At 39.1% G+C, this 53,516-nt stretch overlaps 1 protein-coding gene across 3 annotated transcripts; it reads right to left on the reverse strand.

The window, feature by feature from the left end:
- Nucleotides 1-13,781: 13,781 nt before the first annotated feature.
- On the reverse strand, nt 13,782-48,285 carry klhl4 (kelch-like family member 4). Of its 3 annotated transcripts, XM_061725456.1 has the most exons (12): nt 48,166-48,272; nt 42,436-42,898; nt 32,350-32,517; nt 30,397-30,533; nt 29,777-29,973; nt 27,471-27,683; nt 22,896-23,082; nt 22,590-22,814; nt 19,763-19,925; nt 16,319-16,531; nt 15,456-15,627; nt 13,782-15,061 (listed from the first exon to the last, which is right to left on the reverse strand). In XM_061725456.1, the coding sequence occupies exons 2-12, from the start codon at nt 42,885-42,887 to the stop codon at nt 15,002-15,004; spliced, it is 2,187 nt and encodes a 728-aa protein (XP_061581440.1). In that variant the 5' UTR covers nt 42,888-42,898; nt 48,166-48,272; the 3' UTR covers nt 13,782-15,001. The 3 variants fall into 3 exon arrangements, with proteins under 3 accessions (XP_061581440.1, XP_061581441.1, XP_061581439.1); XM_061725457.1 differs by lacking the exon at nt 42,436-42,898 and having other exon boundaries at nt 48,166-48,285; XM_061725455.1 differs by lacking the exon at nt 48,166-48,272 and having other exon boundaries at nt 42,436-43,578.
- Between the last annotated feature and the right edge of the window lie 5,231 nt (nt 48,286-53,516).

Here is a 53,516-nt window from a genome sequence, read left to right on the forward strand (position 1 = left end):
ATGTACAAACTGCATTTACTATTTTCCTTATGGAACAAGCGATGTGCATGCCGCTCAAGTCTTATCAAGAGTTACTGTGCTTGCTATAGAGCTGCCTTTTAATCTTCTGTAGCTGAAAGAAGCCAAAAGAATAAAAAGCCAGTCTAAAATCTTTCATGAAAAAAGTGGGGGAAAAAAATGATCAGAACCCTACAGCAAAACCCGCAGTTTGCGCAGGGCAGCTTTGGTGTGTCTCTTTTCACACTGTTATGAATAATATAATTTCTTTGTTGGGGATTATAGGTCTTTGCTACAGGGTATTCCAAATAATTTTGCTTGTGACAGCCTGAAATGGCTTTCAGTTTGTCAAATAACTGCAGAGTTGCTGCCGAGAACACACGGCGAACATTGCTTTCCTTAACACAACGAGGCGGCCGTGTTAAGAGAACTCCAAAACAAACTTGCTTTTCATTTCTGTTATCATACTCCAACAGTTTGGGGATCTCACTGGAGACATGTGTGGTACAAGTTGTATTGTAGATGATATGCAGTAATCAGGCTGCCGTCTGTGTCCCTCCCTGTCTGTTGTCCGTCTCTCCCACTTTTCCCAAACCTCACCAAAGCTGCTAAGCACTCAAATGTTGCAGTGTTTTAGCATGACATCACTCCACATGGCAGACTATTAAGATTTGGGGAACTGGGAAGACAGCCCAGGCCTTCAGATTTGTCATAGCATTGAGCTTCATTGTTGCAGTAAACAGTTGAATCACACGCTGACCAACCCAGCGCTGAGCCAGAACAAATAACAAAAGCAGAGTCCTCTTTGTGTTCTTCAAACACGGCTCATGGAAAAGTGGTTACACTGTGAGCAATGTTCAAGATTTGTCCCTTTTTGTGTCCACGCTGGTGATGAGTATACATCCTGCAGGGGGCATGGCCCTGCTGCAGCTGTCCCTCCATCCACCCATGTGATATCCCATCCAGGTACGATGTCATGGCGACACTATAGTTATGCAGTGGAATTTATTGTCTGCACTGCGGCAGATTACCATTGCTTAACATGCCACACAGGAGACTTAAAGAGGCAGCGCTTTTTGCAGTGTTGCATCCTGCTGGCAGCTATGTTGGAATGCCCGAGGCATGCTGGGATGCCTGGTTTCCTATTCTGTGAAGGGCATGAGGCATTTAGTACAGTGAAAGGAGAGAAGGAGGACACTGAACACATTAAAATAGCGTCTGTCATTATTTGCCCTGGCATTGCATCTGGATTTCCTGACTCCTAGTTTAGTTTTTCTAAGACTGCTCTGCTTGAATATGGTATCATAATCTGGCTGCACCACTTTTGTGATGACCTGGCATTTGTATTGACATTGTGGTTGTGAAAAGCCTGCTCACGTGTGCTACTTATGTGAAAAAAAAAATAAAAAATCTTATTCCACATTTTGTTTTACTAAAATATGATAAACTCAGGGGTAGTCAGTGGAAACATTAAATTATAAAAATGATCAGGTGTAAAAACCTACAATTTACAAGTTCAATATAACACATTAAATTCAGCCAAAGTAGCCTTTAAAGCCGACAACCAAAAGTATTTTAATATTCCATTCCAACTCCATTCTACAACAAAAATACAGATCCAACCTAAATAATTTAGCACTTCTGCATATCAAACAGGCGTATCAGGATTGAGCCTCGGGATGCATTTGAAGCCTTTTTTTCTTTTTTAACTAAGCTAAAGGCTACAGCTTGTGAGAAAGACTCAGTACAACAGATTTTTCCTGTAAGAAAATGTCTGGGAAGATGAGAATTAATCTTTTGAAGTTGTTATCCGCATACGTGTATCAGATTCCGACACCGGGCTATAGGAGGATGAAAAAGACTCAGCTTTTGTCCACCGTAGGCAATCCTTCTGGCAGTATGGCTGCAATGTGAGTTTTACTAGTGATTGCAGAGATTAAGTAAACATGTTCTGATTAAGTCAACCCTGGTGTGTCTTGCAGGTGGATATGGACTATCGCCTACAGCCCAAGCTCTGTGGTGGAAGTGTTCAATTTTGAATGCTTCATTGCACTACATTATTATTCCTTTGGCCTTTCAATTTTTCGTCACATGCACAGAACTTGCTCATCCCCATCTGTTAAACATAAAGCACGTAGATCTCAGTGTTGTAACTTAAAAAGGTTGTCCAATATTTCTCTATGGGAGTTTAAAGGAAGACCATGATACCGCTGATACGTGGAAAGGATTTAAGGTGATTTAACTGTTAAAGTAATCTTTTATGTAATGTAGTATTGTTAATGTGATCAGTCACGTCTGGCAGGACCCTCGTGGAGAATGTGCTGCACATAAAGATATGTTTTTAATTGGATTCTTTCTATTTTTCATTATTATTATTTTTAATCATTATGAAGAACAAGGCAAAAGAACAACAGTTCAGGTCACAGATAAAGAAGAAAAACAATCAGCCTCAAAAGTAGTATCTCTGGGAAGATCTGTACAAAAGGACAGGAGGGTGATCTCAAAGACACAGAAAAAACAAGAAGTAAACTATTAGAAATAATATAGCTGTTTGGCAAATTAAACAATAGCCAGGTCAGTCAGCTGCACCGTGTCTCATTTGCCATGGTTCTGTTCCCCAGTGAGAATTCATGTTATCAAAATATTATTTCAAAAATAAAGTTCACATTTTCACTCAATTAAAAAGCCAAATTGGGACTAAATAATGATTGGCACATGACTTAAAATAAAAATGCTGAGCTGAACTATCAACCCCATCAGAAAATACAAATACGGTTTAATTGTTGTCATTATGTCCAAAATAATCCATTCTGTTGTTATAGTCTGTTAGACAAGGGTGTGTATTCCATAAATATATCCTTCCATCCATCCATCACCCATCCATCCATCCATCCATCCATAAGCTGAAGCCTATTTCATAAATATACGATATATTATCATACATTGTCAAATAAGGTTCCAAATTACCTGTTAAAAGACAATAATGGCCTAGATATATCTTGACTAAAGTCACAAGCAGAATACCAGACTAATGAGCAACAGTTTTTGAGATAACTGTCGCCGCAGATTTTACCCAAATTAGGCCCCTGTATCTTAAGTTTAGGCCATTTTTTTCATAGATCCATTTAACAGAGACCCAACAACAGAACACAAAGAGGCTTAGCAGAACTATGATCGCCCATTTCCTGCCATTGTGTGAACTAATGTCATCTTCAGCTAACAATCTTGTGCACATATACACCAAGTGGCTACATCTGTCTTGCTAGTCTGATGCCAGCCAGGATTTCTGGCGACTGGCCTAGAAGGGTCCGAGGACAAAGCTTATCTAAGCAGAAGGTAAGCATGTGTTGACTAAATGGCCGCAGGCTTGCACTCCCCCAGGGCTTCTTCACAGCTGGATCCGGCTTCCTTCAGCCGAGCCTTCCTCCAGGTAGGCCGTTTCCATTTACTAACTTCTCCCGGACCTCTGTCCAGACCCAGCTGCGATGATGTCATGAGGCTGCATCATTTTAAATGTCACCACTGAAACAACATTTGAAAAGGGAGGCCCACAGTGAGACCTCTGCCTCTTTTTTCACCATGGGATCCTCGCAAGCTGATGCGGCAGCCATTTCTGATGTCACAAGAGAACAACACTTGTAAAGGCAGGTCCCGCTGTAGACCTGCACCGTAGCTTGACTCAAGAAGCTGGGAGCTAACTGTAAGGAACCCCCGGGGAACTGCAAACCTACCATCATTTAGCCCCAATTTATCAAGAATTCCACTCGATTGGACTTCTGCCCATCATTGTTTTAGTACATAACTCATTTCAATTGTCGTTGCAGTGGCAACATCAGAAATGACAGATTGACAGATCTGATCAAATGAATGTAAGGCGTTTACCGTTAGTTTGCATCACAGGTTAGCACGGCCTAATTCAAGGGGAAAACGGAAAACCATGTGTGTATATATATATAGATAAACATATATTGACAATTGTGTCCTTTCTCCAAAAAATTCAGACGTGCTTCACCTGTGAAAGCGCAGCTACAGCCGTATTTACACTGGATTATTACAGATTAATTCTGGTAATCAGTAATAATAATAATTGTTATTATGAGAGCAGCTCTTTACATTATTAACAGAGGAAAGTAATACTGGTCGCAAACAAACAGGGCTTTAACCTTCAAACAAAATTGTTTTGTTTTGTTTGTTCGTTTGTTTTTTCCTGCAGCCACAAATCTGTAAAATTTTAATTTCAAAAGAAACACCAGACAAGGTAACTAAAACCTGATAAAAAATACTGGAATAAATAGTGTGAGCAACCACTAGTCATGTAAATGTGGACCCTTCAAGAGCCCCAGTCCTTAGTTTTTAATGTAAAATTCTTGCTTAAAAGAGAGTGTCATAGGTTAGCGTTTTAAAAACTTAAAAAAAAAATGTTTTGGAGTCATCTAGTGTAACATCAGCATTAGTCGCACACAGAGGTGTTTCATCCTTAAACTGAGAACATAACTTGGATGGTGATTTTATACTCGTGAATGGTCTCTTCATGACTGCACTGGTAGGGTTCAGCAGTTAGGGCAGCACGGTGGTTAGCACTGTTGCCTCACAGTGAGAAGGTTCCTGGTTCAACTCCCTGGTCTTTCTGTGTGGAGTTTGAATGTTCTCCCCGTGCTCTCGCCCCGGTTCCCTCTGGTTACTCCGGCGTCCTCCCACAGTCCAAAAACATGCGTAGTAGGTTAATTGATGATTCTAAATTGCCCGTAGGTGTGAGTGTGTCTGGTTGTTTGTGTGTATATGTGGCCCTGCGATGGACTGGTGATCTGCCTCTCGCTTGTAATGAGCTGGGATAGGCTCCAGCAGACCCCCGTGACCCTGCAAAGGATAAAGCGGGTATAGATAATGGATGGATGGATGGATGGTTCAGCAGTTACGGATAAAATGCAGGCTATCAGGAAGCAGGGGTAATTTAGCTAAATGTCTTTTATTAACAAAGAAGCGAGGAACAAAAAGCGCTGCACGCTGCAGCATATAAAAACGTGAAATCCCAAATCCTCAATAAAGCAAGCAGGGTGAAAACAACAAGGAGTTGACGCAGAGAGAGGGAGTGTGATAGCATCAGAGAACAGGAATATACACACTCATACAAGCTGCTGAGATACAGGTGGAAACAATCACGACAAATGAGCACAAACTTACTCAAACCTGAACTTATTGCACAAGGAATAAGTATTCACTGGTCACTTTATTAGGTAGCTACTCCTGGTATAACCATTAGTATTGAGTGTTTACACTCACCACTTAATTATTGGATAAACTATTGGATATTATTAAGTGGATATACCAGGTGTAGCTCAAACCAACAAGTCAAAAGTGTGTTTATTGTCATACAATGAAATGAAATGAAATTCATAAAATAAAACTAAGTCCTTATAAAGGGGCAGTGTTTGTATCATGTATATTGTCAATAACCGATGTGACATCATCCACTCCTGCTTCAAAGCTTTAAAAGTGTCCATTTATCTTTCAAGACCTTGTGTTGCTCAAACTGCCTCTTAAAGGTTGAATACAACACGCATTCTCGGCTCAGTTGTGTCATTTAAAACAGCGTCACGTGTAATTTCGTAAGTCTCAATGTCATCCCAAAGGGAGAATTTAGGGTTACCCCCCATGTACATTCAGGTTCCCAGATGTAAACATACAGTGTAATTGCATACAGGTCTTTTGGGAGTTTAAAGATAATTGTTAGTTTTAGTCATACATGCATCTGTACTGTTTATGCAATATTGTGATGTACATCACAAATGTACTGCAAAGTGGTCCACTAAAACCCCTTCTGTTCTTCAAATGATATCAACATTACCAGAATGTTAAATCTAAGAGACACTGTCTGCTGAAAGCGGCGGATATATGTGTCTGTTCAGGTTTGATCTTGATTTTTTTAATGTATTTTTAGATCCTACATTTTGGATTTTCATGATGCAGGAGATTACATTCCTTTCACAGGGTTACATTATATGTCCTTCTTTAATATTCCTACCCTTTATCCCTTGGTGGCGACTTGGCTACATAAAGCAGACCTAAAGTGTGGAGGGCGACGGACATTTGTTGGCTCTTCATCCATTCCAAGGCCTTCCATTACGGCTCCAGATGACAAATGAAGACACGCTGGTGTTCTCCCTCCGGCTGTAAAGCATCAGTACTAACCTTCCTTACCGCAGAAGTAATGGTCCACACCTTTAATTGTCGTGGGCTGTTCATCTTCACTAACAATAGCAGTAAGCCATGGGTCTGGGAAAGAAAGGCAGCCGTGTCTGACAAAGGAAGTGATTTAGTTCTGGAGGCAGTTCGTAAGCGGTCGTTACACGGGCAGCAGTAATGTGCCAGAGAGACAGATCATGCGGGGTAAGAGGAGTAAGAGACACATAAGTGGCATGCAAGAAATGCTAGATTTTCTCTTTCTTCTTATTTCAAGGATTTATCAGTAAAAAGAAGCAGTAAAAATGTATTCTGTCTTTCAAAATGCGAGCAAACGTGTCATTGAAGTGGACGTGATGCTCTGCGAATTAAGTTGCTTTTAGAAACTCAGGAAGTGAGCTGGACAGAAACTTTGTTGTTGCGTTGTTGTATCTGTCAGCACACAAAAAAAGATATTCTCACTTAAAGAATTGGACTGGTTTCATATATGTGATCTCCTTTTGGTCTTGATGTTTCCTCATTATCTCCTTTGATGTCAAAACATCATTTTTAAAAAGTATGTTTTTTTTCCGGAGGGGGGGAGTATATATCTTCCTGTCCCACAGCTTCTCAAAGTGGCAAAATGGATGTGATTAATTGTGGCACTGATGGGACACTAGTTTGCTGCCTGAATTAGACATGTTAAATAAAAAATATTTTTATGCCAAACGTGACTGTGCTCTATGGAAGAGTTAATGTAGCAGATGAGAGTATTTGGTAATAATAAATTATTTCGTTTTTTTAGAAAATATAATTTAATTCCTGTTCAGAGTATTGTAAAATATACATTTTTTTGTTATTTCTGTTAATACCTCAGGGCTCCAGTAGGGGGAATAGCGCTCCTCTTCCTCACTGAATACAATCGAGTGAAGGCAAGAGCTGTGTCTGTCATTTATACATCTTCCCTCACTACTTTTCCCCTTTTTTTAAGGTAAATACTGTACACAAAACACTATAAACCTAGCGAAACGTTCTTGATTATTTTATTCTGTCATTGTTGTTTATTTTAAGTGAGGCAAGTGAATTGAGTTATTTTATATTGTTTAAGTTACTGGTTAACTCTGTCATCGTGGGAGGCTAAGCTAAATGCTACTTCACCACATGGCGTCTGACTGTTGTACCATTTTATTTAATTTGCGAGATTGTCTATATGGTGTTTAAATGTTTAAAAGACATTAGTTCATTACTTAATAAGTTAGCCAATGTGTTAATTAGGATAAGTTAAGATAAATGTATTTCATTTGGGTTGTAATCCATGTTTTATATTGTTTGAGGGTGCAATTTGCATGAATAAGAAATGGATACAGATTAATTTGATTGTTGAGGCTTTAGTCCTGAAATTGAGTGTGTTCAGGGAATACCTGTGATTTTTGTTGTACTTTTCACTGAATACAATTGAGTGAAGGCAAGAGCTGTGTCTGTCATTTATACATCTTCCCTCACTACTTTTCCCCTTTTTTTAAGGGCACAACATTAAGGCAAGAATGCAAGATTGTAAGGTGTATGAATAGGGAATCTTTGCACCCACAAAAGACATCTAATTGCGTTGATTCCTGCGAGAAGTCCACAAATGTTGAATCTAGATTCTCGGGCGTATTGGCAGCAGGCTGCTAGATAGCAGATGACTAGCTTCAAATGAGCAGAGAGGGGGAGGGATGTAAAAATTTGACAAACAGTGAGAGCCAGCGTCCACATCATCTCTCGCCCCTGACAGGCTTCTCCATGCATGAATTCAAAGCTGGTAAAACCATGGCTGGATTCATTTTGATCTGATATCCGTTGAGCAGAACAGTGCTGTGGTTTCACTGTAATATGTACACAATAAGATGTTTTGGCAACCAGCCCATGACATCTGTTAGAGCAAGTCAAGAAAATCTGGGACCTATTTGGCATTTGTGTCATATGTTGTGGCGGGCTTTTTCCTTAAGACACATTCATTGTGAAATACTCAAACGACTAGTTTCAAAGAGAACATCATGTAGTTTTTGATGTTACTTCATGAATTTGTCCAGTATCTATCTATCTATCTATCTATCTATCTATCTATCTATCTATCTATCTATCTATCTATCTATCTATCTATCTATCTATCTATCTATCTATATGTGTGTGTATATTGTAGCTAATCTATCTGTTCTCTTTCCGTATGAGTAGCCTGGGGAGAGATGCATTGTGTTCACTAGTTACAAATATTATGAAATAAACAGCAAGTTATGTTGCAATATTAATGAAGCGGATGCATGTCGAAGAGTCAAGTGCTCTTTGATGGATCCCACAGCAAGCAACCAGTGCTGTTAGTACCAATTCAGTAAAAAAAAAAAAGATCTATATGCTGTTAATACTGACAGAGATATTTAACAAGGCAGTGATGTATTTAACATCAGAGTCCAAACCTGCTTCGACTCTCAGTCTCATTGCTGAGTTTTGGAGCCACAGCTGAACAGTTCCAGCTTGTATGGCTGAAGCAAGGCAGCATGTGTGTTGAAGGCGTTGGGCAGATGGGATGTGTCGGATATTTCTCACTCAACATAATGAGACGAGAATGCGCTTCACCAATCTTTGGGCCCCACTGAGGGCAAGAGACACAGTGCCCACTCATACGGGAGGGATCTTTCCCCTCTTCAAAGATAATGAGATGACAATGTATTCAACTATGATTAGATGGAGTCAGGGTTCGTGTTGGGGGGGTAGAACGAGAAATGTTCTGCAGCGCTATGTCTGCTGCCTTTGATCAGTCAGGAAAAGCAACTGTCATTCTTTGTATCAGCGCTGGACACATGAAAGCCCATCCAACTACTTTGTCGCTGTCACTAGAGGGATGTTGATTTTACGTGTACTTCCAGAAGGAGGTGATTTTCCCAACTTCACCTGGATTGCCAGCTGAATGGGAACTCACCAGTTTGATTTCGTGTGATATGTTAAATATGTTGCATCTCTCTGATTCGCAAAGAAAAAATTGCCGCAGCGTAACATCAGTTTGCCATCACCTGGGAAGAGAAGAAGAGAAGACGCAGCGGTTTGCCTGACATCACTCCTCTCTGCAGTGTGTCAAAAGTGCCATGTTAACAGGCTTATTTAAGCCGGCATGACGAGACAATCTTATTCTAAGTTGACAGTTTGTTGTGGCACTCGTCTTTAGTTCATGTGGCAAAGATCTTTTGCATGCTTTATTTTGCTCTGACTGCCTCCTGGAGCATTGTTTTGACATATAAACCATACAAATCCTTTAAAACATATTTCCAGAATACTTCATTGAGTACTGTGTCAAAGGCTCTGTTGTGAACTGTAAGGAGGCATTTTGACAGTGAACACTTACACAGTGATATCATTTATCTCCACAAAGTATAAGGATGAATTTAAAGCTCTGTGCCCGCTGCACTCAATCATTGTAATACAACTGATTATGGTTTATTACTACTTTAATCCCTATGTAATCTAAAAATACATGTTATATAAGTAGGCTTTGGGCATATACTCTGTCTTCGCAAGCAATTATGAGTACAGATGCCGACAGATGCAATAACTCATGCTGGATTGTCTCATCAACTTCCATCTCCTCGCTGCTCCTCTTTCAGTGCTAAAAATATTCCCCAAAATGGTTAGCGTCAAAGCTAGACCAAAAGATATGTATGTATTTAAAAAAAATATATAATAATAATTAAAACAGAGTCTCCAGAGGCTCCCACACAATTATGAGACATTGTTCAAATTTTGATGATGCTGAAATCTCTTTAAGATCTGACAGGTTTTCTCACCGGGCAGGATTAATCTTGATCAGGCTTCAAGCTTCTCCTAAAACTTAAGAAGATGCTTATTTGAAAGTAAAAGAATGAAATGCCTTAACATCTTAATTTCCCAACATTTCATCATCAGGTTTCAATAATTGCGGGGTTATTAGCTCAAGTATTTGTCCTTGGCATTTTTAATGCCGGTTGACATTTATTATGAACAGTAATGATATTGGAGATTTTGATCTGCCATCAGCGGCGGTACGTGCGCTCACTGCAGTGCAACAGCACCCTCTCTTGATAATTTATGATATGATTACATCACCATGCAGAATTCTGCAGTAGTCTGTGGGGTACTGCTGCACACACAAAGTAGGGGATGCGTATTTTGACCAGTTTTCATCATTATAAAAATAAAATGTTAATAAAAATTGACTATGAAGGTTGTTTTTTGGGGGGGGGGGGATTTGAAATGAAAATACAAATATTTTCTTATTTTTTGTATAATTCTATTCTATGTGAAAACACAAAAATTCCAACTTGTTTGATGAATCATTAATGTTTCTATCTTTTTTGCGAGGGTTCAGGGGTTTGGAAAGAGAATTTGGTGAAGAACAAAGAATTTTATTCTAATTCAATCAGCATTAAACATGAAACTGTCAATGTTGAAAAGGATGGAAAAAGATCCAGCTGCCCTCATCTTTCAAACAAAATCTTTCAACTTTCAAAGTTCAACTAAATTTGGCTAATTTCTTCAGTTATTTTAACTTTAAGAGAAAAGGAATTAAGGGTTTGTGACATCGAGTGCTAGAAATTCTGAGCAATTATCGCCAATCATCATTGATATCAACTGAATGTTACAACAAGAAAGTTGTTGTAGAAACTAACATAATTTCTGAGAAGTAAATATAATGTAAAATATTTTATTTCAAGAAGTTTTGGTCACATGAAATACCAAAAAAATTGTATAATAAGAGTAAAAGTAAATTAGAACTGATGTGTGACCAACTGATATCAAAGCGGAAATAAAAAAAACTGGCAGTTCATCAACTGACCACTGGGGGCTGACTCAAAGGCAAGTCAATATCCATTAAAGACTTTGATTAGCAGTCGGCATGGCTGGCAATTATAACTTAATCATCAGTCATCATCCTGGTACGTAACATTCCTAACAAGCTAGGCCTAAACGGTCATTTCACCATTTTTTCCACTGAAAGAACATCTGAAACACAATATTTCCTGGCAGCTTCACGGCTCCTGCATTGTAGGTCGGCTGAAGGTCCTGGAAGCTGCGGCTAACTTTGATTGACATAAGGTGGGTGTGTTCCTTGTTCTACCCATGATGCCCCACAGTACAAGGAAAAATAAAGGTTTCAAAAGCTCTTTTCAGAAAACCTTATAACTGAGGCAATTATCAGATTTACTACTACAGCTGTTTGAAGTGAGCGCTAGGTTGTCATCGTACTGCAGCTAATCCGAATAATTTGAGATTCTGCGGGTCTTTGGCGGGCAGATGCTTCCCATTCACCATCTTCAATAACAAGACAGAGTAAAGATCTATAGTTCATTTTCAATACCTGCAAATAATCATACAGAAAAATCATGTTATCGTTAGTCTTTTCTTACATTAGCTACATCCTCGTCTCACAGGGATTGGCGGATCAACATAGATCAGTAGAACATGAATGTAGCGTCATTTCAAGTTATTTTGATAACTTGGTAAATAACAATCCAAAGTATGTTTTATGTGACATACTAGTCAGATATTGAAGAAATGCCACAAATCTCATGAAATATTTAAAAATGACCACCCAATTTGAGGTAAAGCTCTTTAGTGGGGGAATTCCTGAGAGACAGAAATGATCAAGGCAAGCAGTGATAATAAAAATATTGGTGTGCAGCATTTGTTTTAGATAGATCTTGTGGTTCATTTTGTCCACGGCTTTACAATTTCATTTTCTAATTCTTTTCGTCGGACAGAGTCATCAGAGTCACCATAAGTGGTGACTCTGATGAAGGAAGAAGTAATCGCCGAAACATGTCAGGTATTTCAAAACCTAAATATTGTTGTCTGACGAAAAGAATAAAAGAATTAGGGTGTCGGTTAGTTTAGGGCCAGTTGTTGCATCCATTAAACTAATATTTAATGGAGCCCGCATGAAGCCAGACGTAGAGGACACATGTTTTGATGTCTCAGAAGAATAAAACTGATAAATAAAGATTTTCTAAATTATCAGTAGCATTTTTTTATGTTTTAAATGTTAAAGAACAAACATTTTGGTCTGGACATTTGGTCAAGATTTTGGTCTGTTTATGTTTTAGAAAAAAAAAGAAGAATTTGATTTTTTATAATCATACACCAAGTAATGTCTTGAAGTATTGGTAATGTTAGAAAATTCATAAAAACATTACAAATACTTTCTATATTTGTGTACACAACAAAACTTTTCTAAAAAATAGCAATAGTGAAATACTAATCCTAAAACACCTTGCTATCAGATAGATATAGAAATCATTAACGCTGCCCAGCCTCCAGGAGATTTTAGCACATCAATAATAAAAACTAGTTAAAGATTATGAAAACATTTCTTCAATTCGTGTTTAAAAATGCGCTAGAGTGTGATAGGAACTACACCCAATCATCCGTAAACTCTTCAAAAGGCCAGTTAAAGAAGTTTTTCCTCCTTTTTTGGACAGGTGAACAGAAGGTAAGAGAACTGATTAAGAAATTGAATTTAGTCTTCCCCCTGGAATATAACAGGATACTAAATATTAGCTTAACAATATTTCTACACCAAATTTGTTTGACTTCAGCTAAAGTAAGACCGCTTTGATTAGAAATGCAGCTGTACCCACTTACAGTATTTCTAATCGTAAATGCTGTTAAACTTCAGCAACGCGAGCAGATTGTGGAAACAGACTAGTCACTCAGCTCAACATAGAACCAGTTCAGAAACAGATGTGGAAACCTGATGGACTTTCATCTCAGGCAGTGATTCACTGTCGGTAAGTAAAAGTAACGTCTGTTTTGAGCTCAAGTTGCTTCAGACTGATCTGGGATTGAAAACAGGGCAACACTCAGCAAATTAATTAAAATAGCTTGACAGAAATAAACAGAACTCTATTTGCAGTATATCTAACAATAACTCCGGGGTCAAATTAAATCAAGCTTTTCTAATCATTATGACCCCATATTTCTACAATTATTGGACCAGTCTGTTCACATTAGCTGTTCTGAGATATTCTTAGATACCTGCTGCAGCCTGTGGTACACTCTGAACAGATAAGATTTAGTGCAAGCTGTTATCCTTTCATTGATTTTCCTTTTGCGATCTGACTGGAGGAGATGCAGATAAACAGAACTAGAAACTCAGAAAACGAGATTAATCTCTACAGCATCTCGGACGTGGACTGTGCAAAAGCGCGTTTTACTCTGACGTGAGGCTGACATTTCTTGTTCTGAACGCACAGACAGGTTTCTGAATCAAATCCTCATGTGTCGATACATGATCCACAGTTTTGTCAGCAAAAACCAATCAAAATCTTGCCAAACAAGTTGGAGGAGGGGAACGTGGATTAGCTATTTGGAGGGTAAACAATTAAAAAAGAAGGCAAGCAGAGGCAGTTGGTCCTCGGTTTGCTGATGGGAGCGCAGGAAAGCACAGCGACATCAACAAACATGTTTGTTCGATTTAAAAAGTGGGTACTGACAACAAAAATAAAGTTAATGCTGACTTCAAAGCTGGTGTCCAAGTCTGCCGAAGGCAGAACAACAAAAGGGATCGGAATAGGCCGCTGTGGGGCAGGAGCTTTAAACAAGGATCGGATCATTCAGAGAAGACTGAAATGATTTTATTTTCCCATTCGCATGCTGTACAAAATTATGATAAAAACATTAAAAGTTACATTTGGCCCCCAAAATGCATCATATCTACAATTACAAATTGGCTTCATTGTGAACAACTAGTAATGTTAATTTTCATGAGCAGAACATCTGACTACAAATGTAAAAACTCCACTTTGCTGTTTCTCCAAATCCAAATGTTAAGTTGCATAAGTGGAAATGGTCTACATGAACTAGAAGGCATTATGTCCTTGAAGGAACAGCAGAGATCACGTTTAGTTTTATTGTTTTTTACATCAGTGTTGTAGAAACCAAATCAAACGTTCCTTATGCCCTCACGAGGAAAACCCAAATGAAAAGCACAGACTGGAGTCGTCAAACGGCATCAGTTCAGGGTCAGGATCCGACTTGCACAAATGTAGTTTCAGAAAGTTAACAAAAGTCTTTACAGCAATGTGAAATATCAATATGATATATTTTCTTTGATTCACAGATTTGTAAACCTTTTCTTTGATGTGTTACAAGACGTCTAAGACAAGCAAATGACTTTGGTGTTCTGCAGCTACAGGCTCCAAAAAAAGTTCAAGACTTCATTCCTGTACTTGGAATCAGCCAGGGCGAACCAACAGTGGTCTTCATTGCTCACGAGTAACAATCTTTACAGAGGGCTGTTCACGAGAAGATGCTGGTTCATAAGTAGTTCTGTTTATTACAACAATTTTCATTATAGTGGCTATAAACAAAAATATATGATATGAGATGGCACTGATAGGAAATATCTGTGTATAATTGTAAACTAATCTGGAGTTAGGAGCTCTTTCTCAAAATGTAACACATATATTTAAATCTCGAGGACATTCGCATACATTTTTGTAAAACCAGCACAGCAAAGCCTTGGCACTGATTCGCAGCAGCTTAGCCAAGTTTATGAAATTCTTGATCGGTTGAGAATGTGGAGAATGCGCAGTGCATTCCAGTTTCAGTACAAGTCCTCCCCAGTGGGCAGACATGTCCACTAATGATAGAAACAATGGCTCATGGGCAGAGCTCCGTCTGTGTTTCCCTCTGAAGAAAAAATCTGGAGAGCAGAGCGAAAGAAAGAAAATGAAAACATGACTCTCCAAGGATGTGTCCTCGATCTGTTGTTTTGTTTGTCCACTCCCTCTTTCTCGGTTCAGTTATTTGTTTCTCGCGCCGTCGTGAGACAACGTGCTCAAGGCAATTTCACCACCACCACGCAGGCGCCCGCCCTTCCGATGTTGAGTGGGACCTCCTACAGGACGACAGAGAGGTTAACATGCAGCTTTTCATCAGAGGCGGTCTTCAAAAACTCTGATTCCTCTTGATCCAGATAAAAAGGTTACACTGCTAAGATTGGAAGAAGCTAATATGAAAAAAAGACTATGAAATATTGATGGGCTTCAGTGGCTTCCTCGGTTTTATGTTCCTGTGGGATGTTAACTGAAGCTTTAATCTTACAAAGAAGTACTTCTTGTAGGGCATCTACAGCTCCAGATGAATCCTTTTAAACGTCAGAAGTTAGAGTTAATAAAAGAGAATTTAACTGTGATGTTTTTATACGTATCATAAGAACATCATAAAATGTATAATCAGGAGAATACGCAAGTGTGCTGCAATCGCTGCAGAAAATGAACTGCAGGAATTACCTCTGTCCACTCGTTGCTCTGCGCATCGTAGGACTCCACAGTGTTCAGATACGACTGGCCATCGTATCCGCCCACTGCGTAGAGCCTGTCGCCCAGCAGGCAGACGCCCACAGCGTCCCTGGGGACGCCGAGGGAGGACACGGTGGTCCACGTGTCCGTCTTTGGGTCATACCTGCAAATGCAATGTTTGATCAAACTGACTCTTCCAGCCTGTTGTTCCAAATTCCCAAAAGTAAATAGCAATTCCATCCCCCGCTGAATGGTTGGGCCTCTTTAATCACCGATGTCTGAGAGTGATAACGGCCTAGGTCTTTTCACCCAAAGAGAAATGCCACACGCTGATTTTTATGAGTTACTCTGTGTGGCTATTGATGATGAAATCACTTAGATTTGATGGAAAAAATGGGTTAAAGTTGTTTGCATTTAACTTGAGTGACAGAAAATGTTTTCAGATTGCAGTAACATAATAAAAAACTTTAAAAAAAATCATAAGAGATTAATCTCCACAGCTGCTGCCCTTAGTTGGGCTGGATAATTTTAAGATATATTCAAATGTTCAAACAGAATGTAACATGACTGAAAAGATCCGGTTGTATTTCATTTCATCATACGCTAAAAAGAGTTACACATTTAACTTATTCTAGATCAAATTCAGCTTCAGATGGACCGTTCCGTCCACCAGATGGTGCCAGATACCGTACAATGAAACTGTGTAAAACCTGAGCCCTTCTGTTGAGTAACATGGGATTTATGATTCTAGGCTTGCATGATGAAACATGCACAAAGAGGGTGTGGAGCAGAAAACGTTCCTCTCACTCTGTTGCTCTGAGGAGTACGTCTAACCCAGTAATGAGCCGACTGACCTCTCAACAAAATCGGAAAGTCGAGAACAGTGGTTGGAAGCAGGGGCGTCGTGTCCACCTACAGCATACAGGAAATTGTTGTAGGTCGCTACACCCACTCCTCCCCTCCGCTTGGCCATGGGCGCACACATGCTCCACTTGTTGGTGTGCGGATCAAAGCACTCCATCGACCTCAAACACGAGCTGCCATCCCGACCTCCGACTGCAAACAGTCTGAGAAATGAAACAAATGGTTCAAAATCTTGAATGGTTGACATAAAGTACAGCTGACATTTCTAGAAAAAGTTTTTTAGTTTTTTTTTAAGTGACAGAATAGTGGTGATTGATTTTTAAAAGATACAGCTGCGGTGGGGAGCAGGCCTTTTCGTTGAGATCATCTTTTTTTCCCTAAAAAGATCACTCGGTGTTTCAAGTGTTTATAGCTCACAGGCCCAACAGGAATAGAGGCTGGGGAAGCTGGTTCCTCCTTCTCTACGCTTGACCTAGCTGCAAAAATAACACGGCAATCAACTTTTATACTGAATATTGGACATAGCTGAGCAGCAGCAACACATTTTCTCGTTTCACACAAACATACCCAAACATCTGAAGAAAGGACCGGAATTACACACTAGAGACAGAGTGTTGAAATGCATTTAAAATAAACTGAAGGGTAGGAGGAGTTTGCTCCGCGGTGTGGTCATGGAAGAAGGTTCCCGCTCCAAATCTCAGCTGGGGCGTTTCTCTAAGGAATTTCTCTCTAAACTGTTACTAAGTGTGAATATGTGCACTATTACACACTTGTCTTTTCCAGAGATACACGGATGAGCTGGTGGGCTGCTTTATAGCGTGCTGCCTGCGTTCTGATTATGAACAAGAGATGAAAGATAGTAAACCAGGTGTTCACTGAGACAACAGATGAGATGAGTCTGTCTGCAAAAGGACGGAGCAGACTATACTTCTTGAGGACGTTTAGGTCAGTTTGTGTTTGCAGCAGCATACAACACAAGTCTGCTGTGGGGAGTGCAGTTTCATCTGCGGTTGTCTGTTGGGGGAGCGGCATCACAGCTAGTGACTCAAACAAGCCGAACAAAACTGATGAAGGACGCCGGTTCTGCTCTGGAGACTGCTGATCACAGAATAACAAAAGATGCACAAGCTTCTAAACAAAAAGGGGCAACACAAAACACCCTTTAAACAACACAGTTCACAGACTGAACTTTCTTCAGGCTTCTGCAGTAAGCTCCACGACAGAAGATCCTCTCTGCCTCCAACAACAGCTTTACACTATGAATCCTTTCAGTCGCGGTTTATTCTTCATGATTTTTATTATTCATTATTTATACTGCAACCTCATTTATTATATTGATAAATATATAGTGCCTGTCCAAACAAAAACAAAAATCACCATCTGGATTTAACTAATCAAATCGGTAAGAGCCTCTCGTTGGATATTTAGTGAATGGATGATTCTGTTTCAGTTTCCTTTAAAACATCCAAGGAGATTGCTGACACTACAAAAATTGGGTTAAAAATGTCCAATGCATTAACAACATCTGGAAGGATAGTCAGGAACCATCCAAAAGGAAAAAATGTATTGGGAAAAAATCTTGAATGGTCGTGGTCAGCAATAACTTAAACGTGTGAAAACAAATAAAAAAACAACAGTAGAACTCACACCTATGTTGAAGTAGTGAAAGTAAGATCATTTCCAAACGCAAAATGTGAAGGAATCTTGAGGGATTGGGACTAAACAGCTGTGTGGCCTTAAGAAAACTACTTATCGGTGAGGCCAATCAAAAAAAAGGGCTTCAATCGCCAGGGAGCGTAAAGATAAGACTCTTGATTAGTGGAAGAAGGTCATGTGGTCAAATGAATCCAGATGTACCCTGTTTCAGAGTGATGGACACATCAGGGTAAGAAGAGAGGCAAATGAAGCCATGCATCCATCATGCCTTGTGTTTACTGTACAAGCTGTGGGGGCAAGGCTATGATCCGGGGTTGCTGCAGTTTGTCAGGTCTCGGTTCAGCAACGTTATTCCCAGACTTGAATATACTGAATGACCAGGCAATTCCATCAATGTATTTTTTTAGTTCCTGACAGCACAGGCATATTCCAAGAAGAGTGGTTCGCTTCACACATCATTTTCACTCCTATTGGCCACCAGAGTCCAAGACTTTAACCCCATTGAGAATCTTTGGGATGTGCTCGAGCATAAAATAATAATGCAACTTTGGGCAGAAATAAATGTTGAAAAATTGAAGAATCTTATCGGAATGATGCCACAGCAAATGTGTGCTATAATTAAAAGACTTCTTTTTTCGGCAGACAGCATATTTTAAAAAATTGAATTGAATTGAATTGAATTGAAGCACTATCCTGTCCCAGGTACCCTGCCTTTCCCCCTAGGAGAGTTGGGATGGGCTCCAGCCGATCTAGATCATAGATGGATGAATGAATGAACGACTATCCTCTCAAATATATCATTCGTCACATGTTGGTAGCTGGGTTAGCTTCAGCCTCCGACAGCCCATGGTGAAGTGGATGTAATGCTTTTATTTTGTTTGAATGCTATCTTTTTTAAAAGGCCATACCAACTGTGGTTTTGGAGAATTTTAATTTTAATTTGTGTCTTTTTTTCTACAATGTGCAATGAATATTCAAATGATCAAATCTTGTAGTAAAGGGGTATATTTATTTATGTGGCTTGGAATTGAGTAAGATAAATAAATAAATTAAATAAATACAAATCAGACAAGACTGAAAAAAACAAAAGACCACAGTGCAAAAGAAGCAAAGTCAATACAAGGAATAAGCACAAATGTAGGAATGAAAAAAAATTGATTTGTAAAATGGTTTTTTTCTAAGCTTTTCCTAAAAGAATATATTTTTCTTAGAAGAGTTTTGAGATAGGTTACGAGTATATCTGGTTCACGAGGCACTGAGCCCCATAGTGTGGGGGCTCAAAAAGCAAAAGATTTAAGGTGAGCTGGGATAACCACTCGGGCTCAAACTGTGGATCTAAGGACTCAGGAGGGCATACTCCATGTCAATAACATCAGCTGGTATTTAAGAGAAAGGCCAGTCAAGACTAAAGTAACAGCAGGTACTTCAACTTAAAGAAAAAGGAAAGTTATTTATCTTTGACATGAAATGTTTACATATGACACTACCATGGACTTCCAGTAATGTGTAGGAAGTCACTTCACGTTCATTAAAATACTGGTATTTGGGATATTTCCCACTTTGTAAATCAGAATGTTCATTTGACCAGGCCTTATCAAAGGTATACTCTCAATTCTTTCTTGTTGTATAGATTATTGGTATTTGCTCGCCAATTTGCTCTTTGCTGGCTCCAATCATCATCAAATCTCAAAGAAACCAGAAGTAAATACACATGAACTGGACAGTAAAGCTGGAAATTCATCCGTAGGAGTCAGTAGAGATGGGGCAAAGGAACTTACTTTCCATTGAGAGCCGTGACTCCCATCGTGCTCCGTGGAGTGGACATGCTGGCCACGTAGTTCCACTGCCTGGCTTGTGGATCCCAGCGCTCCACCGTGTTGAGGTAGCTCCAACCATCATGGCCTCCTACAGCGTACATGGGGCCCTCAAGCACCGCGATACCTACAGGAACAGGAAACGAAGAGAAGAGTTGGCTATTTAGAAGATGAATCACAAACACTTGTGCTTTAGACCAAGGTAATAAATATGTTTTGTTCTCTTTTTTGATGTATGTGTACTGTATGTCTGGGCTAGACAAAAGCATAGTGCATTTTTTATTGTATATTTATTGACATATGCTCCACCCATCCATCATTCAACTGTTTACTCTTATTCAGTGTCACAGGAATCTGCTGGGTCGGGTGAAAGGCACGGAAACATCCTGTCCTGACAGGTCTTTTGTCATGCTTTCACATAGAAAATAAACACTAATCCTAGAATATAAACATCCATATTCCTTATGTAGGGTAAATTAAACAAAAATAAACTATACCCAATTCTTATCGTGGTGTAGAAAGTAATGAAAAGTAAATCTTGGTGAATAGTCCATAACAAAAAAGTTATTTTCAGCTGTTCTTAGAGAGACAGAAGGCAGGTATGCTTCTCATTTTAGAGCAGAATGAGTCACAGCGGAGCAAATCTATTCAGAAAACAGGAAGACGATAAAACCACGTTGTTATTCCTCATGACCAAGTCACAGAGGAAAGCGGTTTCCACCAGAAACAATGCAGTGCCTGTTTAAACACAATGGATTTTTTTTAATTTTACAACCCGTATTTCCTTTGGTGAGAGTTCAATTAGTTTAAGGGAACACGAAGGCGCGGCCGCATTCAGAGAAGCTCAGAGACACACACCCTGTCAAAACTAACAGAAACTCCTCTCATTATGAACTTTCTTTCTGTTACTAAAGGGTGGTTTTGGAATGAAAAGCGAAAACCCCTTCTCGTCTTCACCGCAAAGCACGCAGCAGGAAGGAAGCAGCCGAGGACGGGATGCTCACTGACACTAGGTCCAAATATATTCACACTGAAAATATGTACATGATAAGCAGAGCAGTGAGAGACATTTGCAACAGGAAGGATCAAAGACAGCGCAGGTAATCTGCACAGTGTGATCTCCTGGGCTCACTGATATCTCCGACCACACTGGGTGAGTGAGCTGAATGTTTTGACAAGATCTCCCTGTTCTGTTAGCGGGAACTTTTTCAACTGTGAATCAAAAGCTTTTGATATGAAATGTCTTGGGCAGGGAATGGAAAGGGAGAGCAGGACCATCACAGCTTGCCAGCCTTTGATAGGGGAATAGGGAAATATCAAAGGTTTGGGACATAAAAGAAATACAGGATTTATTTTTTTTCCCCCCATCCATACTATTTGTGACCCATGTGAGCTTAGATCCTGGTAACACCAGTAAAATCTAAAACACTTGGGGCCTGATTTACTAAAGGTTTGCGTTTGTAAAAACGTGTGCAAACTTGACAGCACCCGCAAACCAAAGTGCCAGCTGATCTACTAACAGCGTGCAAAGAGGACTGCGTCTCTCAAATGCGCAAAATTGCACACGCAATCCATTTAGTACTTTTGCCCTGATGAATAATCAATATGGGGCGTACCCGCCAGAAATCGCTAAATACTGGGAGGGGAAGATGCAAATTGCTCCATTTACCACGCGCAATGAGATTTACCAAGCCTGAAAGTTATTGCGCGTATTGTGATTGCGTCTGTATTTAATACGTTTGAAAGGAAGGTGCTAATCTGCTGCTGCTGTTATTGTGGCAAGGAGGCGACATACAAAATCAAAGAATACGCAGAGAGAGAGTCTTTATTCTGCTGCATGCTATTTTAAAAATGGTTGCACAAGTTTTATTGGTGAAATAGGAAAATTAAGATGTGCAACTCTTCTAAAGGTGAGACATGCATTTAATTGACTTCATGGCGCCAGCCTTGGCGTTTATTATTACGCAAATGTGGAATGTTTTAGTCTGTCTAATTTCATCAAATTAAATTTGGAGATTCACCGTTCACATTTTTATGTGTATGCGTTGTATGAGAGAGAGATGGAGAGGGCGAGGGAGGGAGAGACGTGGCCTGTACATCGTTGTTTTTTGTTTTTTTGCAGTTTGGGTGCACAATACACGTGTTTGTGTGTGTATTAAAAAGAGATTTTGCAGTATGTTGTGTAATTGAAACTGGTTTGCTGTGATCGTTGATGGCAAACTCATATTAAGCATTTACATTGCTGGTTATTATGTGCCCCCCAATTAGATCTGTTCTGCCGCCGACTCTGTTTTAACCTCATCTGCCGTTCTTTTTGTCTTATAACTGCATTTATTCTATCGCAGATTTTCTTCGATATTGCGTTTCTTTTGGTAATGTTTAAATTTCTTTGCTGTAGTTCATTAATGTGTTTATTTGCCTCTTCCACTAATATTTGTAACTCCACCGCGTCAAATTTCATTTTGCGCTTGCGACTATATCCTGCTTTCCATCCAGACTCTCCATGGCGCAAAGTTTGCGCTCGCAAACCGTAAGACGCGCAACACCTCATTTAAATACTGAGGTTTGCACCTGTTATCAATTGCGCACGCAATCTTAGTTGATCACCCGCAAAACACACAACAACAGCACGCGCAAACTTTTTCAGTGCACACGCAATTTAGTACTCTTTATTTAGGATCTTAGTAAATCGAGCCCTTGGTATTTAACACCATTTTCTTATATTCTGTACAAAACAATAAAAACAATTGCTGTCCTGAATCTGTTTCATCGCCCCCCCATCTGCGCCTACCGAGGCCATGTCTGTGTGTCGACATCGGGGGCATGGTGGACCACACTTTGCTGATGGGGTTGTAGCATTCCACCATGTTGGAGGTCTTGAGCCCATCTCTCCCACCAACTACATACAGCTTGTTGTCTATCACCGCCACGCCAAACTGCAGCCGCCGTCCGGTCATGACTCCGACCTGGACCCAGGTGTTTGTCCGCAAGTCGTACGTCTCTATAGTTGTAGAGCCTAGAATCCAAGCACAGCAAGTAACACGGTTTGAATAAAACATCTCACGGTGCGTTGTCACCCACTTTGTACGAGCTCTACCTTTGGTGGCGTCCATCCCTCCTACAGCGTACAGTGCACCCACGGTGGACTTTCTAGGTTTTGTCCTCGGACTCTGAAACATGGGACGTCGTTCGGGCAGCAGATGATACTTCATGGCTTCCATCAGCAGCTTTTGACATTCAAGATCATCAGAGAACATCTTGTTGTTTTCCAGGTCTGCAAGGAGCTACGTTATAAAGAAGAACATGAAAAAACGTTACCTCGTATTAAAAGAAATGCCTGAAAAATCATGCTTAGTGGTTATAAAATTCACATTATAACAAATGCACGATAAAGGATAAACTTGACTTCATATTAAAGATGTTTGAGAGATGGTTAATTTCATTTTAAGCATGATTTCTGGCTCTATGCTGCAGCTACGCACACAGCCCACATACAGGATCTACGTCACATCTGGCATTTATACGTGTCCGTTGCTGTTTGTCTCGCTCTGAATAGATTTTGAGTGCATTAAAGTACATATAAAATAAACTGGCTTAAGTGCTTTTTTTTTAAAATAATAACAGTATTTGGTGTTCAGAAACTTGGGGGGTATTGATCTTATCTTAAAATGTTATGTTCATATTCCCAGACTACAGACAAAACTTTTCTTATTTCACCAGCAGGAACCCTTATTCTGGAAGCTCATAACTTCACACCACATAAATCACAGATGTGCAATACAATATATGTCTCACACAGAAGAAATCAATAGACGTTGACGAATGGATGAAGAATGGCGTCTGGTCAGTAACTCGTTTGATGGATGATGATGGCTGCATTTTAAAGTATGACGACGTCTGCAACAAATTTAACTTCTCAATTTAATTCCACTTCAACTCTCACTCCAGCCTCTTTTCTTTTAATGGTGCAGAATAAACTAACAACACAATTTATATATATAAAAATTCAACTCTCCACTGAATAAACGTTCACGACAGAGACTTAAAGAAAGTTTAGAAACAAAATCCTCCACCGCCACCTAACCAACCTAATTTACTCATCTGTTTCAAACAGTAATGCAATTTATCAGATTTTCAACAGACATGATGTTACAACCAAAAACGTAATAACGGCCAATAATGTAATAACTGCCAATAACGTAATTATTTTGGCCATTTCAAATGTAATAAAGCCAATAGTGTAATAATGTGCCAATAATGTAATAAAACTTTTGAGCCAATAACGTAATAACCTTTTGCCGATAATGTAATAAGGCATTACTTTATTGGCTGGTTATTACGTTATTGGCCTGGTATTAAAAAAAACCTTTCAAAACGTAATAACTGGTGCCGATAATGTAATAACAGATAAATATGACAGCAGCTCTTGGAAATAAAGGGTTTTTTTTGCAGTTTTTGGGCAGTTAGTGGATGACATATAGTCGTCATATTTATTCATCCAAGATATGATATTCATAGATGTTCTTGTCTAAACAGGCATTTTTTCATGTGTACCATGCATATACCATAAAATCAGTGTCTTGTTGAGCTGTCAAATGAATTCACCATATATTATCCTGGACATGAACAATCAAAATTAAATTAAAACTGTTCCTTCTCAAATGAGCTTTCACTCATATTCACAAAATATAGAGCAATACAAACACCTACACAGCTGCCTTATCATTGCTGTAAAAAAACAAAAAAACAACAACTTTGAAACGTCACTTTAGCCAACATGGGGCCTGTAAGCTCAATGTGTTGATGTAGTTTTTAATTTTCAAACATGTAAAACAAAGTTAAACATATGAACCCTGCAGAGCATTAATTTTAGATCTCCAACAGCTGGTTTCAGTAGTGATCTATTTGTTGACTGGTTAACATAAGTGTGTTACAAGCGTCCTGAGGCGTCTCTCTCTTCTTCTTCTTGTTTTTATTATTGTTTACTTCCAATCAAGAAATCTGAACTGCAATATATAATATGCATACAGCAAAAATATGAACAAAAAAAATAAAAACTGTTCCTCCTCAAATGAAAAGTAGCTTTCGCTCATTTACAAATGTGAAAAAGAAACTTAAAATAGTTGACAAAGGAGGAATCATAACAGACAACTGGCATTTTATTTCTTCCATTATATGTCTTTGATTTTGTACTGCCCGAAAGTCAGATGAGTAAGGACTATCCAGGCTTTCATCCATGGGCTGTCCTTGCTAAACAACTCCTTTATTCTTATGCTCAGACCACTGTTGCGTCCAGCAGCCTTGTACAGCTTCATAACACTGATAGAACAGTCATTTTCTTTCTCTAGTTCTAGGCTCTCCTCAAGTGTTTCACTGATATAGAGGTTGGGATGAAATGGTGCCGATAGTGCCTGGAATAAGTGTGAGACCCGATTAAATGTCCCCAGCATGGACATATCTTGAATTAAAGCAAATTCAATAATTCTTGATAAAATCTCTGGAGGCAGGTATTGACCTCCCAGCTCATTTCCAGCATCCTCAATGTCATTGTCAACCAAAGGGTTAGCCATAGACTGTTTATCAGAATTAGCTTCAGTTTGAAACAGAAAGCCATGTTCATCAGCTATACAAGCAGGTTCATCCGATATAGAGGGGGGGTCGGGATTGTTACAACCAATAGTGTAATAATGTGTCAATAATGTAATAAAACTTTTTTTTATTACATTATTGGCACATTATTACACTATTGGCTTTATTACATTTGAAATGGCCAAAATTATTACATTATTGGCAGTTATTATGTTATTGGCCGTTATTACGTTTTTGGTTGTAACACATGATATTCAGCAGATTAGAAACACATTTTCTGTGTCACATGAAACTGAAGAATAATATCTAATGAGCTTTGAAGAAAAAGGTTGGGCATTGATGACAACATCTGTACTCTGGGATGATGATATAGAAACAACTGAACACCCAGTTTTCTCCTCGGACTTCGTGTCAACCTTCTCAGATGACGTGTGAACGGTGTGTTACTGCGATACCTGCACTTCCACATGTCCCTCAAAATCAATTTTTTTCCCCCTACATTTCTTTCTAATGTTTGGAGAGTTTTTTAATTCACAAATGTAAAACACTTAAACCAGATCTGTTTCCTTACTTTTCTCAAAGGACCTAGAATGTAGTTTCTTTCCTTGAAAGATGTGAATAAGAAAAATGATGAAGATATTGAAGATATTTAGCATAAACAATGAATTCAAATTCATCCCTGAGTACTGACTGTACTATCGTCCCCACTCTCAATTGTTATTTATCTCATTTATTTCATTTCTCCCTCTAATCTGTTTGTAAGAAAAATGAATTTGTGAGAATAATCGGAACCAACTAATCAGTACCGGCAGGTCCAATCACTGAGAGATTGGAATCTGCCAAGATAATTGCAATCAGTGCGTCCCTAAAATGTTTATCAACAATGTAAACATTCACAGAATTTAGGTCTTATGACACCTACAGTGCATGCTGCTGTTGAGCATCCTGAAGCAAACCCATGACCCATGTGGATGTGTGGTTGTATTCAGGGTGTCTGGAAATCTCAGTGCACAGATGAACATGAGGAACAGTCTAGAGGCACCTGCGATTGCTAGAGATAACCATTGTGAATATAATATGAATTTAACGGGTAAAATATCTTTTGTTGTTTTTTTGTTTTTGGTGTTGTTGGTGAGTTATTGTGTATGTTTTCTTATTTTTTGTTTTGTTTTGTTTTTTTCATTATTTTTTTGGTATTATATAAGCAGTGACTGTTGAACAGACGGACAGACCATCTTCATATGTATTGTTTTATTTTTTTTGAGAAAGGGGCTTGTTATATAAGGCTTTCTTCTTCTTGCCCCTTTTCGATCATGGAATGGAACATGTATGTGAACTACCATTTCCATGACACAGAATAAATAAAATTGAAATGAAATGAAAATTGTCCCTCAACAGCACTGATTAAGGAAATCTAACCTGAAACTGTACCGTATAAGAAGGAAGCCCTGAATAGTGACGCTGCTGAGTTATTTGAGCATGAAGTCATCTGCGATGGAGAGAAAGGTCGTGTGTTTCTGCGCCCAGATGTGAGTTCATATGTACATCATTATTTCTTGGAAGGCATCATCTAAAAAGTCTCTAATTCAGTTGTAATTAAACAAAATAACTGGCAGACATTTTAATGTTCAGTATTTTCCTGAAAAAAACAAACAAACTGCTCAACATGTTTGATCATTTGTGGTATGACTCATCTTTTCATCAGAATGGCATTTTGAAAATTTATGATGCAAAGCTAAATCTGTAATTTTTAATAGCAGCTCTGCAGCGTAAAATATTATCAGCTTGGGTAGACACTGTGAAGGGAGAATAGTTCAGACTCACCTACATGGAGTTACCATTGACAATTGGTTGACCATGGTCTTAAATTATAAAAAATAGTAAAAAAAAAAAAAAAAAAGTTTAAAAAAAGGCCTGTGCTGGCTTAGTTTTACCTATAAATATATTGTGTTTATGAGTAGAGGCACAAATTAGAAAATCTTAATGGAGATGGTTAAACTTGCAAAAGAACAAAAACACAAAAACGTACTCTTACAAACTCAAGTGTGAGTACTATGAACCTTAAAGTTATCAGCTATCTCACCTGCGGAGGAAGAAGAGGCAGGCGGATGTAAGAGAGCAGCACCCCGAGGTCTTGCTGTCGATGCTGGACATCGTACCTCACCCACATCATCAAAGCTTGGAAGATTGTTTCTTCATCGGGGACGTTGATGTCATCGCTGGAGAGCAGCTTAACAATCTCAGCCGTGGGGAGCAGAAGGAACTCCTGGTTCTGAATGACCTCCAGGAAGTGTTCCTGGAGACAGATAATCATCAGTTATTAGCCGAGGAGTAGCGATTGTTTCAGCATCGTGTGTGTCCGCATGTATGTGAGTGTGTGTACGTGCTTCAAGCTGTAAGGCTCCAGCGGCACAAGGACACAGAGGGGAATAAAAATAACCACAAGAGGCTAGATGGTGGTATTTTTGGAAGTCTCAAGAACTGATAACAACAACGGGATACTCTCCATTTCTTATTTGAAAGAGCAGATTCAACAGTTGTTTACTTCATTTTGGTCATTTAGTAAACTAATCCAAATATGAGGCATCACATCATCCAGCAGAAATTGCCTAAAAAAAAGTGTTTTTTGTAGACAATCACAGATGATGCCAATAAGCCTTTACAAACATTCTAATGAGAAACAGCAAGGCCATCCAAACCACCTTTGCAATCCCCCTCAAAGCTCTAAGCTTTGTAGAAACTGCTTTCTATTGCCTTTCTAAAGGTTAATCTTCCATTTATTGGCTTGAAGCCCAGCCTGTATGATAGCGCTGCATGGCTACCTCTTCAAGGTCTCTGTCTCTGGACACTTTCATTAAGGATAATATACAGTATACAACCCTCTGCTGCTTCTGTGCGTCTATACTATGTCCAATGGTAAATCACTTGAAAGACATTCTGAGCTGTTCTTGCCTGTAACTCTGCCATATTTACTCTTTGAGCCGTCTGAGTAATAATAACCACAGAAATAATTATGCTCACCAAACATAGGACACAAGCAAAAAAATAAAACAAGCTATCGATCATCAGCTGGCAAACAAATTACAGCGTTTCAGTCTAATCTTAATGAGAACAGGTTTAAAGAGCTTAACACGGAGAGCCTTAATGAAACAAGGGACAACTATTGATCTGCAGTTGTAAAATTGGAGGGAGGTTCTGAACTCCATCCCAACTTTCCGCCGCTCCTTTAGATGAGCTGCATGTGATCGCCAGTCTGGAACAGATGACAGGAAAGCTGAAAATAAAGGAAGTCTGTTTCATGACTATTTGAAAGTACTTTCTTTCAGATGCTCATTTTTTAATCAACCTTCTGGAAAACAAGATCAGCGATGTTTCATCAGCATGAATTAGGGAAGATTACATTTCGAGGGCTTTGAGATCACCATCTGCAGAAGCTGGCAAAACAAAAACAAACAAAAAAAATGCTGCTTATTTGCTACAACAGCGATTAATTGACTAAATCTAACATTATATTTTCATGAACTGGAAAGGAAAACGGGCAACCGCCTCACAAAGGAAGAGGATGTTAGAGGCGGATCTCAGGGAGGGAAAGCAAGATTATCAAAACATGGCTCGGTCCGGCCTGAACGGAGCGGATGGTGTACCAGGAAACCCATAGCTCTCCCGGCTCATTACTGAAGTGATTGAACAGGAAGCTGGCCCTCTTATGTGGCCTGATGATTAGATTAACCTCCCGATCTTGGATGGGGACTGTGTAAACTGGCTGAGCAGATGTTCTTTAGCAGATAAGGCCTGCCTCATACTGTCACTTGTGCATGACTGGCAAATAAAAAGAGAAAAAAGAAAGAAATAATGACAAATATATGGATAAATCCTAATCCAGTGGAAATATTTCCACATTATGTAAATTGAATGCATTAAAATACTCAATTTCTATTCAAATGTGCACAACACCTCTTCTGAAATTGAAGATATAAATAACCACGCTCATGACAGATTATTTAAAGTATCAAGTCTCAAAATAATGAAGTGTGGGAAAAGTGCCAACGTGTTATGAATGTATATCCACCAGTACATGTAGCCGTGCACATTCTGTTCACTGACTGATTTCTGCTACATGCAAGATCTCATAACATATTTCTAAGCCAGGGAACCACTACCGGTACTAAAAAAAGGATGTGGAGCAGAGTAAAGTTTAATAAGCTATAACACGGCTGACCCCCATGTAAACACACATATAGTGATAAAACGAAATAGAAAATAAATCTTTGTACTGTTGCAGCTTTCATTTTTGTAGTTGGCTGTGTGCAATCATGCGGCGCAGCCCCTTATTACAGAGTAAATAATTTAGTCGACCATATAACTGTCTGGCTGTGTTTACTGTCCTACCATGGTGTACTTATGAGCCACATTCAGCAGGTCCACGCAGCCCTGGGCGTCTGCAAAGGACCGGATCCCCAGGCAGTTGGAGGGATGGAGCTGCTTCATGAGGAAGCTGCAGCAGACCTGGATGACTTGAGACAGCTGGAGAAGGCAAGCTGCTGCCAATAAGCTCTCAATGGTCTCCTCTTTCAGCTCAAGGACACCTGCAATGTCAGGAAAAAGTAAATTCCTTGTTATGTCATGAGTGAAAATATGTGCAATAATTAAAACAAATGGTGAGAGCACTCTGAGGATCCTTTTAATCAAGCAAATGGGCGGGGGAAGCATATAAAGCGAAGCAGTAACACTAAAAATACTTAAGGTGGAAACATCTGTCTCCTTTTATATACATTTATCAGTTAATCCATGTTATTATAATGTTTCTTTAGCAGTTTTAATATTATAAAAGCTGATATTTCAATTCAAACATAGTGGATTTACTAAAGGGAACTTTGCCTGATGAAATAAAGCTGTTCACTTTGTAAGCCACAATGATGAATTATCTTATTGATCCATGATAATCATTCAGGATTTAAGACTTCTGTAATGACAAAGAATGGCGGGTGAATGTCTTTATGAGCACTCACCCGTGTAGGCAAAGTGGACCAGGGATCTGAGGGCCTCCGGATCCACTCCCTCCATCTTTATCTCCTCCTGCTTGGCCTCTCTCACATCACTGGTGAACATAGCGGCGAAGTAGTCCGAAACGGCGCTTAGGACCAGTCTGCCACAAAGCATGAATAAAATGCCCTTTTCAGACGTTTGACTACAGGGAGATCTGTACCGGGGACGGTTTAAAGAATGTGTTTCATGTCCACGAGTGCAGCTTTGCAGTTGTGCTGCCAGAGTAATTACTTCATGTAGCTGCTGTTTCATGTTTCCTGCTGTGCTGCCGCCTGAGTGCATTTTGAGTGCCGCTTGTCTGACGTTTTAAGTCATTAAAAGAAATAAAATTCCTTCTACTGTTTGACTTTCATTTACTGGTCTAGAATAGATGACTGTATCCCACATAAATCGTATTTTTATAATGGGCACAATGGTCCGACTTCTAACCATGTTCACTCATCTCATATCAAGCTGCTGCTTCAATAAGGTAAAGGATGAATTACAAGACATTTCAAGGAAACTGCAGCCCATTTCAAATATGTACACTAATATTAGCTTTATCGTGCGTCAGCCAGTACTCGAGTTGAGGGGGGATGAGGGGAGATGGCATCCCCCCCTGAAATAAAAACGGTCCAAATCATCCCCCCTGTAAAACTGCCATCCCCCCTTTCCATCCATCCCTTATGTAATTCCATCAATGAATGTGGTTTTACTGCTATTTCAACATTTAGAGTCATCACCAGAAAAATAACAGCAGAAAAATAACTTATTTGACAATTTTCACCTGTTTTGAGTAAATTTTCACTTGAAATAAGTAGAAAAATCTGCCAGTGGGACAAGATTTATCTTCTCATTACAAGCAAAAAAATCTTGTTCCACTGGCAGATTTTTCTACTTATTTCAAGTGAAAATCTACTTGAAACAGGTGAAAATTGTTGTTTTTTCCAGTGACGAGTATTGTTTTAAGTGTAATGAGATTTTTTTTTACTAAAATGAGACATTTTAACAAGAAATAAGACAAATATTCTTGTTAAGATTTTGTGTTTTTGCAGTGATCCATTTTACTTATCCTGTGAAGGACAGAGTCATATTGATAAGTTCAGAAAACTGTTTTTTATTGTTGTGTTTTGATGTATTTGATGTAAGCCCAGTGGATATTTAAAGCTTACAGAAGGCTGCATTTAACTGCTGCTATGTCATTCCTGCAGTATTTCTGCATGTGTTTTGGTCAGTGGTATAATTTATAATATATTATATTATTTGTAATTAGCAAAAATGATCTGTCCCCATATGATAAAATCCACCATCCCCCCTGATTTTTTTTTACAACTCGAGTACTGGTGTCAGCTGTATATTTCTTTACACTGGTGCATTGTAGAATAATGCTAAAACACAAAAAACACCTTCTGCTATTTCCAGTTTTTGTTTTTGTCTTTATTTTTTTATGAGCTTGCTGGATGAACTGGAACAGCATATGGGGAAATTTTATCCAAGTGGCTCCACTCAGGAACATGCTGGCACAAAGCAGGAGATGTCACGTGAATCCTGTCGGAGCGAATGATGTGACTCCCCAAATATTGACACGTCTATGCGGTGGATGACAGGGGTTTTCCACGCCTCAGCAGCAGATGTAATTAGATCACAGCGGCGTAGATATTTAAGTAAAACAAATGAGTGAACATGGAGTTTGCATGTCAACTATCATCTGATGATCAAAAGAAGCTTGCTTTGCATTTCAAGATCATCCAATTATCCTTCAGAAGGGAACAACCCAACGAAATTTGTTGCAAACTGAAGTCCAGACAAGATAAAGTCTTAACGCCTACATCTCCAGCTTAATGAACCGCATTCCCGACAAGCTGCTTTACGTCTAATCAATAGCAGATGTAGCAGTAATTAAAGGAATCAAAGCAGACAGGCGAACAAACACCAACCTGTGAGCCGGTATCTTGTGGTCTCCCGCTATCAGGAGCACGTCACACAGCTGCTTGTGCTGGAGGTACGTCTCCATTTTACGGAAAGTCTGCTCTGCGTGGTTTGCGGCCTGGAAAAACTCATCGGAGGAGTTGGTGTTCATTCTGGAGAAGTTGCTCAGAACCAACCTGGAGAAGACAAGACACAAGGGACGAGGAGAGGCATTGCATCAGAACCTGTTTGTCCTTGATGGGACATGGCACGCACTTTCTTTTAAGTCCAAAACTTAAACAGCTACACTTCATTTTGTTTACCAATCCCTTTGCAATTAACAAAAGAGGATAAAACAATAAGCTTTGAACACTGACTTTACTTGGAGGGAATACGAGGGACTATCAATAAGGAATTCAACAAATTAATTGTGTTTACTCATCATGTTGACTTAAAAAGTAAGAAATAAACAGTAGTTCATATTTAAATGAGCAACAAATGACTCAGGACACAAAAGAGCTTATTTGGGCACATGGCAGTCCTGAATCCTCTTTTCCCAGAGGTACTTCTGCATCTTTATTGCCACTCTAAGCTGAAATTAAAACTGTTATGGACTAAACTTCTTACATAAGTGGATAACTAAGCGTTGCATCCAGTGGGACAAGCAAGCTCCTAAATCTATGCAACAGCGTTCCAGACAGAATGTGAAAGGCTCTTTTTCTGTTCCCGTGTGTATCTGTGTGTCTGTGGGTGTATGGGATTTTTTTTTTTTTTTTTTTTTTTTTTTTTTACAAAAAACAGGAACTTAACAAGTAAACCACTTTCTTTCTTGTAGCATTGTGGCGAGGCTGAGTCCCTGTCCCCACAGGCTGTTAGATTACACGCTGTTTTGCAGAGATCCCGCTAATCCTTCACACTTGAGGAAAATAATGCCGCCCAGTTACTTTGGTGTCCTTCACAGAGAAAGTATGTTCATTGACATTTAGGGTTGTTTGTTAAGCTGCCTAAACACCCAAGCCCCCTCTCTTAGGGAATTTACCGTCATCTCATGGTCCTTCTGCTGTGTAGAAACTGATAAAGCTAAAAAAAAAAAAAGAAGCTGCTATTTACAGCATCACAGTGCATCCATACAAATCTTTGCTCTGATATAAGAGCACATGAGCAGTAATAAATCTGTAACTTATCCATTAAGTTGTTACGTTACAGATTTGTCAATATAAATAAAGTTTGGATCCTGAGATGCTTGGCAGCAGCGTGTATTGGCAAACAGCGAGATTGATAGTGTAGGAAAAACAGACAGGGAGGTGGCGTGTATTGATGTTCTGTTTAACACCCTATTAGAAAGTTTTCAGCCAAGCGTGAAACTTTCTCCTCTTTGTTTACCTAAAGCAACAGCATTTTTCTTCCACTGGGAGTTGTTTACATTGCACTGCAGTGGCTGCGGTATTCTATAGCCTAATCTTTATTGGGAAACTTTATGCTAAATGCAAGAGTAATTTATTGCGCTGTCTCAGTATTCCCCACTGACTCTGAAGTCTTGCAAAGGAACACCAAACAAGACTGAATAAGCAATTGGGCCATAAAACCGAGATCCATTGCTTTTGTATTGGCTCCAAGGCATGCTGTAAGGATTTTTCACGCCTACCAATCTCTCCGACACTAATTGCTTTGGTATCACATTCTGGGGAGCAGTAAATTTGCTGTGAGGTGTATATTTCGCTTCCAGTAGTCGCTTGGATCATCAGAGGCATTACTGAATTTTATTGAGCCACTAAAATCCCAGAATACCTTGCAACTGAAAAAAAAGCTGCGGGGACGATGCTGCTACACCTCATGTTACTACGCAGTTTGGAGACAGTCTGAGGGAACATATAGAATTAATTTGCTGTGGCGACAGTAAAGCAAAAGGAGATAAATGTACCTTTGATTGATGGAACACAGATGAAGATAAACTAGAAAGAACGAAAGGACTCTCCTTTATTTACCATCTAACATGATCCTACAGCAGATTTCCTTCATCGAGGATGCGTCACCTCACCTGACTTTTTTTGTCATTTGCTCTTCACACCCTCTCAGATCTGTTGCACCCCAACGTGATTAATTGCCTCTGACACACTGCAATGACACTGCATGTTTAATGTGGACGACAAAGCTGTTCTATGGAATCTCCTTGCACCATTTTCCCTACAAGTCCCAAACAAACGCAGCATTCATGAATAATAAAAAACAAAGCACTTAAAATATCGTGTTAAACAGAGGTGGGACGTATTACCCCAGGTGACAAAAAGTTGGCTTCATATGAAAAATTCTAATATAGAAAATGCAGCGATTCTTAAATGTACTTTGACTATTATTTATTTCCAGGCAGTATGAACCCAATATATTTGATGGGTTTTTCTTCCTCAGAAACTCCACATCCTTTGTTAATATATACCCCTCTGTCGTATTTCATGTTTGCAACACATTCCAAAGAATGTTTGTAGAGGAGCAATTTAGTGCAAGTGAGGAGATGAAAGAGAGAAAAAAAATGTTATTTAAAACAGGTCGTTGTAACAATGATTTGGAGAAATACTGTGAGTCTCTGAGGACCAATGACAGACAGAGGATCTCCCAGCTCGTCAACAAAAGCACTGACATGCTTAGTGTTCTTCAAAGAAAGATGGGAAGGAGTTTTCATCTCCTTCTCTAGTGCGTTAAGTTATTAGAGGAAAAAAGGCCTGTGAGGGAATTTCAGTGGTGAAGAGCAAGGATGCAAGCCTCAAATGCAGACCCATGATCTCTAATCCCTCAAACGGAAATGCATCCAGAATTATTAATCTTAAACTGCCATGAACATAGGAGCAATGGCTTGCTTTGGAAAACCTTTGTCAAGCACTACAATATGTAGCTACTCACAAATGCCACTTAAAACTACACTGTGCAAAAAGAAAAAAGCCTTATGTAAACATACGTATTCAGAAGCAGCCACAACATGTCTTTGCTTGGCGGGTTCTCAGGTGGAGCACACTGTGGAAGCTGTATTGTTTATCTGTATCATTCAATATCAGCATTCTAGATTATGGGTTATTTTTGGAAGAAATGGGAGATTTGTGCTCCAGACCACATATGGAGGACACTGTTGTGAGCAACAGGTTAAAAAGCCAGGATCCATGTGTATCAGTGCCCTTCACAAGGTCATTTAAACGTCTGTGCTGGCAGCATTAATGAAGAAAAGCATGATGAAATTTTAAACCAACATAAGATGGCATATTTTTCAGGGACATGCATGTATTTTTCAGCAAGTCAGTGCAAAATATAGTATGTTGTGAAGGTGTAGCTGAGTAAAACGGTAAGGGTATTAGACCGGATATTAGGCAATACTCTCGAGCCCCAAAAGAGAGTTGTTTCGGGAATTTTGATAATCTTTTTCTGTTGCACAATTTAAGACATATCTGCAGGAAGAAAGGGACAAAATAACAACCACAATGTTTCATCACTAAATAAAATGTGTCCTTTTGAGTGCTTTGGGGAGGAATAGCTGAACTACAAAATGGTAAAAGCCTCTTTTTTTAATGGAATGTGCTGCAAACCTGTAGTACAAAAATTGATCAAATTATGTTAACTTGAATAAAAACATAACACATCTTTGGTTTCTGAGAAGGAACAGAAGTTAAATCAAATTTAAGAATCAGTGTTATTTTTGGTTTTCATTTTTTTCATTGTCATAATTTGTCATAAGTTTTTCAAAGTTTTGGTTGTAACATAGTAGGCGTATACTTGTCCAGTATCTGGTTTTAAATAGATGGATAGTTAGAAGCTCAGCTCAGATTACCTCTTAGCTGTAAATGTCAGGCACGTTGCTGGGGATCTGTCTTACTGCAGCCATTTTCATTTCCAACCCTCTACATAGAGAAAGTCATGACTGTCTGAGTCAAATGGGAAAATGTATCTTTTAAAATGGATTATAAAAGCCGTTTTCCCCCAGAAGGTTTCTGAGCGGCTTGGGTTGGGTTGAGAATCCAACAACAGCTCCTAAAAAGCCCGATGCAGCATGTGCCAAGTCTGTGTATTCCAGGAGATCTTTATGCCTCTGTACTTTGACAGCCAATGTAAGCCTTTGTGTTCAGAAAAATATATTCACTGACTGTAATAGCTGGAGCTGAGGAGTGAGACTGAGATGAATACTCTGCAAGGAAATAGATTTTTCTCTCTGCACTTTTTCTTATCTCACAAAGGTTTTGAACAGATATTTTCCTCTACAGTCATTATTGTCCTGTTATACCTGCTTAGTATTGATAATGACTTATGACGTCTGGCTACATACAGTGATGATGTCCTCTGAAATCTGCTGAAATCTGCTCCGAGTGCAGTCAGCCAGCCCTTCATGTCAGCTGGTGTAATGGAAAATTGGCCGAGCTATTAGTAGGTATGAAATATAACGTTATAACCTTTCTACAATTGCAGCTGCAACTTATGACAACCAAACTCTGAAAACTGCTGCAAACACACAATGTTGTTTAAGGTTAGATCAGGGGATAGTGAAAGCAGTATATCGATGAATGTCTTTGCAGAGTGAGTGCAGCGAGGGTTTGGGGGTGTATTGTAAGCGAAAAATATGCAGATCTGAGCAGACAGCTCATCTCTGCTTTGCAGGTTACCTTGCATAGTATATAAGACTGTACTCACTAGTGGATTGTCTTTTTTTTAATTCAGTGTTTAGTTTTAGTTAGTAAACAATTTAATTTAAAGCAGTTCATCATTACTAAGAAATAGAAAACATAGAAATCAAAAAAAGACCAAGCAACTCCTTGTGGGTTTTCAGTTTTAGGGGTTGCACCCACAGACCATCATGTTCCACATATTGATTTGGGGTTTGCAAGCCATTCCCATGCATCCGAGGCTAAGGCCAGCACTGTGAGAACACTGGCTTGTGAGCCCTGAGTAGCAGGGTTGTAGGGAATGTGGGTCTCACTGCGGCACTTCGATACATGACGGGGCTGGAGGATCAATCCCGCTGACCTTCCGGTTGAAGGAGAAGCATCTGGCTGCAGACTGAAGGGGAAGTGGAGCACCACTCAAGACAGGAAACATGTGACTACTCTACTGAACACCTTGCCCTCATTGCCCTAACATCTTGAGAGGAGAGGTCGCATGTCTCCAGTTTAGGGTGCAGCTCCACTTTCTCTATGGTCTGCAGTTCGGCCCGTTGGAAGGGCAGCCAACGCTATGCTCGTATCACCAATACCCAGTACTCGAGTTGTAAAAAAAATCAGGGGGGATGGTGGATTTTATCATAGGTGGACAGATGATTTGCGCTGATTACAAATAATATAATATATTACAAATAATAGCACTGACCAAAACACCTGCAGAAATACTGCAGGAATGACATAGCAGCAGTTAAATGCAGCCTTCTGTAAGCTTTAAATATCCACTGGGTTTACATCAAATACATCAAAAGACAAAAATAAAAAACACTTTTCTGAACTTATCAATATGCCTCTGTCTTTCACAGGATAAGTAAAATGGATCACTGCAAAAACTCAAATCCTAACAAGAATATTCGTCTTATTCCTAGTTAAAATGTCTAATTTTATTTAAAAAAATCTCATTTCACTTAAAACAAGACTCATCACTGGAAAAAACAACAATTTTCACCTGTTTCAAGTAGATTTTCACCTAAAATAACTATAAAAATATACTTATTTCAAGTGAAAATGTACTTGAAACAGGGGAAAATTGTCAAATAAGTTATTTTTCTGGTGTTATTTTTCTGGTGATGACTCTAAATGTTGAAATAGCAGTAAAACCACATTCATTGATGAAATTAAATAAGGGATGGAAAGGGGGGATGGCAGTTTTACAGGGAGGATGATTTTGACTGTTTTTATTTCAGGGGGGATGCCATCCCCCCTCATCCCCCCTCAACTCGAGTACTGCCAATACCCACAAATACTCTGTACCCACTATGCCATGGCTGCCCCCATGTGGATGGTGTGAATTATTATTCCTATTGTTAATAATTGTGATTTTACAGATTTTTCTGGAGCTGCGCAACATTTCACAACTACACATTTTTATAAACAAACACTGAACCATGCATCAACTTTTTTGGCTAGTACAGAAAGCTAGTATTATGTTTAGTTTAATTCTCAGTCCTATCACTTTCACTGATTTTTGTGGTCCTAGTGGCGTTTCTTAGAAAGCAGCTTGAGAGGATAGAGAAGGGATAGACACGCAGCAAGAGTTGCAGGCCGGGACTTCAACCTGGGCTGCCTGCCAAAGCGTGATATCCTCCAGATATGGTGCACCTTCTCAACCTAGTGGGCTATCTGGTGCCCAAGTGCTTTTACAGGATTTTTGTATTACGAAACACCTCATTGTGAATGTCACGATGAGGTGCGTTTCACATTCACAGAGAGTCACATTTTCTCCGCTGGTCTAGTAACGCCTCCATATTCTCCCGGAGGAGCTGGAGGAGCTGGTCAGGGAGAGAGAGGCTCAGGCTGCTGCCCTCGCAACCCGACATCGGATGAGCGGACATTAATGGAAGGATGGCGACAAAGTTTTCTGGGTTAGAAATTGCTTAACCTGCCTTTTATGGCAGTAAGAGGAAAAATGCTCCAATATACCAATTCTAAACAATTGAACCCAATTTCATTCTTTTTTGCAAAGTATTATGTGACTTTGACCCAAAAATTTAAATAAAAAAGATTTTGTGTTTGTTTTGGAAATGCTTTTGTGTGTTTTTTATCAATGCCGTATTACACCGATCTTGAGTCAAGACTGCGTTGAACCAGGTTATTGTTTTCCACCAGCAGTCAGAGAAAATGTATTCACATTTTTGTTGTTGTTTTATTTTCACTTTAAAATGGGTCGATTATGCATCCTGTATTTCGGTGTGAGGTGCCTCAGGACACTGTCTGAATGATGCTATGGCCCCTACTAATACATCCATAGAAAACCGTGTAATTATTTTCTTTAAATTAGCTCCACACGGGAAAAAAAAAATTCTGATCAATATTTGAACAGCAATTAGAGAACGTCTCCTGCATTTAATGTGGCTGCCTGTCCTCTCGCCACTCTTCAAAGCTCTGCTCAGAAGCACAAAGACTTTCTACTTTTGGCTTGATCATACAAAGAAGCGGCATAGAAAGAGTAATATTTAAAATTTATCACACAGAATGAAAAAATGTACGAACCTCTCGAGGTGCCATTTTAAGCTTACAACAGATACACAGAGTTTTAAAATTTACAGCATCTTAAGATCAGGACACACACAGACCATTTGAGCATTGTGGCGTTATGAAGCATTCAACAAATTTCTGAATTACTGCTGTTGACAGGGGGAAAGGTGGTGGTATTTCTTTTCCAAGGCGATGGAGAGGGAATTGAGATATCATTCAAACTAACAGCCCCGCTGACTCAAGCCTCTGTTAGTGTTTATGTGAGAGAGGTCAGGGTTTCCATTCCACTCAGGTTAACTTCTTTGTTATATTCTCTGTCAAATGTTACAAGGAGGTTATTTGGATGGGAATCACGAGGACACAACAAATATGGAGTATATAGATGTATGTGGGGGCTGTGAGCATGAGGGTGAAAAGCACCAGATATGACCTACACCTGACTTACTTTGCTGACTCTGTTCTGGGGGGAAGGGGGTTAAGCATTAATGAAATTATTGCAGAGTGTTCAAAACTCAGCTAGAAATCTATATTTCCCCTAAATGTATTATCAGACTTAATTGGCTTAACACTTAACACACACAGCATCCTAAATGTTTCCACAGTCTATTAAAGTCTAGTAAAGCTGCTGCCACAAGCAACACGCCATTTGTGTTGGCTTTGCCAGTTAATTCAGTTTGACAAAACTGTGAAACATTAATAAAAGGAGCAGGAAACAAAATGAGGAAAAAAATTGAAGAAACTAATAGGATGGCTTACTCATAGAAACTGAGCAAATGAAGCTCATTATTGAAGCGTGTATGCTAAAAAAAAAAATGACTGACGTGTATTTTCCAACTACAGAAGTTAAACTTTTACATTTTTCACAGCCAGCAGATCTGATTTCTGGATTCAGCCCGAGGGATTGTGACAAATTACGTGTCAAGGATTTATGATGTGCGACGTAATAGGGCCACCCAGCTGGTGAAGTAAATGACTGTACACATCTCTGTGACATGCACACATCTGCTGAGCTACAGATGAACGCATGAACTATGATGTGTCACACAGTCCCTGCTCTCATTCAGGCTGCGTGCTATACACACAAATGCAGCACTTATCCCAAAGTTACAGTCATTGACAGATTGTATTTCCATCAAACATGATTTAAGATGTATTCAAGCAAGGAACTGGTGCAAATTTAGCTGCAAAATGCTCACAGTTGTGTTGCCTTTTCTGCTATTTATTGATCTGAACGATCGAAAACTCCACCTGTCAGTTACCTTTAAGATAAAATACCATTTAGCGTTGACTTCTTACTACTACTTATCTTTGTACATTGTTTGGACGAAGAAAATACTTAAAGATATAAATGAATATCACTATGGAGGAGAATATCGCAGCCAAGGATGGATTTTGTGATCCAACAGAGCAAAACTGGTTCAATAATTCAGTATCATTGTCAAAATATGCTGGCTGCGCTGTATTTTACATGGCCAGCATGAACTCAAGGTCCCCGAGAGCCAGAGAGTTACACATTTTTACTGTGAGGCACATCTTTTATGCATGCACTTTTCACACACGGGCACTCCAAAACATGAACATCTGCCAATTATGCCAACACGAAGAGCAGAATGTGGAGTTGATTCCAAAGCGGTGTCTTAACTCAGAATAATTCATGCTCAGTTCAGGCAGCTCCGCCATCCAGAGCCTGTGGCAATCATTCAATCCACATTGACACATTTTTGGTTGTAGGAAACGACTAGTATTTAGAACAACCTATATCATCACAGCGAGTTCCAGATAAAAAATAAGGCAAAGGTTTGGCGTCCATTGCTTGTTTCGTCGCCAGGTGCGCAGAACAAAAGCACACCGGAATGAGGAAAAGCTTAAGCACCAATCACCGTAGAATGTCACAGACAAGATAAAAGGATAGTTGGTCTTTTCATCTATCATGGGAGTTGCTTTCAGGGTTCTGCCAGACACCATACACACAATCAAGGTGACAAACAAACGCACACACACATCTCTAACCTGGTTACTTCCTGGAAGAAGATATAAGGGTATTAAGATGATATAGGAGAGAAACACAGAATACAGAGGCGAGGGGAAGAGATTGTTCACTGGAAAACTGGCTTGTGAGTGTTCGGCATAAGGACAAGTCAAAAGATTTTGATCCTGTGCCAACTACTAGCTATAATAGCTTTACGCTCATAACATGGACATAGTTGTGGCTGGCTGTCTAGATTATTCATGTGATTGCACTCCAGCATCTTTTTATATGTCCAGAAACAGTTACGTGATGTCATGATTCTTCGCCCCTTTTTCCTACTTTTGACTGAATGGAAAAATACATTAGTGTGTCATGTAAAAACCAAATTCTCAGAGAAATCGAGCAGAGATATATTCTGAGAGAAATGTGGTGCACAACCCAGACAAGAAAGCAGGAGAAAAAGCCCTTGCTTTCAGTTCACTGAATAATTAAAATGATGTTTTATCAGTTTATCTTGCCTAACCTGCTGCAGACAATGAGAAGAGACTGTCCCCAGGTGAGCCATGGCGTCAGCTGAGTAGCCTGAAAATGAGTGCTGTGCAGATAATTCAGTCATACCTTAATTATAGGCTCTCTACACAGGATAGCAATACAAATATGAAGTTAAAAAGCTGCAGCTATCCTCTTCATTTGTATTTATAAGATAGAAATGAATTTCAAATGCTACATAATCATTATTTATTGAATGAAAGAGGTTTCTGCTTTGAAAAAAGAAAAGATTGATTTTTTTAATCACGACATGCCGCCTCAAGCATCAGAGACTTTTAAAAGCTGTTCATTCATTTTGAAGCCCAAAGGAAACATGTATTCTCGAAACAACATCCAATAATCTCTGCTTATTGACTACTCTAATCAAAAGTGACTCCTGAGGCATGGAAGTCGCGGTTTCCTAGGACTCGAACACCTACGAAGGGCCATACCTCTCTCTTGCCTCCACCTCTGCAGGTTCCTCTGAGCTGCTTTTCACATATTCCTGGCCGGGGTTTGTGTCCTCTTTCCTTGTAGCCCTGGGAGAGGAACTGCTCTTTGAAGACTCCTCGTTCACCTGGAGGTCTTGGATGTTGCTTGGCTGATGATGCCATGATTGATGACCTGTTCTGACATGGACAGGTGTGGGCCCTGGCGTCGGTGCCAAGATGCTGTGGACCGGGCTGTTAGTCTTACGTAGTCCTCTTTCCCGCGAGTGGCTCTTCAGCCGTCCCTGGGCAGTTGTTCCTCTGTGGTCCAAGCCATCCTGCTGGATGTAGCCTCCCACACCACCGACGCCACCCCCTCCACCACCAGCAGAGCCTTGGGATGAATGGCTGAACCAGCGCCAGCGGAGCCTGAGGATCTGTTTCACGTCAAACTCCTTCTTCCCGGACACAGACATCCTCCTCTGGACTTGGAGACGAAAGCAATGGTACGTAGAGTCCCCAAAAACATGGAGAGCAGAGAAAAGAAGAGCCCTGATTTCAGTCTTCACTGACGACAACGTGCCTCCTCTCCTGCGTTATTGTCTCATTACTATCATGACCACCTTCTCCCCCCTAGAATTAACCCAACGCTGCTCTTTTAGTGGAGATGGAAAGCGGCTCTCTGCTGCTTTTGTTCCTGTGCCTGAGACTACTTCCCTCCCTCCAACTCTCCCTTTCTGTCTTTCTCTCCTTCCCTCCTGTGCTGCTGCTGTTTCTGTTTGCTGCTGCTGCTGCTGCTGTGCCGCTGGAGCTGACTTAATGCACATGCATGATCCACACTCCCTCCCCTTCCCCTCCTCTGTTTCGCTTTTCTCTCCCTGTCTGCTTGTCTCTAATGTGAAAACACACACACGCACACACACACACACTCTCTAATACGCAGACACAGACGTATACTATACTATGGAATCAAAATGAGAAAAATCTCTCAAGCCCTTGCGAGATCTCTCGGCTGCTGCTGCTACGCATGAGTATGTTTCTGTATGTGTGAGTGAAAACGTAGCTGCCCTCACTTGCTGCGAGGGGGAGTTGGGAGTATCATGGAACCTGGATGATGAGGTCAAATCTTAACAAAGTAAAGAAGGCACAGAGAAGACTACCAGATACTCTATACCATCTATATCCGTTCATAATACCTCAAAACAAAAATAAAGGATACATTACTCTTGCTCTTATGAATAAACTAAACACATCAACTCAAACCTTCAAAGACAAGAGAAATTAATTTCACAGCAGCATGCATCTGTGCAGTCTGCTATTTTCACATCAAACAGAGTCCCACGGGGGAATCTCTTAGTGTAGGTAGCCATGCAGAAAAAATATTCTCCTTCACTCACTGTCTGAAACCTCTGCGATTACAAGGGGAAAACGACACACTGATGAACATTCAAGGTCGTAAGCTGGCTCTTTCCTGGTCCGAGGATCAGAGGACTGTTTTCTCTTTTCTCTTTGGTGTTTTAATGCTAGACCTGTCACTACACTGAGTTAATACTGCACCACGGTACGTACTGAATTTTAGGAGCCTTTGGTACGTTTCAAAGTGTATTTGTTTCTTCTTTTTTTAAGAAAATGTGTTCTATAAAAGTACCTGAAACTCAACAATTTCCAACCAGCCTGTTTGATATTCCTCATAGCATCTTGCCAGCATTTATGTGATTCTTCAGTAGCATCAGCTTGACTTGTTTCAGTCCCCATCTCCCCGCTGACACTGTAACTCATTGCTTTTATTGTTGTACATAACAACTATACGCAGAACTGAACGTTTATACCTGCAAATATAAATCAAAATACTACCCTGTCTTTGGTGTTCCCAATTTCTGCTTCTCTGACAAAGGTGAGAGGAGAACGTGGCACCCACACGGCTCTCATCCGCCTACACCACCTCTTCATCAGATTTGGACTCAACCAGCTATTGTGTCTATTTACATCTTTATCTCTCCATGTTATTTTCTGGAGTAGATGCATACACATAAGAAAGGTATCCATCAGTTCACCCTGTTAAGGATGGAGGACCGTATGGAGCTCATCCCATCTGTAAATGACATAACTACAACATTCTGTGAAGTTAAATGTTTGGAAAGACTATCAAAGCATAATTTAGTGGTTGTTTTACTGCCAGGTAAATTTAAGAACGTTCTTTATTGGTCCGCCGTGGTCAAACAGGTATTATCCAATAGTGAGATCAGCCTTTTTAGATCGGTGTTTAGCATGGTCCTCTAGGATAACCCCTGTTTCAAGCATGTACCAAGCATGTTCTTTTATTGTATATTCTGTAAGACACATAGCTAATTGCATAAGCCCATTTTCTTACACATGCCAAATCATAAAATATCAAGTAAGTGCCATATTTCTATCACACTTGTATGTATATAAGAACAGTTTATTGTGTTTTTGCATTCAGTTTCACAGAAAAAGACCATAAAAGGTGGTTCATGATCATCCACAGGTAAACAGTGCCCAGACAGATGTGGGTTTGGGCCTGGAGGACCCGGGTCCCCGGGTTAGCTCCTGAGCAAGGCCCTTAACTACGGTGGCCGACAAGGGCCAAACGCACTTCAATGGCCTAATGCGTCTCAGTTAAGGAAAACGGCTTCAACTACAGAAACGATTCAAATTCACAAACTCAAAACGAGGAACAAAAAGAGGAACGTGGTGCAAATGAAAAAACGTGCTGCACAAAAACAAAGACAAATGCAGCATCATCAAACGCGCTGCAAATAGAGAAACGATGCAAAGCACAAAACGATATAAAACAAGAAACCATCTTCAAAAGAAAAACGCTTCATAACCGGTCACTACAACCGGAAGTGCTCCAAACCTGCAGGGGGCGCAATGTACTATATGTAACATTAACAGGCGCTTTATGTCAATCTCTAATCATGATCTTATCTTATTAATATTATGTGCAGCCTTGTATCGTCTGGTGTAAAATATAATAAAGAAACGTCTCGTAATGTGCAGCGTTGTACAGTGATATAAACATTGTATATACCGTATTTTCTGGACTATAAGCCGCTACTTTTTTCATAGGTTTTGAACCATGCGGCTTATACAAAGGTGCGGCTATTCTGTGGATTTTTCTTCCACCACTCGGGGCGCTCTAACCGGAATTAGAATCAAAACTAAGACAAAATAAATGCAAAGAAGAATACACTACTTCTTCTTTAGCAGATAGAAGTAGGTAGAAGCAGATTTCAAACAGATAAATAGATAAATAAATACCGGTTATTTTCTCTTGGTTCTGTCCCGTTTTAATCAGCAAAGTTGCGGCCGTGTTAAAAGACACTGTTAGGAAAGATCTATTTAGGTACAAACATGTACATCATTTACAGATCAAAATCCTTCTGTACATGTAGTAAATATCTAATCTAACAACATAAATATCTGCGGCTAAATATCTTTTTTTTAAATAGAGCGGATGCGGCTTATATACAGGTGCGGCTTATAGTCCAGAAAATACGGTAAATATAGCCAGATAAAAATCACATTACCGTTCCCGCTGTATGTTTAAACCATGGATGTAAACACTGTGGTTCAGTCAGCTGTTCGGTCTCTCTCTACATCCTGTGTGTCTGTCCATTGAGCTGTTACGCCGAGAGCGCCCCCTGCAGGTTTGGAGCACTTCCGGTTGTAGTGACCGGTTATGAAGCGTTTTTCTTTTGAAGATGGTTTCTTGTTTTATATCGTTTTGTGCTTTGCATCGTTTCTCTATTTGCAGGGCGTTTGATGATGCTGCATTTGTCTTTGTTTTTTGCAGCACGTTTTTTCATTTGCACCACGTTCTTCTTTTTGTACCTCGTTTTGAGTTTGTGAATTTGAATCGTTTCTGTACTTGAAGCCGTTTTCCTTAACTGAGACGCATTAGGCCGTTGCAGTGCGTTTGGCCCTTGTCGGCCACCGTACTTAACATCCCAACTGATCCCCAGGTACTGAAACAATGGCAGTCACTCCCCCTAGTGAACCTACTGATAGGTTGAAAACAGAGTAGAATAAAGTATCTAAAAAATATGACCTGCCGCCCAAGTGAGTGTCCATCTGAGAGTGGAAAGAGTGTGCTACAGGGTGCATGTTATAAACCAGCCAAGTTATATCACCCTGAAGTCAAGACACACAGTTTCCCACCTGTGGGGAAACATGCACACCTTCTCTCAGGCACAGAGACTAGCTTAGCTATCCATCTCTGACCACACAACTGCAAATGACTGCTGCTTGCGTGACTTGCTTGGAGATTATTACCTCAGGTATAACCAAATTGGATAACCATCCAGAACATTATAGGGTTCAAAGCAATTTTTTAATGAATTCCACGTAGACAGAACTCACTTGCAACTAAGTGGTTAGTTCCTGAGTCATCAGAGCACTTGAGGAGAATCAGAATGGAATATTACAGACCCTGCTGCTAGCAAGAACTGCTATGACCACATTAAAGCAATTAAGAAGACTGTTCTGGATAATTTCAGGGTATTGTTCAAATATTGGAGAACCTACAATGCAGACTACAAGACAAATTAGTGGCAGCAGATACTAAAGCATTTTGACAAACCTTTTTATCTTCCGTGACCTGTGTGTGCTTATTTCCTGCACTTACATAAATAAAACTTGAATTAAGTTGTGTATGTGGTGATTTTTACCCACAGCATAGCCAGAATTAATTTGAAACATAAAAGGGAGAGAAGTAAAAAGCTATTTCCCTAAAAACTACTACTCATCAGTAAAGCCGGATATACAGAGATTCAGCACTTTTTCAAAAATCTCCATTAGCTTTTATGTGCAATGTGCCAGCACATTAAAATGGATTTTTAATAAAAAACACTCCTATTAGACACTACTTAAATGTCAAGTTTAGGTGGCATATCATTGAAAAAGCCTATTGTAGTGAGATATGACCTAATGTATAGTAACAAGCCATCTCACAGCACAACCTTTTCTATTCTAACAGAAGTCAAGGACACTATCTGACTGTGCTCTACATGACACAGATGTCAGATTGGTAACAATATCATCCAACATCTGCCTCTGCTTCCCCACTGAATGAACCTTCATGCTCAGCTAGATAGTCTTTGAGCTTCAGGAGAGTTCAATATCTGCTTGCACCTGCAATTAAGCTGCATTAGTAAAACCCTTAAAAAAAAATTTCTGTCGCTGTAAAAACCTTATGTGTTACTGGAATTAAGCCTATAATAAAAAGATAGAATTATAACAATTACAAAATGCTCAGCAATCACTGAAAGAAAAGAAATAGGGGATATGATCCACTATTACTATTACTATACTGCGAGGAGATATAATTGTTTAATCAACATTTTAATTTCAAGGTTATGCGATGGATTATCTTGCGTATGCGTGGAATATAAGAGTATGATTGGGATCCCTCTCCACCCGTAGCTGTGGTTACATGAACCTTTCATGAATATTGACTAAATGCTTCTTGAAAAGATGAAAGACGGGCCTGTCAAAGGCATGTCAGGCTTCAAGCTTTGTTAGTCAAAGAGTAAAAGGAGGCTCAGTGAGTAAAATGCAATTGAATAATATTTACACTACTAACATGTACTGAAATATTCAGCTAAGCTCACCAACTACTCTTTTGCACACCTAACATCTCATCCTGTCATAAGGATAGTTCATATTCATTTACATTAAGCTTCTTGAAGTAATTGGAAAGATTAAATTGCATTTAGTAATCGCTCTTCTTACCTGAGAAAGCGGTTCTATGTACTCCTTGGCAGTCAAACAGTGGAACTAAGTTCTAAAATGAAAGGCCAACAGAGACGAGCTGCGCATTCCTGCTCTCTGTTCTCCTGTGTCCCTCTATTACTACAAACATGTTTGCTTCTTCAGACAGGAAGGGGCACTTTCCTCTTTTAAAGGAAACTCCTGTTCATTTCCTTCCTCTGCTCTACAAAAACAGTTGCATTCAAACAACCAGGAACGCTGGAATCACATCCTGCATTTGAAGCAAGTCAGCACTTTCAGAAAGACTTACCCTCCAAACTGTCTCTCTTACAATAATGTCATAAAGATTTTTATTCTATTATTACAGAAACTACTTTGCATGTGCACCGGCAAAACAATTTGGGAATAAATGAAGTCAAATAATTTACAAGTACAAGAACAAAATGTTTTGAATGTGCATATGACAATGCCACTTTATTCATTTAAAGTCTTAGGACAAGTACAAGTAAAAATGTTAGTACATTACAATTTAGCAGGATGTTTAACATGTTCTATTAAAAGGTCCCTGTATCCATGTACAGTATATTTGGTTAGGGAGCATATACAGTATATTAAGTATACATACATTGAAAAACACACCATAATAATAGATAATGTAAACAATATAATAATTATTTGTGATTGTAAAAAACTGTAAATGAACCCATTTTAAACATTTTTGATAGGCATAAATATAATGTATTTGTATGTATTTGGCCATATGTTCAGTAGCTGTTATTGCTTAATCCCCTCACACAGCTACTATTCATGGTTTGCTGACAAGCAAACTCGACTTTGTATGAAAAATGAACTGCCCTCTCTAGGTCATAACGGCCGTAAAGATGCTGTGACCACTCTGCAAAAGAATGACATTGGACAGAGTTATAGTTAAAGGAGAAAACTTAGCAAATGTAAGTTTTCTCCTGCATATGTGAGAGTGAGGTAAAAGTGCCCTACACAATATTTATTACCCATTCTACCTTAGCTATAACTTGTAAACATATCTATCCTCATAACTACTGTTTACTGCTTACAGTTTGGTCATTACTAATTTAGTCACTATACTTATACAGTCTGTTGACATTCTACATGAACATTTCAGATAGTTATAACATTTATGGCATGGTAATTTGTATATACTTTGTATTTTGTATCCTGTTCTTACATGCACGTTAAGTTGCTCACTTGTGCCTTAAATTGCCCCCCGGGGACAGATAAAGTTTTCTGAATCTGAATGAACCAGCCCTCTTGACAGTCTAATCTAACAAACTGTATTAGGACCTGTCAAAGAGAACTAAAACCACAGGCTGTGAGGTACAGGAAGACGGATAGAAACAGAAGATTGTGATGGATGCTGTGTGTGTTATTGCATTGATGACACACACACACACACACACACACACACACACACACACACACACACACACACACACACACACACACACACACACACACACACACACACACACACACACACACACACACACACGTGTGTGTGTATATATATGTATATACATATACATATATTGATTGATTGAAATTATCTATTCAGTCACATCAAACTACAAGCATTATCAACACAAACATTATCGAAAAAATAGTGACTGAAAAGGCACAGGCAGAAGCATAGTGCTTATATTAATGCCTGTCCTACAAACAAACAAACAAACAATAGCAAAACTAAACCAGAAAAGGAGGACCAATAAGGTTTACATATACTGTATAGTAGTAAAAATACATATTTTTTGTAAACCGAAAATGAGCTGCACATTTGTAAATCTAGGTTAGCTTAATTCCATAGTTTAACTCCCACAACAGATATACATCTCCTTTTAGTCTCTTTTCTAGCTTTTTGTACAACAAATTTCCAAACATCACGCAAATTATATTTTGACTCATGTATTGAGAAAAACTGTTGTACATGGACAGTGAGTAACTTTAATTTAGCTTTATACATTATTTGCAATATTTTATAATAAACCAAATCATAACATTTCATAACATGGGATTTTATAAACAATGGATTTGTATGTTCATAGTATCCCACCCTATTAATAATACGGCTCGTTTTTGTAAGAGGACTAAGGTAGTATTAGTGAACAATAAATTAAAGGTAGTGCTTTATGATTTAATATATTTCTGGACTTATACATGTATATGTACATATACATATACATATATACATATGTACAACATATTAAAGCAAAACAAAACAGTCTGGCAAGACGAACTCTATTTAACTCAATCACAATAACTCTGAATATCGTTCAGTTGTAACCATGGGCGTTTCTAGCCTGTTTTGGGGGTGCTGCAGCACCCCTAAATTGAACCCCAGTACCTCTAAAATTTAAGAGATTTTTATTTTTTACTGTATATCCATGATTAATACGCTAAGGAAATATCAAAACCATATACGGTATATGGTTTAAACGTAAAATTTTAAAAACAAAGTACAGTAGCATCCCCCATGTTTCGAAAATGGTTTGTCCCCCCATCCCTCCCACCTCCCTGTCCCGCAGCTGAGCTGCAGAGAGCGGTGCGCTTCAGAGGTGAGGTGTGAGTAACCTGGCCTAAACCAGGATATACGACATATTTCTTTACTTCTACCTCTAAATACCAACACATTATTATCATCACCAGTCCTTATTTCTGCCGCATTTAATCGTAGATAACTGTTTATCCTGTTAGGTAGAAGTCAGTTGACGTTTTTTCTTGCTAGGAAATGTTACAGGTGGTCAGTCAACCACTGTCTGTATGATTAGCTGATGCTCATTAACGTTATATACTATAATACTGTGTGTGTGTGTGTGTGTATGTGTATGTGTATGTGTAGACAGAACACATGTTTTTTTCAGGTTCAGCTAGGAGTGTATGATCCCATGGTGTGACTTCTTCATTTTTCATTGCAAATATTACATTAGAATGATATAATTTGGATCAATTTATATTATTTATTAGATATAAAAAAGAACATTGTTTGGTTGTCATTTTATATTTGGATATGAGCAGAGAGAGGACTTTATTAGTACTTTTTTATATTTATGTAATTTTTCACCTAGTTGAATACAATATATTTGTGTATAATTGTCAAAGAGGGAGAGATGAACGAGGGGAAGGAGAGGAGGCAGTGCAGGCTCAGGAAGAACCAGGTAAGAAAACAGACAGACGGTAACTGTTAAGTTGAAAAAGAAAAACATTGCATTCACAATTTAATTTGACATATACATCATGGAGGTTATGTGGGGTACGGTGGGACACCACAGGAAAAGAGAGTCTTCACAGAGGAGATGAAGAAAGAGCTTGACCACAGAAAAGAATGCACCTTCTTGTGTGGTGTCTCAAGTGCCATCCTCCAGGATCTCCAGATATTTCTTTTGATTTAGGAGGTAAGAATTTTAGTCCTAAACAGTTAAAACTCTCAGTTCCCACTCACCCAATTTGGCACACAAAAAAGAGCCTTTCAAAGAAACCGGTTCAAAAGTTTTAAATTCAAAAGGGAAATTTGCAAAAGAGAGAACATCCACAGTAATTTAACCTATTATATCAGTTACTATATACATTTTGCCCTCTTATTCTCACAAGCAGTGATGGGGAGTGTTAATAAAACATGTATTTATAATCCATATTTCAGATACAAAATCTATTTTGCAACTTTTGCATTGAAAAACATGCAATATTTTGTATGCTTTTGTTTGCATTGAAAAACATGCAATATTTTGTATGCTTTGGTGCTGTGTTGGGTATGGTATTTTAAAGTCTAAAATTACTAAGATGACAAACGAATGGTGAATGCAAAGTTTAAATGCTTGGCCGAGACTTCAGTGAATCACAAGAATAACTGATCAAGCACAGAACTGATTTTTTTCATTGATTAAGCAGACTGTCACCTTTTTAAAATAATGGTCAAGATTTTCAAGCTTTTCAAGAAGCAAAAACAACTGAACCAAAGTTTTGGTGTAGTTTTTTTTCTGGTTTCTGAGAAATTTAAGAATATGACAGGGTATTATTTTAAGAGGGTGATGAAACAGTTACAACTATCTTTGCTGTTACTGATATTGGTGCATTTGCAAGAATTATCTTTTTTTTGTATCTTAGTTTAGTTTAGTTCAGTTTATTGTTTTGCACAGTTTTAAAAATATACAGGAAATATCAAATATAAATACTATAGGTGCAGGAAGAGGCAAAAAACCCACAGAAGTGATGGCAAACTAATAATGCCAATATATAAATAATAAAGAATAAAGACAAAAAAATAAGTATGTGTGAGTGTGCATGGGATATTATATAACTTATATTACTTATATTGACTCCTGAGCAAATAAGACGGTACATGTCACTATGAGTGTAACACAAAAAAAAAAAAAGAACATGGATACATGTACAACATTACATTGGGAAAACAGTTACAAAACAGCAGTCAAGTGGTCCTTCAAACGTCTTTTGTAACATTTCAAAGAGGAAGAGCTCTTTGCCAGGTGGGAAAAATCATTCCACAATTTAATGCCCCTAAATCTCACCGAAAATTGACCTCTGCAAGTGAGAAATTTAGGAGGATGAAGATCTGAGAATTGTCGAGTTGAATAAAAATGAACCTGTGAATTTAATTTAAAGCAAGTCTTGAACTGTCCAGGAATATTCCCTTCACTTGAATTTAGCTTATAAATAAAAACGCATATCTGAAAAATATTGATATCATAAATAGTAAGAATCTGGAGTTTATGAAATAAAGGAGTAGATGAAGCGTGTGACTCTGATCGAGTTGCAATCCTAACCTTCCTAACCTAATCCTCTTTTGAAGTAGGTCAAATAATAAGAATGAAAACATATTTTGATATATATTCGTCTATCACTACTCTTGAGTTAAATGTTGTGCTGTTGCAGAATGTTTGCTTTCAGTATTTATACAGTATACAATATATACAAAAAAAAAGTATTTAGTCAGCCACCAATTGTGCAAGTTCTCCCACTTAAAAAGATGAGATATACCCGTAATTTTCATCACATGTGGATGCAACTCAGCTTTCTTTCTCCTCCAAACACGACAAGTTTAGCTTCTGTCCTCTTCTGTGCAGTTGTGAGGCCCTGTCTGAAGAAGAGTAATCTAGATTCCAATGTTCTTAATAACTACCGATCTGTATCCAACTTACCATTTTTAAGTAAAATTTTAGAAAAATTTGTTTTTATCCAACTAAGTGAATTTTTAAATAGTAATAATGTTTTAGACAAATATAAGTCTGGTTTTAGGATGAACCACAGCACCGAGACGGCCCTTGTATACCCTTAAACTAGCTGTTCTTGTTGTTTTAACCCAGGTCTTATGCTCTTATGGTTTT

Source organism: Cololabis saira, chromosome 7 (assembly GCF_033807715.1).
Source record: "Cololabis saira isolate AMF1-May2022 chromosome 7, fColSai1.1, whole genome shotgun sequence".
Lineage (NCBI taxonomy): Eukaryota > Metazoa > Chordata > Actinopteri > Beloniformes > Belonidae > Cololabis > Cololabis saira.

Coding starts and splice junctions, on each gene's coding strand:
- klhl4 (XM_061725456.1), bottom strand. CDS start 42,887: ATGTCTGTGTCCGGGAAGAAGGAGTTTGACGTGAAACAGATCCTCAGG. Junction 27,684..29,776: donor TGGCTCATAAGTACACCATG/GTAGGACAGTAA, acceptor ATCTGTCTCCAG/GAACACTTCCTGGAGGTCAT. Junction 23,083..27,470: donor TGCCTCTTCTTCCTCCGCAG/GTGAGATAGCTG, acceptor TTTATAACGTAG/CTCCTTGCAGACCTGGAAAA.